The sequence below is a fragment of the Protopterus annectens genome, chromosome 13.part0 (assembly GCF_019279795.1).
Source record: "Protopterus annectens isolate FY-2018-M chromosome 13.part0, PAN1.0, whole genome shotgun sequence".
Lineage (NCBI taxonomy): Eukaryota > Metazoa > Chordata > Ceratodontiformes > Protopteridae > Protopterus > Protopterus annectens.
The window spans coordinates 1,131,419,989-1,131,492,077 of NC_056747.1; positions in this window are offsets into that span (position 1 = coordinate 1,131,419,989).

The following is a 72,089-nucleotide window of genomic DNA, read 5'->3' on the forward strand; positions in this document are numbered from 1 at the left end:
ATATTGCAATTATATGTTGCATTATATCTAGATATTTTTGATTTAATTATTTTAATTCAAGGTTAATAGTTATATCATTTGGTTTTGCATTTATTTTTAAATTGTCTATGTTAGACTGTAAGCTTTTTAGTTCTTTATTCCATTCCTTTCTTTTATTAAGATACCAACTTTTAATTTTTCCATATAAGTAAGCCTTTAAAGTGTCCCAAAGTATGTCCGTGACCTCTTTGTTATCAATTATTTCTATAAATTGTTTTTATTTCTTTATTAAACCATTCCTTAAAATGTTTCAACTGAGTAATATAGGATGGGATTCTGGTAATATTGATTAGATTATCAGTTTTAAGTCTAATAATGAATGAAATGGCATTATGGTCAGATAATGAGCAGGATGTTATCAGTACATCATCTTTAGAATATAGGCTGTTAGAGGTGAACATTTTATCTATAGTAGTTTGGGTACCAAAGCAAAATGAATAATGTGTATAATGCAGTGAATTAGATTTCAAATCATATATATCTCATAATTTAAGATCATTGATCACATTTTTTAAATGTTTTGCTGCAGTTGACAGTTTTATGTTTTGTGAGTTAGTAGTATCAACTGCTGATAATACACAATTACAATCTCTTGAAATGATTAGTTCACCTTTAAGATGAGCAATAATAGTATCTGGTAGCTTTTTAACAAGTTTTGCACCAATTCCTGGAATCCAATATGTGTTAACTAATGTAAAGTATTATTTATTAATTTAAATTATCAGTGTCAACATACCATCCTTATCAGTGAATGTATGTATAATTTAGGATCAGGTATATTATGTCTCCACAAGATCATTGTGCCTCTCCTTTTTGACTTAAAATATGAACCAGCTAATATATTATAATCTTTAAACAGTATTCTATTTATATCTTCTTTGATCGTGAGTTTCATGTAAAATACAATAGGCGCTTTGTTTAAAATCAGATATTTATTTAAACTGCTTTTTTTCAATTAATTATTTAAACCACTGATATTTAATGGTAAACAATTATATGTAAACATGAGAAGAGGAAAAAAAAGGTTTTAAGCATATAAATCAGAGGCTTGTTATTTAAATAGTCTACTAAACTACAGTGTAAAATTGCTGTGGATAAAAAATGATACTAACATTAAAATTTAAAATTGAAACTATTTAAACCATTCATCATGAAATAAAACATTCCTGGCTGAATAAATTTTTCAAACCACTCTTCAACCAAACCATGTTAAAGCTATAAATGTAATTTGAATTAAGCATGTGCTGCTGCTTCTTAAAAGAAATATTGATATATGAATGATAAATACTCTTATGAATAAATTAATTATTTTAAGTCATAATTTTTTTTTTTTAATTTCTAGTCTCCCACCAGGACACAAGTGCTCTTCAGCAATTACATTCTGCTTGCCGAGCACACTCAATCAAATCTGCAGTCTGCGGCTACCACTCCATCCATACAGTATAAGAAAGAATCAGTACTGCAAACTAAACAAGGATATACATTTTGAGCCTCAAGAGCAGGAGCACACTCAAGCAAATCTGCAGTCTGCGGCTACCACTCCATCCATACAGTATAAGAAGGAATCAGTACTGCAAACTAAACAAGGATATACATTTTGAGCCTCAAGAGCAGGGTCAGCCCTCCCAAGCATTCTACTTGTATGTTTTATGAGAGTGAAGCTATTACATTAGCAGTATTTCTTAGTAGTTCTCAGCTTGCTAATAAAACTGACTGTTGCAGCCTTGTGTCCTCCCCACCCCCCCACTAGTACAGTAATCCTAACTGTCCAATAGACAGTATACATTTAATTCACATCCATGTGACTAAATTAACCATCAAGCAGCCCTGTCAGTGCTTTCTACCTTAGTTTGTATCACTTGGAGGCCCACCTGTTTATTTGCATCTCTATACATTCCCCTTCATTGCTAATGTATCTCCCTACTCTAATCTGTGCACAAACTGGTTACTAATCAGCAAGTCAATGTGAAGACACACTCCCAACCTTAATAAACTTTGCTGTCTCTTCTCTCCTTCACCAGGTAGTTTGAATTATTACTTACCCCCTCTGAGGCCTTCACTGATTTCCACTGATTGTCTCTCTGGTTCCTTTGCATTCCACCTGGGTTTACACCCCTTGTGCTATCTCCCTCCACCAATACAAAGTCTATATTAGAATCCTGCTGAGCATGGAGCCATCTTTAAATTTCTAGTCTCCCACCAGGACACAAGTGCTCTTCAGCAATTACATTCTGCTTGCCGGTAAGCCATTAGACCTCAGGAATTTGTTTTAAAAGTGTTCAGATTTGTAAAGTAATGCTTACTTTTTCTCTTGTCTTGGTTGGCTCTGCCCTGCTCCGTTCACCCTCGCTAATGCTTGGGCTTTCTCCTCTCCCCTGCCCTGCCCCCTATTACCTCCCACCCCCACTACCTCTATATTTATAGGTTCATAGGTTCATAGGTTCATACTAGGCTATCTGCCCGAGGGCATTTATAAGCCTAGCCCATAGTTTTGTGGCTTACGCCACCCCTTTAGTTTGGAGAAACTATGCCCATTATTTTGCTGTGCCTCTGTCGAGCAGTGACACTTTGGTAACCCCTGGGGTGTATCTGCGATCTCCCATCCATTGGTCAAGATTCCTCTTGAACAAGGCCAGCGAGGTGCTCTGCCTCACATAAACCGAGATTTTGTTCCACAGCATAGGGAGTCTTTGGGTGATGAATCTATCCCTCCAGCACATCCTATTAATAACCGTGTCGAGGTTTAAGTCTCCCGCCCTTGTGGCTCTGAGGGATCTAGATTTTTTGAGATGAAGCATGTTCATCAAATCTGGGTTTGACATGGCCTTGTATGTCAGGCATAGGTCACCTCTGAGCAAGCGGTAAGCAACTGAATATAACTGGAGTTCTTTCAGTCGGGCAGCATAAGACAGATTTTGAGACCCTTTATCCTTTTGGTGAGGAACTTTTGTGGCCTCTCCAGCTGCTGCAAGTGTCGGGTCAGATACATTCCGAATGGGGCATTGTACTCGATCATTGGTCTGATAAGTGATGAGTATAGGGAGACTATGACTTCCCTTGATCTAGATGTGAATCCCTTCATGATAAGGTGGGCAATGTAGAAGGTCTTCCTAACTACTTTAGCAATATGAGTGTCGAATGAAAGGCTACTGTCAACCTGGGTTCCCAGGTCCCTAATAACTTCTTCTGTGTTCAGGGGATTGCCACCTATATGGTAGCTAGGGGTAACCTTATATAGTATATCACAGCCTTATAGTAATCACAACCTTATAGTAATCACAGCCACACCCACAGCTCACCATCACATCACCTCCACCAATCACTGCTCCTCAAGTCATATCACATTATACCACATCAACTTGCTCCACACAAAATACTCCCAATCACTCTCATTCCCACTAGGCATTTTTTACATCACCCACACTACTTCCCCATCCATATATAGTGCAACCCTATACTTCCTATTCAGACCCCACACCTAGAAACAACTTAAACTTTATAACCATGACTATCACAACTAAGTCTAGTCTGTCTCCTCATAATTCTTTACAACACCACAAGTTATCACTCAAGCAATATCCCTAAACTTTGTAGCACAATACTAAATTATGCACTCTCGTATACAGACACCACACATTATAATAATATCTGCCCACAGTTATTCAAGAACCGTTTAACCGACAAATTCAGAACTAAACACATATGCTCTTATTCCTACTCCAAAAAAACACAATACTTTCTCACACTCCTCACCAAACTCCAACATCTGTATAACCATTTTAACTCCAGGCTCACCATAAGTGGGGATAACCACCCCAACCCAGGTCCAAATCCATCCTGTCCAACACAAACTGCTCCAACACAAATGTCAGGACATAACACCCCCACTTTCTTCATCCCTGGGCAACTCAACAACAGCAGCAAAACCAACCATCTTTTAATGCTAAATATTAATATTAGAAGGATCAAAAACAAAATACCTGAACTCCAGGCTAGAATAGCACACTACACCCCAGATATAGTTGCTTTAACAGAAACCTGGCTAAATCTCTGTTGTCTATAGACGTTATTGCCCTATTGACTTAAATGGTGGTTCACTGTTAAGCGTGAGGTGTTTGAATAAAATTCTGTACATCCAAATGAGATGTTATATTTCTCTGTCAAAATGCTTTCTGATGCTGAAAAATCAGCGGCTTCCCCAAGTGTAAAAAAATAAAATATAATGAGGTCTTGAACCAGAGTGGAGGTAGAGAGGGTCAGCAGATGAATGCAGCATTTAATACTGCAGATGTTGTCCCAAGCTACAGCAGTGAAGTGAATGCTGAATCACACCACAAAGCTCTCAGTTTACCAGTAAGTTTATGTCCCCATCTTCACCAATGGTCACTACATTTGGGTAATGACTGAAAGGATAAGGTTACAGACAAAAATGATGTAAATGAGATTCCCTCACATGGTTGCTGGGCTTAGTGTTTGTGATGGAGTGAGGGGCTTGGAATTCTGAGTCCACAGCAATAGGATATAATACAAGCCAGTAATACTTTTCCAACAAATCAAACAGCCTTTGTCAATACATTTTTTGATGAGTGATATTTGATGTCCTTATGTTTAAGCCTGAGAGTTCTTTCTTACATACACATCTAGCTAAAATAAGAAAAATCATTAAAAGATAAAGCAGTTTTAAATTTCCATTTTTTTTGCAGTTATTTTTCTAGCCATTGATAAAACCGACCAAAGAAGAGGCAACTGTGATTTGGGGATAACATCAGGTACTGGAGCATTGAAAAAAATGAGTGAGTCAGATATATAACATTTATCAGTCCATAATGCCCGGGAAATTTTTTTGAATTCATTCTAAAAGGGTACAACAAAATTGCATTTCAATACCATACGTCTCCAATCTGCTTCTGATTCGCATTCACATCTACAACAGTTGAGTTTCTTTTGTTTTATAAATCAATTCAATTTTATTAGGGGTCAAAAAGGTTCTGTGAATAAATTTCCAACTATAAATTCTCCAACAGAGAGAGGATGTTGTTTTGTATCTTGACTTTAAGATCAGTTTATCCTTTAACGAGAATTCAGACCCATTTATTTTTGTGGAGTAGTTCCAAAAGGTTGAGTTTAAATTTATAAAATTTGCCTCTCATAATCCTATATATTACTGCTGCATAGGATTTATTGTGAAATGAGGTGTAATTAATATTGATTAAGAAGTCTAAGATTTTTGGTATAGTCTTTTCTTGATAATTCATTATTATCTTAATTTTATCTTTTGCATATGCTATGCAACCATGAATATTTATCCAATTATCATTAGATATTTTGAGGGAAGATATTTAGTTGTGTATAGTTTATTTCCATTTAAGAATTGGTGCCAAAATAGTAAGTTAGTGCCCTGGAATTCTAACATCTTGTTTTTATTAAATGTTTCTAAATAGCCCTTGGTGCTCGGAACAGTAAGTCTTTAAGAATACAATTGGTATCAATAAATTATTTAAATATGTGAATGATATAATCCATTAATGGAATTGATGTTACTTCCTTTACATCATTTACAAAGTAATATTTTAAAATCCAATATAATTTACTAATTCCGTATACATTTTGAGGAATTAGTTTGTATCTGTTATTTTGGATTAATCACTCAGGTATGGTTTTCCATGCAGAATAGTATGGAATTTAACCATAATGATATCACATTTATAATGCTGGATTTCGCATATAATTCAATATTTGGGAAAGCTACCCCTCCATCTTCCCAGCTTTTTGAATGCCAATCCAAAGATATTCTTGGTTTATTAGGATGCCAGAGGAATTTCAAAAGGGTGGTGTTTAATTTGTTAATAATATTTTGTGGGAGGGAATACTAATGCCTGTATATAAAATATGATTTTTAGCAGTATAATCATCTTTATCAAAGTAAGTCTGTCTTCCATTGTAAAAAAAAAGGATTTATTCCAGTGTTCAATTAGACCCCTTAACTCTATTTGTTAGGTTCGTGCAGCTAATCTGGATTGTATTTGTTACTGAAGAAGTGATAACAATTCCAAGATAATATGAGTGTTGTTCCAGTTGAATTAGGTGAAATTGGTTAGGAAATCAGTAGTTGTTTTATTAACTAATAAGGTTCTTGTTTTGTTTTTATTAAAATATAAGCCTGAAATCTTCTCACAATAATTTAAAGATGTAATAATTTGTGATAGAGAGGATTCTATGTTTCCTGTAGTTATTAGTATATCGTCTGTGAATAGCTGAACTTTACAGCTAAACTCATCAATTAGAAATTGTTTGATTATTTGATCTAATAAAATTTGCAAGGGATTTAATAGTTATAGCAAATAATAAAGGAGATAAAGGACATCCTTGTTTTGTACCCATTGAAATTTTAAAGGATTTTGATATAAAAGATCCAATTTTTTACAAATGAATAATAATTATTATATAGATTTGTGATGAGCTTGATAAATAGTTCAGAAAAATATATTGTTTAAGTACTTTAATTAACTATTACCAGCTAATACAATCAAAAGCTCTGCTTAAATCTAAACTACTTATTGTTAGTTCTTTTTCGTTTTATTGGCTAAGTCAATTAATTTGTTTAATCAAATTATATTATCATTGGCCTTTCTGTTTAAAATAATATCTGTCTGGTCTTCATTAATCTATTTTGGTATTATATGATTCAGTCTTCTAGCCAGGATAGACATAAATAGTTTACAGTCAACATTAAGTAACAATCCAGGTCTATAAGAGGAACAACGCTTACTATCTTTATCTTTTTTAAGGATGGAAGAAACAATGGTGTAATGCCAGGATGGGGGGATAACTTGAAAAGATTTAATTTTTTTCAAATACATTCTGTAGAAGTTTGATAATACAATCTGGTATAAGTTTATATAATTCAGGGATTAATCCATCAAGTCCCGGAGCTTTATTTGTTTTAATATTTTTAATTTGGTCTTTTATTTATTTAAATTGGATGGGTCTGTCAATAATATTTTTTGCTCTCTAGTTAATTTTTGTTGAACATTATTTTTCAAAAAGTTACTTGTGATAGCATCTTTATCTGAATTTGTGGAAGTGTTATTGATATTTTCATGACATCTAAAACATTGTGGTATATCCTTTAAATCAGTTATTTCTCTATCTTTCCCCATTGATTAATTTTTATTTATTTAATATAGTTGGTATCTTTCTTAGATCTTATAGCTAGTTTATGTAGGCTTTTTGGATTAACTGAATAGGAGCAAATTTTCAATTTTTCTAGCCATATTGCAATTATATGTTGCATTATACCTATATATTTTTGATTTAATGATTTTATTCAAGGTTAATAGTTATATCATTTGGTTTTGCATTTATTTTTAAATTGTCTATGTTAGACTGTAGGCTTTTTAGTTCTTTATTCCATTCCTTTCTTTTATTAAGATACCAACTTTTAATTTTTCCATATAAGTAAGCCTTTAAAGTGTCCCAAAGTATGTCCGTGACCTCTTTGTTATCATTTATTTCTATAAATTGTTTTTATTTCTTTATTAAACCATTCCTTAAAATGTTTCAACTGGGTAATATAGGATGGGATTCTGGTAATATTGATTAGATTATCAGTTTTAAGACTAATAATGAATGAAATGGCATTATGGTCAGACAATGAGCAGGATGTTTTTAGTACATCATCTTTAGAATATAGGCTGTTAGAGGTGAACATTTTATCTATAGTAGTTTGGGTACCAAAACAAAATGAATAATGTGTATAATGCAGTGAATTAGATTTCAAATCATATATATCTCATAATTTAAGATCATTGATCACATTTTTTAAATGTTTTGCTGCAGATGACAGTTTTATGTTTTGTGAGTTAGTAGTATCAACTGCTGATAATACACAATTAAAATCTCTTGAAATGATTAGTTCACCTTTAAGATGAGCAATAATAGTATCTAGTAGCTTTTTAACAAGTTTCGTACCAATTCCTGGAATCCAATATGTATTAACTAACGTAAAGTATTATTTATTAATTTAAATTATCACTATCAACATACCATCCTTATCAGTGAATGTATGTATAATTTAGGATCAGGTATATTACATCTCCACAAGATCATTGTGCCTCTCCTTTTTGACTTAAAATATAAACCAGCTAATACATTATAATCTTTAAACAGTATTCTATTTATATCTTCTTTGATCATGAGTTTCATGTAAAATACTATAGGTGCTTTGTTTAAAATCAGATATTTATTTAAACTGCTTTTTTTCAATTAATTATTTAAACCACTGATATTTAATGATAAACAATTATATGCAAACATGAGAAGAGGAAAAAAAAGGTTTTAAGCATATAAATCAGAGGCTTGTTATTTAAATAGTCTACTATAGGTGCTTTGTTTAAAATCAGATATTCATTTAAACTGCTTTTTTTCAATTCATTATTTAAACCACTGATATTTAATGATAAACAATTATATGCAAACATGAGAAGAGGAAAAAAAGGTTTTAAGCATATAAATCAGAGGCTTGTTATTTAAATAGTCTACTAAACTACAATGTAATATTGCTGCGGATAAAAAATGATACTAACATTAAAACTTAAAATTGAAACTATTTAAACCATTCATCATGGAATAAGACATTCCTGGCTGAATAAATTTTTCAAACCACTCTTCAACCAAACCATGTTAAAGTTATAAACGTAATTTGAATTAAGCATGTGCTGCTGCTTCTTAAAAGAAATATTGATATATGAATGATAAATACTCACTCTTATGAATAAATTAATTATTTTAAGTCATAATTTTTTTTTTAGTTTCTAGTCTCCCACCAGGACACAAGTGCTCTTCAGCAATTACATTCTGCTTGCTGAACACACTCAAGCAAATCTGCAGTCTGCAGCTAACACTCCATCCATACAGTATAAGAAGGAATCAGTACTGCAAACTAAATAAGGATATACATTTTGAGCCTCAAGAGCAGGAGCACACCCAAGCAAATCTGCAGTCTGCGGCTACCACACCATCCATACAGTATAAGAAGGAATCAGTACTGCAAACTAAGCAAGGATATACATTTTGAGCCTCAAGAGCAAGGTCAGTCCACCCAAGCATTCTACCTGTATGTTTTATGAGAGTGAAGCTATTACATTAGCAGTATTTCTTAGTAGTTCTCAGCTTGCTAATATAACTGACTGTTGTAGCCTTGTGTGTCCCCCCCCGCTAGAACAGTAATCCTAACTGTCCAATAGACAGTATACATTTAATTCACATCCCTGTGACTAAATTAACCATCAAGCAGCCCTGTCAGTGCTTTCTGCCTTAGTTTGTATCACTTGGAGGCCCACCTGTTTATTTGCATCTCTATACATTCCCCTTCATTGCTAATGTATCTCCCTATTCTAATCTGTGCACAAACTGGTTACTAATCAGCAAGTCAATGTGAAGACACACTCCCAACCTTAATAAACTTCGCTGTCTCTTCTCTCCTTCACTTTACAGGTAGTTTGAATTATTACTTACCCCCTCTGAGGCCTTCACTGATTTCCACTGATTGCCTCTCTGGTTTCTTTGCATTCCACCTGGGTTTACATCCCTTGTGCTATCTCCCTCCACCAATACAAAGTCTATATTAGAATCCTGCTGAGCATGGAGCCATCTTTAAATTTCTAGTCTCCCACCAGGACACAAGTGCTCTTCAGCAATTACATTCTGCTTGCCGGTAAGCCAATAGACCTCAGGAATTTGTTTTAAAAGTGTTCAGATTTGTAAAGTAATACTTACTTTTTTCTCTTGTCTTGGTTGCCTCTGCCCCGCTCCGTTCGCCCTCGCTAATGCTTGGGCTTTCTCTGCTCCCCTTCCCTGCCCCCTATTCCCTCCCGCCCCCACTACTTCTACATTTATAGTAATCACAGCCACACCCACAGCTCATCATCACATCACCTCCATCAATCACTGCTCCTCAAGTCATATCACATTATACCACACCAACTTGCTCCACACAAAATACTCCCAATCACTCTCATTCCCACTAGGCATTTTTTACATCACCCACACTACTTCCCCATCCATCTATAGTGCAACCCTATACTTCCTATTCAGACCCCCCACCTAGAAACAACTTAAACTTGATAACTATGACTACCACACAACTAAGCCTAGTCTGTCTTCTCATAATTCTTTACAAGACCACAAGTTATCACTCTAGCAATATCCCTAAACTTAGTAGCACAATACTACATTATGCACTCTCGTAGACAGGCACCACACATTATAATAATATCTGCCCACAGTTATTCAAAAACCATTTAACGGACCAATTCAGAACTAAACATATATGCTCTTATTCCTACTCCAAAAAAACACAATACTTTCTCACACTCCTCACCAAACTCCAACATCTGTATAACCATTTTAACTCCAGGCTCACCATAAGTGGAGATATCCACCCCAACCCAGGCCCAAATCCATCCTGTCCAACACAAACTGCTCCAACACAAATGTCAGAACATAACACCCCCACTTTCTTCATCCCTGGGCAACTCAACAACAGCAGCAAAACCAACCATCTTTTAATGCTAAATATTAATATTAGAAGTATCAAAAATAAAATACCTGAACTACAGGCCAGAATAGCACACTACTCCCCAGACATAGTTGCTTTAACAGAAACCTGGCTAAATAAAAACATAGCTAACTCAGAAGTTCTCCCTACTGGCTACAATATCATTAGACAAGACAGACCACTTCATAAATGGGATGGAACTGCCTTACTGTACAAGTCCAACTTAACTGTCCATCAATTACCAAACTCCTACCCCTCCCCCAATAATTGGGACATACTTATCTCACAACTTCAACTTCACCCTAAAAAGGTCATCACCACAATTGTGATCTATATTCCACTTGGTAATACACCAGTTAGCCTTGAAGACGTCTTATCCTGGTGTTCTTCTACATACTCACAAGAAACCCTTACCCTGGGAGACTTCAACCTAGATTGGTTCACCTGTATATCAGAACCACCAAGTAATCTAATAAATCTCCATGGCTACCAGCTGCTAGTCCAAATTCCAACTAGATGTGATAAAAAATCTAAAAGGGAATCCATCCTTGACTGGGTCCTAACTAATAACCCCACATTGTACCCTCACACAGGCAGTCTCCCACACCACAACATAATATACTTTATACATAGTAGAACAAGCATATGCAAAACCACTAACTATATATCCACAGAAACACAAAAAAATATTCTCCTGAGGTCCTCAACACTTTACTCTGTAACTGTGACTGGACCCCCCTAACCCCCCCCCCCCACTTGAACAGGCTGCAGCATATTTCAATAAAACATTTCTACAACACCTAGACACTGTCGCTCCATTGTGCAAAATCAAGGTTAGAACCTCTACAAACCCCTGGCTCAGTAAAGAAACCCAACAAATCCTCAAATCCAGAGACACTGCCTGGCTTTACTATCAAATAAACAAACACAAAGCCTAAATAAGTACCAAGAACTACGCAACCATGCAAAAAAATGCATTAGGCTGGACAAAAAATCCTACTACACAACATTACAAACTAAATACCCACACAACCCACAAAAATTTTGGAAAAATGTAAACCAGCTACTAAAATCCACCCAAAAGGCTACCCCCCAAACCAACCACCCGTGACACTAAAGTTCCCATCGAAACACAATTCAACTCCCACTTTGTGAACTTAATTCTATCCTTAGTATTACAGGACAGTTCCTTCCTCACTGTCCCCCCCAACACAAATAACACTAATACAAGCTTTACCATCAAAACAGTTTCCACCACTTCAATCAAAAGCATGCTCTCCAAACTAAAAACCTCATCAACAGCAGCCGACCTTCTCCCCAGCTATTTCTTGAAACTCACAGCAGATGCTATTGCTATCCCAGTCTCCACTCATAAACAGATCAGTTGTTGAAATCTATGTGCTCAAACTCTGGAAAATATCCTATGTTACACCCATACATAAAGGCAGGACCTCCACTGAACTTAATAACTACAGACCCATTGTTTTACTCTCTCCCTTGGCCAAAATCCTAGAAAAATGCATCCATACCCAGATGCTAAACTATCTTCTAGACAACAACATCCTGTCACCTACTCAGCATGGTTTAAGACCTGCCCATAGTACCACTACAGCCCTCCTCTGCTTCACAGACACAGTAAACAGTCTCAAAAATGAAGGCCTACAAGTGTCAATGCTTTTTTTGGATATGTTCAAAGCATTTGACACAGTCTCACACCAAATCCTGCTAAACAAACTAAACCAATATCATCTATCAAATTCCACTCTTACCTGGTTCCAAAGTTACTTAACTGACAGGTACCAAGTTGTGAAATGGGAAAATTCTCCCTCTCCTCATCTGCCCATAACTATAGGAGTCCCACAGGGTTCTATCTTAGGACCACTACTATTCACAGTCTTCACAAATGACCTCCATACATCCACACAGCATTCATCTATAATTCAGTATGCAGATGACACTACCTTAATATGTGTTACACAAAACATTCCCACCCTCCTGCAAACAACTCAACTAACATTCTCTGATGTTGAAAACTACCTTACCAATCAATCCAAAGAAAACTCAGATTATGATTATAACCAGTTCTAACAAAAACACTAACAGTCAATTCGCTATCTGCTCCACAAATGCTACTCCAATTGCTCCAGTGGTACAGGTTAAGCTATTGGGAATAACCATAGACTCCCACCTAAAATTTGATAGTCATCTCAACTTAACTATTAAAAAAGTACATGCCAAACTGGGGTCACTCTACCGTATCAAACCATTTCTTACCAACAACACAAGATCAGCAATTGCTCGCTCCCAAAGTCTATCCACCCTACTCTATGCATCTCCTATTCTGACTAATCTCAATAAAACTGAACTAAGCAAAATGGAAGCCTGCTATAACAGAATTGCCCACTTTGCTGCAAATTGCTCATATAGAACTCATCACTGTACTGCTTTGAGACAGCTCTACTGGCTTGAACTGCCCAACCTCCTAACCTACCATCAGCTCTGCCTCTGTCATTCTATCTACTACCTCCCCAATAAGTGTCATGCCCTCAAAAACCTGGTACAACATCACTCAGCCAAAAGGCCTCTTAGATCATCAAGCAAACTACTACTAGAAGTCACCAAGCTTTGGAGATGCACTGTATAGTAGTTCAGTGGCTAAAAAATGGAACTCTGTCCCTACTAGATTTCAAAACACATCATCCAAAGCCTCCTTTAAAGACCTCATCAGGCAACATCTCAAGCAAAGTTGGCAGTGCTATGATTGCTCCCCAGGCTAGTGAAAGCAGATAACATATACATACTGAATCTAGAGCATTTGATAATAGTTTTCAATCTTACTCACAAATACCGGCTAATCCACAATGTGTGTACTGTACCTGTGTACTATGTATGTATTCTACCTATGTTCCAAATTTCAGCTATACACCACAAATCTATTAATTACCTTTATTTTTGAAATTAATGTTTTTTTATTTGTTCTCTCCACTGTGACTGTTTATGTGCCACATACCACTGTAAAAACATGTCTCTTGTAATTTGTGTGTATATTGATCATGTCTAAATAACTAAATGTGTCTGTAATTTTTCTTTGTGGAGCTTTTCTCCCCGGGCCTCTGCTGAAAAAGGGCCTTTACGGCTCAGTCAGACACCCCCGGTCAACAAATGTAAAATAAATAAATAAATGTGTAAATAATAATCTTTATTATGATTATTATATTTATACGTTAATAAATAACAAGGAACTGTTTTATCTGAACTAGATGTATTATAGTTACAAGGCTTTAAATTTATTGTTGTGTAATTGCTATGTGTTGATCTTTTGAATTATTTTATAGTCTTTTCTTTGCTATATTCAAATATATTAAGAAGTAAGCGGGTGTCACATGAAAGGAATTATGTGTGGTGAGAGACAAATGCAACCAAGGGGTACTCCTAAACCATTTAGAATAAAACTTAATAAAGATATCCATGCTTGGTGTTTTATTAGAGGGAGAGGAAAAAAAAGTTTTGACATTAACATACTGATGATGGTAATAATACTTTAGCCAATGTGGGAGAAGTGTAAAGACATATGTTTTCTTTAATGATAATTGTGTAGATCCCCCTTTGTTTATTTACATAGGTAAATGAGTATATATTAAAATGGCTAGTATCATGACATAGAATTAAAATTAAATGAAATTAAACTATATTGTCTGATTGAATATTGACTTTAATTACAATTTGTGAAATGAGTCAATGTGCCCAGGTCCATATTAAAAGAATAGAACGCTCCCAAAAGAGGCCCCAGGACACCCCCCAGCCCCTGGGCCAGGAGGACATCCACCAAAACACATCTTTCACATCTTGCGAAGCTCCTCAGGTGATGCATGTTATATCCAACTAGAGGAGACATAGATTCATAATTATTGAGTAGCAAGACATTTTTTTCCCTTCTCTTTCTTTTTCTTTCCCTTTTTCTTCCTTTTTTTGTTCATGTTGAGATTAATTCTCCTCCATTTGTTTAAAAATCAGTATTTCTGCATATAGTTGTACAGTTTCATCTCTGTAGTGAATTAGATCTGGATCACTTTCTCCCGCCATTCAAAGGGAAGCTTGTATCCTTGTTTATTTAGTTACAACCCACCGACCCGGGAGTGATCCAAGGTCCTCTACAAGACCACCCGCCCAGCCAGCACAAACCCTGGCACCATCACCTACACCATAAAGATCATTAATGTTTTCATATGTCATGGAATCTGGGATATGTGAATTCTATATGTGATAAGAGGGTCCCAATATCTCTTTGTCTATGTAAATTCACCAAGCATTAAAGATATGTCTCCACGTGTATGTTTAGTGTTTATTAATTAGGTAGCAGATTTGTGTTAATAACTTCTAGAGATTGTTTACATTTGTCACCCACCACAGTAATATGAATAACTTCCTGTATTTCAATTATTGTGTATATTGATCTCCAAAAATGATTGCAGTTCAACAATAGTGACATATTTCAAATACAGAGCCTGTATTAGCTAAAAAAAGTGTACATTATTTACATTTATCTCTAACATATAAACATTTGAGACAGGACCACACACTATGGGATATAGTTACCAATTTGTATTGTAAAATTACTTTTTTAATTTTCTAGTATGGATGTATACAGTGTTAATCTGAAATTTGTGTTTCTCACATTAATTATTCTTGTCTAGAGACTTTTTACATTTGTCACCCACCACAGTAATATGTTTAATTTCCTGTATTTCAATTATTGTATATTTTGGTCTCCAAAAATGATTGCAGTTCAACAATAATGACATATTTCAAATACAGAGCCTGTATGAGCCATAAATATAAAGTGTACATTATTTACATTTATCGCTAACATATAAAGATTTGAAAAAGGACCACACAGCATGGGATATAGTTAGCAATTTGTACTGTATAATTACTTTTTTAATTTTCTAGTGTGGATGTATACAGTGTTAATCTGAAATTTGTGTTTCTCACATTAATGATTCTTGTTTACACATTCATGCATACATATATCTGCATAGGTCATAGACTCATGAATGTGCACTGGGCAACAACCTCAAGGATCCCCAAAATGCCAGCTGTGTAATCCAAATCTCCACTAAGCTCCAGTATCTTTTATAATGTAAGCATGAACTCGAGAGAAGAAACAATACTTAAACATGCAATTAGAGTTGACGTAAAACAGTTAAGAGAGGTTCAGAGTGTGTGTCATATAGGTATGGGAGAATTTTATAAGCAGTAAAGTAACTATATTAATTTAATAGTACAGTGAACTTCAAACATTGAAATTCTCCCTGGATACATTTAAAATATAAACAGATCCATGTCGACTACATGCTCTTTTAATGTCAATTCACAACAATTGTCATTAATATTTTTTTATTATGCAGCTGTGTTCAGTGTGCACAATTTTGCATCAAATTAGGGCATATCATTGGTCTGTCATATAAAGCAGTGTTAATGTCCTAAATAGAGCAGAGTGCCAATTAATAAATGTTTTTAACAATTTTGTTCTCTTTCATTTTCTTATAATCTGGTTAATTAATCTTTCCAAGTGATAGTATTTTGCTATTTAGCTATAAGTGAATTTAATATACTGATAATTGGTTTTCTCTTTATTTGTGGTTATTCTTAAATTATATCTTCACACCTATATATATTCTTAACTATCACTCAGTCTCATATATTTTTATAGTTATTCACACTTATATTTACATATGCATAGTCACATGTGTACTCATGTATATTAACTTTTCTATTTTATTTTGCTACATAATTACTATTCTTTAATCTTCTAGTAGGTCTATCTTATTTTATCTATCCCTTATTCTTTCTCTCACATACACATACCCGTGTGCGCATATGAATTTAACCAGACCTCAAGAGAATATAAAGTCGTCTTTCAAGTTAAACAAAAATACTTAAAAAGTTTAAAATGGCTGTTTTAATATTTATGAATAAAGATGTGGGATCATATGTTTAGAATGTAGGATTATATGCAGAGGGAAGTATGAATTATAATCTAGCAGAGTGTTAAGTAGGTTCACTGAGTTATACCGGTTTCTTGCACTACATAATACCATAGCTATATGATGTTAATGACAGATATATGCTAACTTCTGTTTTCTCATTATGTTTATAATTCTTCTGCTGTCTAAAGCTCTCGCAGTAGTTTAATAATTGTTAAATATGTCCAGAGAAGATAAAATTATTAAATATATAGAACAAAACATTAATTTTAGTACTCCCCTGTCAATGGAGCAGCAGCTACTTCACAAAACACAGATGGAAAAGCAATGTAAACATCATCTCAATTACATGCCAACACTGACAAGACATACTAAAATATAAAAAGTTCAGGCACCTTCCTACAAGGACTTTGGCATCCTTCCTGTGTGTGTGGTTAAGGTACTGAGAAAGCACAGAAGTGTTATTCTTACAGTTTTAGTTAGATGTTTTACAATACCTGATCAGTCATGTAGTAATAGCGGAAGTGAAGTTATTAAAGCGATTAGACCAGTCATTGCCTCACTGCTGCCATGAGTGTTGTGGGAGCAAATAGACTTGTCAGTAGAGCAGAATACAGGTGTGAGAATTAAATGCACAGAAAAGAAGAAAATCTGGATATATAATATTAATTTCAATGTTTCACCTTCAGTTGTTTGACTAGAACTTTATGTTCTTTCTTTCCCGTTTGTCTAAAAGTGTTTTTTTAATGTGATTAACTGGGTTGGATGTAGTCGGATAACTTTAAGAGATAATTTGGCAAGATCTAGTTAAATTAATATTTTAAATAACTGCTAGGCTCGCTCTTAAGTTGGTGTTGCTGTTTTATTGGGTTTTGTTGAGGATCAGCAACCCACCTTTAGGTTCGCGCAGGAATAGGCATGGCCTGCACGATTGACAAGGCCGAGGCCGGTGATGTAATATGCAAATGTGCCATAATTGACACGGAATGCAGATTTGCCAGTGACATCATGCATACATTGCTTTTGTATATGTTTGCAGCTTTTCTCCTCGGGCCTCCACTGAAAAAGGGCTTTTTGCCCAGTCAGACTAACCAAGTTAATAAATATCAAGTATCTGTTAATCTTAAGTAAAACTGGAGTAAAATAAATGTTCTGTCTGACCTCTGATTCAGATTACAAAAATGTAGACCGACAAAAGAGTATTGCGTGCTATTGTCGTTACTCCCCAGAATGGAGTCCAGTGCCATCAATGGTTTCCTGACAATGGCTATTTTGGGTGGGGTAATGAAATACAATATTCTAGAGATACTGTAGGCTGTCAGATTTAACTTTGCCATGTATAAGTATGTTGTCTGGTATCAGTACCCTGTGTTAACTCTTCCCATCATAACTACATAGGCTGATATTGACAGGTAACTTTGGATACCTGCTGCTTGTTACTGCACTGTTTGTACTGTAATGAAATTTGTTTTTTGCTTGTGTCGTAGCTAAAAAGAGGATTCTTGTATCATTAGATTGAAAAGGTTAACAATTAAATGAGTAATAAATTTGAATAGCAATAATTTAAAAGAAGTCGGCATCTATACAGCTGTGTTTACGTATGTATAAAGTGCACTGCACAGACACCTGCATATACATCTTCAGAAATGTATAGGTATATACAGGTAAGATAATCAAATGATGTGTACCATGAAAGAATGCTGTGTGAAATACCAATCCTGTTATTACTTTATGTAAACTGCTGTTATGCAGGATAACAGGCAGTAGAACGCCTGATGAGATTTTACATTTTGTGTGTATACCTTCCTAGTAAACCTTTGTTATATCAATTATTTATTACTCTTTTAAAGCTGTTTACTGTTATATGGTTGGAAAATAGCAAAGCAGAAATTTCAGTGCTACACAAGCTGCTTACGCTATATGTATGCTGTTTCAAGGTATGAAACATGTTACAAGCTTTTCCCCAATAATCGCCAGTTAAAAGTAACTGTGGGCAAATACAGTGCAAGGCAACATCATTACCAAATACAGACAAAAAATAAGAAATCAACTTGCATTACAGGTAAACCAAATTACAGAGTATTATCACAGTGCTCTTGTCTCTATTATACGCACTCAAGCCCCACAAAATTACATAAAAAAAGTGAAAAGCATGGCAGTAAAATAAAGCTATTCAGCACGGCAGTTCAGCATGCCAGTAAAATGAAGTTATATAGCATGGCAGCATTACTTTAGGGGTACAGTAAATTCAGAACATACCGTCTAGTTTATCAGAAACATGGCTAAAACCTTCCATTAAAGACATTGAAATCTCCCCACCTGGCTATAATATTATTAGACTCGACCGTACTTCCAAAAAAGGAGGCGGAGTAGCAATCCTCTATAAAACTGAACTACAAGTCAGTACACTTAACCTTAACTTACCTACTAATCCTAGTGCAGAAATAATAATCTCCAAACTGCAGCTAAATACTAGTAAAGCCATAAATATCATCTGTGTCTATCTCCCCCCTGGGAACAACTGCAATATATTAGAAGACATTCTTAGCTGGCTCACTAGTAATATCCCACAAGAAACCATTATTCTTGGGGACTTTAACATTGACTGGAACTCTTGCACAAATAAAAATCCCACCACCCACATTAACCTGTATGGCTACTCACAACTAATTAATCACCATACCAGAACCAATAAAATCAATAACAAAGCAACCACCTTAGACTGGATACTAACTAATACCCCACAGCAAACCTACACAGCAGGCATCCTTCCTGATGACCTTAGCGACCATTGTCTGACATATATTATTAGACATAAAACCAACATAACATTCCCAAACACTTTCCGAACAATACGCTCAAAAAAGCATTTCAACCTAGAACTTTTCCAAGCAGAACTTAATCAATGTAATTGGTCTCCGTTAAAAACTCTCCCTCTCGACAATGCCGTGGAATACTTTAATTCTACATTCTTGGCTATCCTGGATCATCATGCTCCAACCCGTTCTATCAGAATCATAGCTAAACCAGCCCCATGGCTTACTATTACTACTAAACAGAAAATTCTACTTAGAAATAAATATTGGGCAAAATGGCGGACTTCTAAGAATCCGTCAGACCATCAAACCTTTAGAGAACATAGAAACAGTACTAAAAGAGCCATCCTGCTAGATAAAAAGAATTACTATCTACAATTACAACAATCCTCTACCAGACAACCTAAAAAATTCTGGGCTAGTATTAATAATCTTCTCCACCCAGGCCAATCAATCACACCCAGTCCCCAAGGATCTAACCCCAATAATCCAAAAGAAACTGCCAATGCCTTCAACTCTTTTTTCACAGAAACCATTCAAACTCTAGCTAGCCACCTATCACCTGATATATCTAACTTGCCCACATCTTCCCATTATCCACCACCACAATTTCATCCCCAACCAGTATCCACTTCTTACATCTCCTCCCTTCTCCAAAAGTTAAAACCAACCTCCCCATCTGCAGATAAACTCCCAGCAGAATTCTTGCAAAAAAGTGCTAAAGTCCTAGCCTACCCGATTTCCATTCTGATAAACAGATCTATAAAAGAAGGTGAAGTACCATCAATCTGGAAAATCTCACATATTATCCCATTACATAAAGGTGGAATCTCCAATGACTTCTCCAACTATCGTCCCATAGCTTTACTATCCCCTATAGCTAAAATTCTGGAAAAATGCATTCGCAAGCAGATACTCAATCACCTTCTTAAAAATAACCTACTTGCCAACTGCCAACATGGCTTTAGACCTTTTCATAGTACTACCACTGCCCTATCATTCACAAACTATATCAACAACAACCGTAATAACAATAGACTATCATCCGCAGTTTTCATTGACCTATCCAAAGCTTTTGATATGGTCAACCATCAACTTCTTCTCCACACCCTTAAGTCTCTCTCCTTGGATTCTCTATCTTTAAAATGGTTTACATCTTACCTTGGCAATCGTCAGCAGGCCGTACTCTGGCAAAATGAACTATCCAATCACCAATCTCCCTCATTCCACAGGGCTCTATTTTAGGTCCACTTCTATTTTCTATCTTCATAAATGACCTGCAATCTGAAATCCCATACTCCACCTGCATTCAGTATGCAGATGACTCTACATTAATCTGCTCTGCCTCCTCACCAACCGAACTTCAGTCAATTACTCAAAAAGCATTTAAAACTGTTGAACAATGGTTCTCCTACCGTTGCCTTCTTCTAAATCCCAAAAAAACTAAATTGCTACTTTTCACCCCAACCCAAAAGTCTTCCCCTGTACAAATAAATCTTATTTCTAATAATGGTACCCTTATCTCACCTGACCCTACCACTAAATTGCTAGGTATAACAATTGACAACAACCTAAACTTCGAGACACACATAAACAATACAATAAAATTAATTAATAAGAAACTAGGATCTCTCTATCGCATCAAAAACTATCTTTCTCCAGAAGCTAGGTCTGCCATAGCTCGAACTCACCTTTATCCACTCTGCTCTATGCTGCTCCCATATATACTAATATCTCCAAAAACAACCTCAAGAAACTAGCAACTTCCTACAATAATATTGCTAGATTTGCTACAGGCTCCCCTTTCAGAACCCACCACTGCTTAAATCTTAAACACTTAAACTGGCTTGAACTCCTAACCAGCTTCAATCTTACCAACTTACTTTAGCCCACAAGACCCTGTATCAACCTAACAACACTCCTATTCTCTCTAGCCTTATCATACCATATAACAACCTCAAAAATTTACGTTCCTCAAACAAACTACTGATTAACACAACTAAATCAAACAACTCAGCAGGTGACTCCTTGTTCTCAAACTCTGTAGGAAAATTATGGAATAAACTTCCAACCAAAATCACAGCTCAGACTTCTCTCCTACTTTTTAAAAAACATCTAAAATCACATCTCAATAATCACTGGCTATGCACCTGCACTAACCCTGGCTAATTTCTTCTCCCCCTAACTCATTCCCTCCCTTCCTTCATGTCTTCATATGTAATATTTACAATCTATCCTACGTACACTAATTATAAGCATTTTATGCATAAATTATCACTGTAACCTATGAACTGGAATACCATCAAAAAAAAAAAAAAAAAGGGGGGGGGTTTCGATTTTTGTTTTCACTGTACTATTTTACATTTCCTAAATATTTTTCTTAACACTGTATAACTTCTCTTATGTAATTATATTATTATGTATCTCTATGTGGAGCTTTTCTCCCCGGGCCTCTACTGAAAATGGATATGTATCCAGCTAGACCAGCCCGGTCAACAAATGTAAAATAAAATAAAAATAAATAAATAAAATAAATAGTTAGAAAAATACAGGGACATTAGTAGAATGTAAAAACTCGAAATTAATTTTCTGTGTATGTATGTATGTATGTATGTATGTATGTGCATATAATAGTTCTCCCATTTCTCAACTGCAATTACTCCTGTGAAAAGACACCACTTGGTCAAACGTCAGTCCTGTAAAACATTACCATACAGACTTGAACAAAATTACACAATCAACCATTTCCTACTCTGCAGATGTCCTGATACTAATGTGTGTGTGTGTGTGTGATAATACTTGATTTGCATATTTCTTCATGATATCACCCGATGCATATTGCTGTATCTAATACTGTGTTTGGTTGTCTTTTTAAAGCTTAGATTTGTAGGCTATACTGCTGTCATAGGTTCATAGGTTTATACTAGGCTATCTGCCCTAAGGCATTTATAAGCCTAGCCCAAAGTTTTGTGGCTTACGCCACCCCTTGTGTTAAAAAATATTGTGCCCATTAGTTTGTTTTGCCTCTGTCCAGCAGTGACACAGAGATGATTCCCGGGGTAAACCTACGATCTCCCATCCACCGGTCAAGATTTCTCTTGAACAGAGCCAGCGAGGTGCTCTGCCTCACATGGACCGGGATTTTATTCCACAGCATAGGGAGTCTCTGAGTGACAAATCTATCCCTCCAGCATGTCTTATTTATATCCGTGCTAAGGTTTAAGTCGCTAGCTCTAGTGGATCTGGTAGATTTGGATTTTTTGAGGTGGAGCATGTCCATTAATTCCGGGTTGGACATGGCCTTGTATGTCAGGCACAGGTCACCTCTGAGCAGGCGGTATGCGACTGAATAGAGCTGGAGTTTCTTCAGTCTGGCAGCATATGACAGATTTTGGAATCCCTTTATCCTTTTGGTGAGGAACTTTTGGGGTCTCTCCAATTGCTGCAGGTGTCGGGTGAGATACATCCCGAATGGGGCATTGTACTCAATCATTGGTCTGATAAGTGAAGAGTACAGGGAACAATGACCTCACTTGATCTGGATGTGAATCCCTTCACGAGCAGGTGGGCAATGTAGAAGGTCTTTCTAACCACTTTAGCAATGTGAGTGTCAAAGAAAGGCCACTGTCAACCTGGGTCCCCAGGTCCCTGATAACCTCTTCTGTGCTTAGTGGATTGCCACCTATATGGTAGCTTGGGGTTACCTTGTTTTTCCCAAAGGGTATGACTATACATTTTTTGGCATTTAACTTCAGGCCATGGCTCTGGCACCAGCTATCAGTTTCCGTGAGACCCTCTGAAGGATATCTGTGTCCGATGTACTTTCCACTATGGCGCCCAGTTTGCAGTCATCTGCAAACTTTGTCAGCCATAGTCCTCCTATGTTTGCCTGTACTTCTGAGAAGTCGATGCCGAACAACAGGGGGCCAAGGACTGAGCCCTGTGGGACACCACTTGTGACCGGCTTGGAGTCTGACATGGTGCCAGCAACTCTGACCCTGTGGGTTCTGTCCTTTAGCCAGTTTGCAACCCATCTTGTGACATATGGGTTTACATTTAAGCTGGTAAGTTTCTCTATAATACCTGAGTGGGGTATTGTGTCAAAAGCTTTTGCAAGGTCAAGGTAGGCTGTATGGACTGCCTTTCCTCATCAATGGCCTTGGTGACTGTTTCGAAGAAGTCGACCAAGTTCAAAAGGCATGATCTGCCCTTGACAAAGCCAAACTGGGTCGGGTCCAATGTCTGCAAGTCCCTATGTCTTTGTTTATGAGTTCCATTATGATCCTCTCCATAGCTTTGCAGACCAGGCTTGTTAAGCTTATGGGGCGGTAATTACCAGGGTCCGTAGAGGCACCGCCTTTGTGGAGTGGGACCACAGTTGCCGTATGCCACTCCTTGGGCACGTATCCTGTGGTAAGGCTAAGATTAAACAGCTGCCTTATGTGCGGGTTTAGTTCCTCATTGAGTTCGTGTAGCCCACAGCCGGGGACACCATCCGGTCCCATTGATGCTGTGTTTTTAGCTTTAGAGAGAGCAGCTTTTACCTGCGCATTTGAGATGTCTGGGAGGCTACACTCCGCTGGGATAGTTATCTCTCTTTTTGGGGGGGTGAAGTTTGCACTGAACCTGTCCGCCAGTATGTTGGCAATGTCTGTGGGTTCAGTGATTTTTGTATCATTTTGGACTAATTCTGAGCATATCTGGGAGATTCCACCCAGGTTTCTAACATAGCTGAAGAAGGCCTTATGATTGTCTTTTGAATCTATGGCAATTTTTCTCTCAAAGTTGGCCTTGGATGATTTTATGAGTGCTCGTATTTTTTTACTAATAATGATCAAGGGTGTCTTCTCTTTTATGGATTTTGCTCTATCATGTAACAGCTTTCTCCTCTTATTGTAAAGTTTGTTTATGGCTGGGGTCCACCAGACTGGACATTTGCCCTTGGTGGAAAGAGTCTTGGTTTTATTAGGGATTGCCTGATCCATGCAGTCCTGGAGGTGTTCGTAGAAGGCATTTGTAAGGGCTTCCGCAGCTTGGGTTGTGGTTTCCACTGGCTCAGGGGCCTTGAAGGATACCACACCAGTCTTGAGTAGTGTGAAGTTTGCTTTAGAGAAGTTCTTCACTGTGGTCTTTTTTGTTTGGGGTGGGGGTGTGATGTGAATTTCCAGTGAGATTAGTTTATGATCTGATCTCACCAATGAGGGATATACTTCCGGTGTGGAGCATTTTGTCCCCATGTTTGTGATGATGAGATCTAGTATATTTTCTCCTCTTGTGGGAACGGTGACTAGTTGTTCCATGGCATTTGAATTTATGAACTCCAGGAACCTTTGAGCTAAAAAGTTGGGGCTTGAGTAATGTTCCCAGTCTATATTCGGGTAGTTGAAGTCACCCAATATAATGGTGTTTGGAGATACATTTATACCCTCCAGTGTCTTCAGGAAGGCTGTGTGGGGTTCCTGAGTTTGAGAGGGTGGCCTGTAGCATGCTACAAATTGTAGAGCAGTTTTGCCTATGGTTAATTGCACCTGGATGGTTTCCGATGCTTCATGCGTTGCTACCAACCTGGAGGTGTGGGTATCCTTGATGAATATGGATACACCCCCTCCTTTTGTGGTGTTGTCCGGGTTTTGGGGCCGGAACGCATGATATGAGGTAAAACCTGATAGTGCCGGGGTGCTCTCAGGAGCCTTGAACCAGGTTTCAGTTACAGCACAGACATCAATGTTCTCCATACTGAGAAGGGCCTCAAGTGCGTGCATTTTGAGATTTAGACTTCTGGCATTGAGCAGCATTACCCTTAGTTTCTTCCCATTTTTGTTTTCTAGGGTGGTAGGTTTAGAATTTGAGCCTTGCCTAAAAAGGCACTATGGGGGTGGCAAAAGCCTTAGCCAATATCCGGAATCCCAGGGGTGACAGGTGCAAGCCGTCCCTTGCGAAGCAGCGTGGCTTGTCAAACATGTCATCCCAGGCAGACAGACACTGGATCCCCTTTGAATGACACCAGAAATTAAGCCAATTGTTAAAGCTGATCATCTTGTCTCGATGATGTGGCATCATTCTTGGTGAAGGAAGGATACTGCTCAGGGTCAGGGTCATACCTGCCTGGGCTACATAATCAGAGAGCTCCTCTATGTCTCTTTTCATGTAGTCCAGGGAGGTACATCTCAGGTCGTTCACACCAGCATGGACAATGACTGTGTCATATTTGTACTTGCTGTGGAGTGACCCGAGTGCTTGTGTTATGTGGCGGATTCTAGCACCCGATAGGCAGCTTACTGTGACCCTCTCCTTATTCAGCCTGGTGAGTGGGACGTCAGTGTGTCTGACTATGGAGTCACCTATGACAAGTATGTTTGGTGTTGTATTTGGCCTTAAGGGCTGTGACTGCCTTGCACACAGATTTTGTGGTTTATGTGTTGCCTGTGGTGTGTCATGAGGTGGCAGTTGCTTGGGTGTCTGCTTTGGAGGCCTCTGCTGTTTAGGTAAATTTTTGCTCAGAGCCTCCGAGTATGTCTTTGTGTGTTTATGTGTTTGATTCATTGTTGTGATAGCTTTATGTGAGACTGGTTTTGTGGTGCGTGTAGTTGCCTTCTCCTCCTGTCTGGTCTTGCCAGTCCTGAGTTGAGAGAGCTCAGCCTCCAGTTTGGCCAAATAGCTGCATCTCTCACAAGTATTTGTGTTATGTGGGAGGAGGAGAGGGTTGTCTGTGTACATGAGGCAATTGTAACATTGCCTCAATATTCCAGATTCACCAACTGGACAGGGAGGACGCCAGCATCTGGCCCTTCGACATGCTAGAGAAATTAAGAAGTTAGGGGTGTAACTGAATAAGAGAGGACTTAGTAAGGAAGTGGGTACTCCTGGGGGGGGGGGTTCGCTAGTAAGGGACTTTGTATAATACAGAAGTGCTAAACCTGAAAAGAAGATGCTTTTAAGACAAGTGCTGAGCTTTTTTTTTTTTTTTTTTTGGAGTACAGTAAATGACCCCACACAAGAGTGCTAGGCCAAAGACAGAAAATATGCAAGTTTTGAGAAAAAAACGATTTTAAAATTAAGTGTAAACAGGAAATTCAGTAAACAGCTTTTGGTTGTGCTCTAAATACAGCTACTAATGCAGAAATCAAGTTTAACAAGCCAGAAAATGCTCAAACTAGGCAACTATGCAGAAAAACTTAGCAAATAAACAGAGGAAAAATACTTAAAATCTCAAAAGTGGCTCCTTTCTTCTCTCAGCGTTTTCTCCTCTTGGTGGGTGCTTCACCAACAGCCAACAAGCCTGAAAGGACGTCAAAACCACGAGGCAACTAGGTTTTAAGAGAAGACTACAGCAAACAAGGTGTACCAATTACAGTAAGAAACAGTTGAAATATGCAGGCACTATAAGTCATGCACAAACTGCTACTGTGTTGTCGCTTCACAGCAAGAGGTTCTCCTATTCGATTCTCGGCTGGAGCGCCTTCTGTGTGGAGTCTGCATGTCCTCCCCACGGTCGAGTGGCATTTGAAAGACATGCGTAAATGGGCGTGCCTTCATTGAAGGTTGGGCATCGAGCTGGCACCGTAAAAAATCTACTGCCAATCATTAGCGGACCGGAGTTTTGCTGTGGCGACACCTAACCGGGAAAAGCTGAAAGAAGAACTGCTGCTGTCATGCAAAAACTGCTAATGATGTGTATATGAAGTTTATTTAATGTATAATTTATCATTTTAGAGGGTAGGGGAATCACCTAAGTAGAATCGTGTTTTTCTCTAAAGATAGTTCCCTCGAAGGATTTTATGTTCATTTAAAGTCATATACATGTCATGCTTAATTTTATCATCTGTTAATATGCATGCTCTGTGAATGATAGAGTAGATCAGTTATTAAATAAATTTCTCACTGCACTGTTGGTGTACCAGATTTACATTGTACTTAGCGCTGAAAGTTGGCAGTGCTTTAATAACATGTTGAATGCTATTACACATATCTGTCAAGCTAAACACATAGTGAATGAGTGAAACATGTTGGAAAACTAAAAATATCTGCTGAAAATATGGAATGATATGAGGACAAAGGTGTGAGAAAATAGCAGCATGTCTTGCCAATGTCAGCACGCAATCAGGACAACACCCACCCAGTCAATGGAAAAGAACCTTCATTTTACTACTTGGTTTACTTACAAATACTTAATGGAGCTGCTTGGAATGTGTTCAGTTCATCTCGTTCTATTAATTATATTAAAATGTAATCCTATTCTTGCATTTTAAATAAAGCATTTGCTTTTATAAGAAATAAATTAGATGAAATACTGAAGCCCAGCCACTGGGGATGCACAAGCCAGTGCATTTCTTCGTGCCAGTCCCAAGCCCGAATAAATGGGGAGAGTTGCATCAGGAAGGGCATCCGTCATAAAACATCTGCCAAATGAGATATGTGGAAACCAATACAGATTTACATACTGGATCGGTCAAGGCCTGGGTTAACAACGACCGCCACCAGTACTGTTAGCCGACAGGGTGCTGGCGGAAATTGGGCTACTGTTGGCCAAAGTAGGAAAAGGAGAAGAAGAGGGGGAAGGCATGCCAGAAGGCAGGAAGAGAGGTGAAAAGTTAGGAGTGTGGTATTAAGGGTAGGAACTTTGAATGTTGGCAGCATGACTGGTATAGGGAGAGAGCTAGCTGATATGATGGACAGAAGGAAGGTTGATATATTGTGAGTACAAGAGACCAGGTGGAAGGGAAGTAAGGCCAGGTGTATTGGAAGTGGGTTCAAATTGTTCTATCATGGTGTGGACAGGAGGAGAAATGGAGTAGGGGTTATCCTGAAGGAAAGGTATACCAAAAGTGTTTTGGAGGTGAAAAGAGTGTTGGATAGGGTGATGTTTATGAAGCTGGAAACTGATGGTGTAATGATGAATGTTGTTAGTGCATATGCTCTGCAAGTTGGGTGTGTGATGGATGAGAAAGAAAAATTTTGGAGTAAGTTGGATGAAGTGGTGATGACTGTACCCAAGGGTGAGAGAGTGGTGATTGGAGCAGATTTCAATGGGTATGTTGGTGAAGTGAACTGAGGGAATGAGGAAGTGATGGGTAGGTATGGTGTTAAACAAAGGAATGCAGAAGGTCAGATGGTAGTGGATTTTGCAAAAAGGATGGACATGGCTGTGGTGAATACTTATTTTAACAAGAGGGAGGAGCATAGGGTGACATACAAGAGTGGAGGGAGATGCACACAGGTGGATTATATCCTATGCAGGAGGGCCAGTTTAAAGGAGATTGGAGACTGTAAAGTGGTGACGGGGGAAAGTGTAGTTAGGCAGCATAGAATGGTGGTCTGTAGAATGACATTGGTGATCAAGAAGAGGAGGAGGAGTGTGAGGGCAGTGCTAAGGATCAAATGATGGAAATTGAAAAAGGGTGATTGTGAGGTGGAGTTCAGGGAAGAGTTAAGACAGACACTGGGTGGCAGTGAAGTGTTACCGAATAGCTGGGTAACTACAGCAGAGCTAATAAGGGAGACTGCTAGAAAGGTGCTTGGTGTGACATTTGTACAGAGGAAGGAAGACAAGGAGACCTGGTGGTGGAAGGAGGAAGTACAGGATAGTATATGGAGAAAGAGGTTGGCAAAGAATAAGTGGGATTGTTAGATGAAGAAAGACAGGAATATAAGGTGATGAGGTGCATGGCAAAGAGAGAGATGGCAAAGGCTAAGGATAAGGCATATAGAGAGTTGTATGAAAGGTTGGACACTAAGGAGGGAGAAAAGGACCTGTACCGATTGGCTAGACAGAGGGACTAAGCTAGGAAAGATGTGCAGCAGGTAAGGGTAATGAGGGAAATGTACTCACTAGCAAGGAGAATGTGTTGAACAGATGGAAGGAGCACTTTGAGGGGCTGATGAATGAAGAGAATGAGTGAGAGGGAAGGCTGGATGATGTGGGGATAGTGAATCAGGTGCAATGGATTAGCAAGGTGGAAGTAAGGATAGCTACGAAGAATGTAAAGGCTGTTGGTCCAGATGACATACCAGTGGAAGCTTGGAGGTGTTTAGGAGAAATGGCAGTGGAATTTTTAACCAGATTGTTTAATCAAATCTTGGAAAGTGAGAGGATGCCTGAGGAGTGGAGAAAAAGTGTTTTGGTACCGATTTTTAAGAATAAGGGTGATGTGCAGAGCTGTAGTAACTACAGAGGGATCAAACTGATCAGTCACAGCATGAAATTATGGGAAAGAGTAGTGGAAGCTATGTTAAGAAGGGACATGATGATTAGTGATCAGCAGTATGGTTTCATGCCAGGAAAGAGCACTACAGATTTATTTATTTATTTTTTTAACATTTGTTGACCGGGAATGTCCGACTAGGTTCCACAGAGCTTGTTTTCAGCAGAGGCCCGGGGAGAAATGCTCCAGATGCGATGTTTGCTCTGACAGTGTTGATGGAGAAGTACAGAGAAGGTCAGAAGGAGTTGCACTGTGTCTTTGTGGACTTAGAGAAAGCATATGACAGGGTGCCTAGAGAGGAGTTGTGGTATTGTATGAGGAAGTCGGGAGTGGCAGAGAAGTATGTAAGAGTGGTACAGGATATGTACAAGGGTAGTGTGACAGCGGTGAGATCTGCCATGGGAGTGACAGATGTGTTTAAGGTGGAGGTGGGATTACATCAAGGATCAGCTCTGAGCCCTTTCTTATTTGCACTGGTGATGGACAGGTTGACAGACGAGATCAGACAGAAGTCCCTGTAGACTATGACATTTGCAGATGACATTGTGATATGTAGTGAGAGTAGGGAACAGGTTGAGGAGACCCTGGAGAGGTGGAGATATGCTTTAGAGAGGAGAGGAATGAAGGTCAGCTGGACTAAGATGGAATATATGTGTGTGAATGAAAGGGAGGATAGAGGAATGGTGAGGATGCAGGGAGTAGAGTTGGCGAAGGTGGTTAAGTTTAAATACTTGGGCTCAGCAGTTCACAGTAATGGCGACTGTGGAAAAGAGGTGAAGAAGAGAGTACAGGCAGGGTGGAGAAGAGTGTCAGGAGTGATTTGTGACATACGAGTACCAGTAAGAGTGAAAGGGAAAGTCTACAAAAGAGTAGTGAGACCAGCTATGTTATATGGGTTGGAGACAGTGGCATTGACAAAAAGGCAGAAGTCAGAGCTGGATGTGGCAGAGTTAAAGATGTTAAGATTTGCACTGGGTGTGACGAGGGTAGACAGGATTAGGAATAAGAATATTAGAGGGTCAGCCCAGGTTGGGCAGTTTGGAGACAAAGCCAGAGAGGTGAGATTGCGTTGGATTGGACATGTGCTGAGGAGGGATGCTGGGTATATTGGGAAAAGGATGCTAAGGATGAAGCTGCCAGATAAGAGGAAAAGAGGAAGGCCTAAGATAAAGTTTATGGATATAGTGAGAGAGGACATGCAGGTGGATGGTGTGACAGACCAAGATACAGAGGACAGGAAGAAATGGAAACAGGTGATCCGCTGTGGTGACACCTAACTGGGAAAAGCCGGAAGAAGACTGAAGTACAGTAAAGCTATATATTTTTGTGAAAGGCTGCTTCCTTATATGGCAAAGTAAAAGTTCATATATGTAGAAAACACTTGTTTCTACTCTGTTAATGCGCACTAAAGCTGTCATTATGCAGCTTGAGCTAGAATCTTGTCTTAATGACTAAAATTTAAATGTTAAGGCAGGAAAATGACTGAAAGGGAATTCAGAGAGGTTTTACTGATATATAATAGCTCAAGCTTGTTATTTTGCTTCAGTTAAAATTGGCATTTAATAAAAATATCTAAACACACATTTTAACAAAGAACCATGTCAAAATGGATATATAAATGCAATTTAAATACATTTACATGAAATAAAAGACATTTTATACTTAATAAAAGTTTTTAAAAGCATTCTAAATTTATCATATATTGTTTTAGGTAAAATGCAAGTACAACCCATTTCATCTATTACTAAGTGGTACTGAATGATGCAGAGAAAAAATATAGACAATGTGATAGAAAGATGCGTCTATTAATGAGTGTGAAACAAGAGAACATGACTAATTAGGAAATGTTTACTATTACTGTAACCATCCTAAGCACAGCAACTCTTCACCTCAGCCATTATGTAACCTTTCTTGTCAACAGTGTAGCTCTATAAATTAAACATACATCACTGTTAGCCTTAGATTGTGACACCTTAAATGTATGCCTATGATAGAAAAAAAAAGTATATAAAAGTACATATATATATATATATATATATATATATATATATATATATATAATACTATTAATATATATCTGTATAAGATCAAGACTGTAGTCTGATAATATGTTATATTCTCATCATGCATTTTGTTAAAGTATTTAAAACTGGGAGTAGATTAGAGAAATAATAACAATAAGAGAAACTTTAACCTTGTAAATGACAGTTGTGATATATCCTATTTTTGTTTGCAGTCAAATGATAGCAAGCTAAGTAAAACAGTGATAAAAATGTAACGTGACTTTACTTGTCTTTCATCTTTTTAGTATTTTTATATTTTGTTGTCCAACTGTTTTTGGATGCATGTCTTTTAAACTAGCACTTGCCCAGTCCATATCTTCAATTTTGTCAAATATTTTATTTTTCTTAAGAGTATTCCATGGGTTCTTCTAGGATGTTGAAGATTTCCTGACCATCTGGAAGAAAGATATGTAGTTTTACAGGAAAAACAAGTTGAGCTTTTATGTCCATTTTCTTTAAGCTTTTGATGAATGGTACAGCTTCTTTCCTTCTGGCCATAACTAGTGATGTGTAGTCATTGCCAAATCTGATGACACTATCTTTTCATTTAATTGGTGTGTTAGGCCAGGCTGACTTCAGTATTAAATCTTTGTCCTGACTAGACAAAAACTTCACTATAATGGATCTAGACACAGGAGGATTCTTCTTTAATGAGGATGCTGAAAGGGACCTCTGAGCTCCCTCAATGCCAAATGAGAGAGATTCTGGTAAATTGAGAGGTTTAGGCAACTAGTTGCTTAAGAAATGTATCAAATTGTCCCCTTCTTCTTTCTCTGGGATTCCATAAATTCTGATGTTATTTCTACGAGACCTGTTCTCTAAATCTTCTATTTTTTTCTAGTAACGTGTTGTTTTAGTAAAAATTTTGTGTGACTCTCAGATTCTGTCAGTCTTCCATCCATGCCTGTCACTGCATCTTCACTTGAAGAAATCTGAGTAGATTGCTGTATTAACACTTCATTAAGAAAGTTCATTTGCTTTTTGCAGTCCTCTTTTACTCCATTTTTGTTTCCAGTTTGCCCAGTTTATAAGAAAGTTCTTGGATACTCCCAATAATAGACTGAAGTTCCTTTCTTATAGAGTTTTCTTGTGAGTTCACTTCTGAGTGACTCATGATAGATGAATACTCAAAGCACACTGACAGGAAAAATTAAAATGCTGCTTCTAAATTCAATTCTTTCTTTCAGAAAAATATCAGTAGTAGTTTAAAGAAACTATTTCTGTCAAAAAAAATTAATATTCTATTAAGTTACAATAAATTCATGTCACAAAAAAATAAGAAACAGAGCAGAAGCTTAGAGCAGCTACTTAGCCACCATCTTGGCCACACCCCCAGTTCTCTGCTGCCTTTTGATAACCCCAACCATTCCCAGATGTAGTCTCTAAATGCCCTATATACCTGAATAAGATCTCCTCTTAGATATCTAGAAGAAACGCTGTACAAGTTCAGATATTTTAGTCTTTCATAATAACTTAAATTTTCACATCCATGGATGCCCTTGGTATATTTCTGCTGTACTCTTTCCAGTTTACTCTTGCTTGTTTTCTTGCACGATTTCCATATTATTATTCATATTCAAGTTTGGGTCTAATGTAACTAACAAACAATGACTTCATCATTTCTGATTTCCTAGAGTTTAAAAAATCTTTTTTTATACAACCTAGTTATGTACCTACCATAACGTTCCGTGTTAGTTGTCTTCTTCTCGCCTTCTTTCTTGCTGGTTGGGTTGGGAGCCGATCCTCGGCTCCGACTCGGCCATCTACTAAAGCTCGAGAGCTATTTACTGGCTGGAGGCCTCCCCATATCCCACAATGCTTGGCGCTAGATACCCAGAACTCGTTTGGCAGAGCTAACACCATAGAAAAATTTCAATGACACCTGTCCAAACTACAAGGTTTACCTACAGTAGTAAAACAGAGGAAGGACGTAACCCAGATAAGAATTAGCCAGAGGAAGAAGGCCTCAAAAAGGGACTCTTCTTGGTCTGTCCAGGCTAGGGGGGTGGAGGGTGGGACGCAAGAAAGAAGGCGAGAAGAAGACAACTAACATGGAACGTTATGGTAGGTACATAACTTCTTAATGTTAAGTTGTCTATCTTGCCTTCATTCTTGCTGGTTGGGACGGCATCCCTAGCATCTTAGTCCTGGGTGGCTCATCGGAACAGACTCTTGAGCGCAGTGGAACCAAAATCAGCTCTACTCCTAGAGGCCATATCCAACTTATAATGTGAAATGAAAGTATGGGGAGTGGCCCATGTGGCTGCAGCACAAATAGATTCCATTGGTAGTCTTGCTTGAAAAGCTACCGAAGTAGCTAACGTTCTGGTGGAATGACCTTTAGGTTTAGTAGGGAGTTCTTTATGTCTCAGTTGATAAATCAAAGTAATAATAGAGGACAACCACCTGGATAAGGTTACTTTAGAAACTGGCAGTCCCTGTTTGCCCTCAGCATAGGACAGGAAGAGTTGGTCTGATTCTCTTGTTTGCTTAGTCCTATCCAAATAAAAACGTAATTGCCTATGAACGTCCAATTGGTGTAACTTTTGTTCAGCTTTGTTTGAATAGTTAGGAAAAAAGACAGGTAGATCAATAGCCTGATTCAGGTTTGTTTCGGAAGGTATCTTGGGCAGAAATGAAGGATTAGTCCTGAGTGAAACTCTATCCTTATGAAACACAAGGTAAGGAGGACGAATACAGAGGGCTTGAAGTTCCGAAACTCTCCAAGCTGAGGTGATGGCTACTAAAAAGAGAGTCTTCCAGGAGAGTAATTTTAAGGAACAGGAAGCCGCAGGTTCAATAGGGGGAAGAATCAAGGAAGCTAATATCAAGTTTAAATCCCACGGAGGCGGGGGATCTCTGACCGGGGGCCTAAGCAAAATAGTCCCTTTAAGAAAGGCCTTGCAAAGTTTATGGGACATGATGCTGGTTTCTGGCAGGCCAGCGTGGAAATTTACAATAGCAGCTAATTGGACCCCAATGGTGGCAGATGAGGAGCCAGCTTGAAAAAGTTCTGCTAAAAATTTTAGAACGTGATGGACAGGGGCTGTAAAGGGATCTATATTCCTAGCCTCTGCCCAGAAAGAGAAATGTTTCCACTTACTAGCGTAAGTCTTCCTGGTGGCAGATTTGTGTGAAGAAAGGATGATTTCACGCACCGGCTGAGAAATATGTGGAAGCCTGGCTAAGGTTGGAAGTGGAGCAACCAAGCCATGAAGTTGAGAGACTGAAGGGATCGGTGCAGCCCACCCAACTGATGGACCAAGAGGTCTGGCACTGGGTCCAGATTCCAAGGCTGCTCCAGCAGGTGATGATGCAGGAAAGGGAACCAAATTTATCGAGGCCAGTAAGGGGCAATAAGGATCATCCTGGAACTCAATGCGGTTGCCTTCTGAATTAGGTAAAAAGGTGGGAATGCATACAGAAGACCCTGGGGCGAATTGTGAACTAGAGCGTCTCTGGGGGAGTGGCCGGGAAGGGGGAAGAGAGTGAAGAAATCGTCGGACTTGCTGTTGAGAGGGGTTTCGAAAAGGTCTCCACAAGGTCGACCCCATCTGCGGAAAATTTTGTCCGCTACTGACTGATTGAAAGACCACTCGTGAGGCATGAGAATAGCTCTGCTTAGCCTGTCCACTATGACATTTGACTTCCTGGGGATGTGCGTTGCTATCAGAAACCGTTGAGAGGAGATCGCCCACTGCCAGAGTCTGAGTGCTTCTCGACATAAGGGATAGGACTTGGTTACGCCCTGCTTGTTGAGGCCATTGATGAGGGAAAGGCAGTCCATACAGCCTACCTTGACCTTGCAAAGGCTTTCGACACAATACCCCACTCGGGTATTGTAGAAAAACTTACCAGCTTAAATGTAAACCCATATGTCACCAGATGGGTTGCAAACTGGCTTAAGGACAGAACCCACAGGGTTAGAGTTGCTGGCGCTGTGTCAGACTCCAAGCCGGTCACAAGTGGTGTCCCACAGGGCTCGGTCCTTGGCCCCCTATTGTTTGGCATCTACTTCTCAGAAGTACAGGCCAGCATGGGAGGACTTTGGCTGACAAAGTTTGCAGACGACTGCAAACTGGGCCATAGTGGAAAGTGCATCGGACACGGATATCCTTCAGAAGGGACTCACGGAAACAGATAGCTGGTGCCAGAGCCATGGTCTGAAGTTAAACGCCAAAAAATGTATAGTCATACCCTTCGGGAAAAACAAGGTAACCCCAAGCTACCATATAGGTGGCAATCCACTAAGCACAGAAGAGGTTATCAGGGACCTGGGAACCCAGGTTGACAGTGGCCTTTCTTTGACACTCACATTGCTAAAGTGGTTAGAAAGACCTTCTACATTGCCCACCTGATCATGAAGGGATTCACATCCAGATCTAGTGAGGTCATTGTTTCCCTGTACTCTTCACTTATCAGACCAATGATCGAGTACAATGCCCCATTCGGGATGTATCTCACCAGACATCTGCAGCAATTGGAGAGACCCCAAAAGTTCCTCACCAAAAGGATAAAGGGACTCCAAAATCTGTCATATGCTGCCAGATTGAAGAAACTCCAGCTCTATTCAGTCGCATACCGCCTGCTCAGAGGTAACATGTGCCTGACATACAAGGCCATGTCCAACCCGAATTAATGGACATGCTCCACCTCAAAAAATCCAAATCCACCAAAACCACTAGAGCAAGCGACTTAAACCTTAGCACGGATATAAATAGGACGTGCTGGAGGGATAGATTTATCACTCAGAGACTCCCTATGCTGTGGAATAAAATCCCGGTCCACGTGAGGCAGAGCACCTTGCTGACTCTGTTCAAGAGAAATCTAGACCTGTGGATGGGAGATCGTAGGTTTACCCCGGGAATCATCTCTGTGTCACTGCTGGACAGAGGCACAACAAACTAATGGGCACAGTATTTTTTTATATAAGGGGTGGCGTAAGCCACACAAATTTGGGCTAGGCTTATAAATGCCTTAGGGCAGATAGCCTAGTATAAACCTATGAACCTATGAACCTATGTACCACACTACAGACATATTGTCTGTTTGAATTGCAATAGTCCCAGTGGGTAGAGAGTCCTGAAGAGATTGCAACGCTAAAAGCACCGCTCTCATCTCAAAGACATTTATGTGCAGGTGGCACTCTAGAGGTTGCCAAGTGCCCTGGACAGTCCTGCCCTGAAAATGCTCCCCCCACCCGATCAGGGAGGCATCCGTGGTCACTGTGGCAACAGGAGGAGGAAGAACAAATGGTCTGCCCTGGAGTACTAGAGAGGAGACCATCCACCAAGCCAGGTGGTCTTTGCATGATTGAGTGATTATTATCTTGTGAGACATCGGTAGTTGCTGAAAGGACCATTGGGTAAAAAGCATCCACTGAAGAATCCGCATGTGAAAACGAGCCAGGGGAACTAGTATGATTGCTGCTGCCATGAGACCCAACGTTTTTAGTACAAATCTGGCCTGAATCCTCTTGCACTGTAGTAAGACCTGCACATGCCGGTGAATGTCTGACACACTGTCTAGAGGAAGTTTTGCGGACAGATCTTTTGTATTTAATCTTGTGCCTATAAAGGTTATAGACTGACAAGGCGACAATGCAGATTTTTCGAAATTTATTGAGATACCTAGCTCGGAGCAAGTCTGGATAGTATAATCCCTGGCTCGCAGTAGCTGATGCCTGGTGGAAGCAGTAAGGAGCCAGTCATTGAGATATGGAAACACCTGGAATCCTCGCCGTCTCAGGTGAGCCGTAACCACTGCCATGCATTTGGTGAACACCCTGGGGGCTGTGGTGAGACCAAAGGACAGGGCTCTGAATTGATAGTGACGGACTCCCAGCCAGAAGCGGAGAAACCTTATGGAGCGCCTGTCCATTTTGATATGGTAGTATGCATCCTGAAGGTCTATGGAGCACATGCAATTGTCCTGACCCAAAAAGGGTAGAATGGACTGAAGCGTGACCATCCGGAACTTCGTTCTTTGAACAGATTTGTTTAACCTGCTGAGATCCAAAATGGGTCTCCAGTCCCCTGTCTTTTTTGGTACCAAAAAGAACTTGGAGTAAATTCCGGATCCTTGCTGGTCTGCTGGGACTGGCTGGATGGCCGTTTTTTCTAGCATTTTTGAAATTTCTGGCACTGCGTGTTCCCTTAGACTGGGTGGAACATCTGAAGGGACTTGGCTGTTTGTACAGGGGTGTGGACAAGGGGGATTTTGTAACCCTCGAATATGATGGACCGTACCCATTTGTCTTGTGTGAGGATTTGCCAGGCTTCTGGGTACAGTGACAATCTTCCCCCGACTGCCTCCGAAGGTGGACAGTCGGGGCAGCCCCTCAGGGGTGCTTGAAAGGGTTTGTCTGAGAAAGATTCTCTGCTACCCTGATTTTGCGGACCCCCTCTGCCCCTCGAGTGGCATCTATTATTGTTCCCTCCCCTGCCCCTGGAGGGAAACTCACCACGTGTGTCAGGCACGACTCCCTGGGGTTTCTGAAACCACATTTTTCACTCTTCTGACCTTTAACGTATGGTCTAGAGGGAGTAGAAAAACAGACTCCCACGGCAGAGAGAGTCTTGCCTTCCTGCTCACACCTGGTAAGGGTATCCTTCACCTGTGGTCCAAACAGAGCCGAACCATCGAAGGGGGTATTGGTGAAGGACGCCTTAAAGGGGTCAGCAAAGTTACATAACCACATCCAGGCATGTCTTCTCAAAGCCACGCCTGTACCTGCAGCCCTACTTGCCCTATTGGCTGCATAAGAAATGAGCCGCATGGAGGAGTTGACGATTGAGTTAAGGGTCGCCAGCTGGGAGTTAATCTTATCTTGAGCCCCCGCAGCTGATGGATCCTGAAGGATATCACCCAGTTCCTTGAGAAGATCCCTTTGAAGGCGGGTGAAGTGGCACAGATAATTCAGCGACCGCATGGAAAAAGTCGCTGAGGAAAACATCCGCTTCCTGTTACCTGTCCATTGTCCTAGACTCTATTAAATAGTAAATAGCTCTCGAGCTTTAATAGATGGCCGAGTCAGAGCCGAGGATCGGCTCCGAACCCAACCAGCAAGAATGAAGGTGAGATAGACAACTTAACATCCATCATTAACCAATTGGTTAATATGATTAGGAAAACTCCAAGCTGGATCTACCCATATACCCAGGTCCTTAAATGAATCTATGGTTTCAATCACTTTGTGATGTATTAAATATTCACCTTTCAATTTATGTCTCCCAAATCTCATATGCTTAGTTTTGATGCATTTATCAGCATATTATTCTCCTGTGCCCAAATGGTCTATTTAGTCAAGTTATTTTGCAGACATGCCTTATCTGTTAACACAAGGAATCAGTTTACCCAATTTCAGGTCAACTGCATATAGACCGTAGAACACCTCAGATGAAAAAGTTAGGTTTGAAAGATTCAATCTAAACAAGTAAGGGCATAGGACAGAGCCCTGTGGGACATCCTGACTGTAACCAAGAATTTCACCTGTCCAATTGCTGTATGACACTTGCCATGACCTATTTGTAAGCCATGCAGCTGTCCATCTTACCAAGAGTACAATGCGTAGTTTTTCTAATTTATTGATCAGTGTTTTGTGCATATCCCTTGTCAAATGCTGAAGTTAAATCTATATATAACTTACATCACAGCACAACTTTTCATTTATAGCTGTTATTATATTGTTATAGAACATCATGTTACAGGTGGTGATAGATCTATTTTCAACATATGCATACTGATATATGGTTTCAAGTCCCAACTTACCCAATTCTGACAATAACATAGCCAATATTACCTTCTCCATTATTTTTCCACATGAAAGTAGACTTAAGGGTCTATATGTCTCTAGGTTTGTCCTACTCCCCTTTCCCTTAAAGACAGGTTTAATAAGCGCATGTCTCCAATCTTGAGGAATATTCCCATATTTATATGGCCTAGTAAATAATAGATATAATGGTGCTGTAAAGTTCTTGCTGAGGTGTTCTCAGGTCATTATTACTAACTCTGTCTCCTTCCCTGTGCTTTAATTGGATCCAGTTTGTGCAGTTCTTTTTCAATATAATCTAATTTGGATGGTGCAATGGTAGCATTGTTGCCTCACAGCAAGAGGTTCTCTGATTTGATTCTCGTCTGGAGTGCCTTCTGTGCAGAGTCTGCATGTCCTCTCTTCATTCGTGTGAGTTTCCTCTGGGTGCTTTGGTTTCCTCCCATGTTACTAAGACATATCTGGAGCATTTCTGCTCAGGCCTCCGGTGAAAATTGGCTTTGTTCCAAGTTGGACTTCCCTGGTAAACAAATGTTAAATACATAAAATAAAAATAATTTGATTCCAGTATCTGAGATTACCTGGATGTCACTAGGATGACTTATTGCCCCCTTTGTGGAGCCAAACTGTTTTGCAAAAGATTTTGTAAGTATATCTATAATCTGTTGTGTCTGAGAATAAATTTTAGAATCTATGCACAATGTATCAATTTGTAACAGAATGCTATTGGAGCAGTGGATAGCCAAAAGAGCAAGGCAGGGAACTGATAATGTGATTCAGACACACAAAACCTTAAGAAACAACTGAAATCTGGATGAATAGGATTGTAATGATATGCATCTTTTCAATCTGAGGTTACTAAAAACTCAAATAAGGAAGCGGAAAACAGGTTGTGACATGAAAGCATTTTGAACTTGGGCACTATCACAAACTGATTCAGGAAAGAAAGATAAGGAACTGGTCTCTATGAATTTGTTTTCTTTGGCACTTCATGAATAAAATCTTTTTCTAAATGGGAAGAAGGAACTGCTTCTATTATGTCCTCAAACAGCATGTGTTGCAGGACAGGAGGGAAGAGATGGGTTTGGCCTGGTAGATGAGAAGGAATCCCTGAAAAAGAGGACATTCCTCCCACTGCCATCCGTATCCTAGCTAGACCAGCTTCACAGACCATTTGTCTGAAATAATCTGTTGCCAAAGACAGAAATGGAGATTCAGACCTTCTGGAAGAAATAAAGGACTGCCAGGGTGTGGGTGGGGATATAGTCATTCCATCTTATTTGGCAGTTCTATGTCCTGGGAGTCAGCTTCCTGTCATTGCTTTTTAAATGTCTGCTTACCGGCATCCTGCTTAGACTGTTTATGTTGTTGGTTTTTTTTTGCCAAAATTGGATGAGGAAGCAGAAAAATCCCTTGGGAAATTTAAAGAGATGGACAATTTGATATTCCCTGCATCAGATTGCCTCTCATCACATATTTGATAACCTCTGCAACAGAGGGTCCAAAAATTAAAATCAGTATCCAAAAGATAAATCAAAATCTCCTTTTTAATATCTTCTGGAAGGTTCTGAGAATGCAGCCAGGTAAACCTTCTCAACACAGTGCCAGTGACAGCACAGTCTCTATAGAGTCATAAACACACAAACAATCAGCAGTGACCCAAGTAAAAAGAAACTAAACCACCCAAAACAGATAATCCTCCCAAGAGGATACTGCACCCAAAGCATTCCTCATACTTTCAGAATTAGTCGTTATACACTTTTAACATGATAGCCTGACAATTCAAAATTCTAAAAATCAAAGTTGCAGAAGCATTCACTTTTCCCCCCAGACTTATCAAAAGTTCTTGTCAGAAGGAGAAGGATTAGAATTAAAATTCTTGGCAGCAGCTGGATTAACTAAAGCTAAAGCTGCTGGGTCAGTTCTGTGATTACTGTATAAAAACTTTAAAGACTGAGGATCTTTATACATTCTATTTGCTTTCTTAGGAGCAGCAGGTTGGCAGTCACTTACTTTCATATTCTCTATAATCAAAAACTTGAAGGTATGTCCTTCGAACTACAGCATGTGTTTTGCTACAGCACTTGGGATTATTCTTTTGTGCACAATACAAGTGATCTCTAACATGTTCATGTAGCCTATGGTTTGTCTTTCCAACAAAAAAAAAAACTTTTCACTGCATGCAATGTGCACGGTATATCAAGTCTTTACTACTGCAGCCACCAATTATGAAACCAAAACTGCTTGTGAGTGTCTGTATGTGTAAATACATGTGATTATCTACAAACAAATATTACAGCTCCCACACTTTAAAGTTCCATATACCTCAGCTTCCCTGGGATTCACTACAGACTTTGCTGGATAACGCAACATTCAAGTGACCACGTCTTCTTAGTAATATTCCTAATGGTTTGGAAATCACTGCTGTATGACATGGACATCCCTAATGTGTCCCTCTGATATTTCTGCAGCCATTCACGCTTATACGGTGATGAAAAATACAGTTTGGCTTTTGTATGTCTAAGGGTGACAGCCAACTGTACTCCCTTGTTCATCTCTTTCTCCTTATATCCCCTACTACTAAGACTCAGCTCTCAAATCATCTAAACCATAACTGAATTTATCATCTAGCACATGAAGTCTAGATACTCTCAAGCATTGTTCTGTAGCAGCTTTCCAAAAAACATGAGGATGCATACTTGTCCTACGAACATATGGTCGATGATGGCACTCCTTGCGAAGGAGTTTAGTAGTGGTCCCCCCATTATGTAATCTAGAAACATGTACATCTAAGTACTGAATATCACTTGCAGAGTACATCATTGTAAACTTAAGAAAAGTTGTAGCCCCATGTAAATATTCTAGAAAATAATCCAGTTCTACCAATGTACCAGTCCATAGAAAAAACACATTGACAAAATGATGATAGGAATATACATTTCTCTTAAACATTTTAGAAGTAGGCACATTCTCCTGTTCCCATTGTACCAAGACCATTGTGGCATAGGTATTGGCGCAAGGTGTGCCCACAGCTACACCCTTGCTCTCCAAATAATAAATACCATCAAAAAGAATGTGTTATGCTCTAGAATCATGTCAAGGAACAGACAAATCAAGTCTATCTCTGCCTCAATGTAAGAACTGTGGTGGGTAAGGAAGCACTTCACCATCTGAATTCATCCGGGATTGAGTATCACAGTTCATAGAGATTCATATAAATCACTTAAAAATATTGAGTTTCTCATATTACAAACTTACGTTCATTAAGAACAGGTCTAAGTATCCTCTTTGCATATATAGAAAGTGGCTCTGTCAACCACCCCCTCCCTGCAATAATACATCTTAAGGGTGGTTTGGTGGGAAGTGTTGTCACATTACAATGGTGTGATCCAGCCTAAGAAAATGAGTGGTTAGGACATAGTTAATGACACTGAGACTGCTGAAGTCCAATTTATTTTTAAACTATGAGCCAACAGAGGCTCTGGTTTAAATGATCATGTCCCTCTACGCTAGTCTTGAAAACTAGGAGACTGAAGTGCTGATATTGGTGTGTGTGCTTTTAAAAAGTGTTTTAACTAATTATGTTTGCTATGTTACAATTATGCATGGGATGTAATTGGAGAGTTTGAATTTTTAGACTGATGTTACTATATTAATCAGTTTGAAATTTGATTTTACTGTTGCCTGATGAAGCTAGTATAACTAGTGAAATCACTTACCTATTTGTTATTTACACTTGGATTATTCATTAGTGAATAAACACCTGGATTTTATTTCTATTTTTGTTCCTGCTGTGTCAGTCTCAAATCCAACAAAGTGTCGTGTTTCGGTCAGGTACATGTACATTCTTTACTGGATTTTTTTGCTTTTCTGCACTAATTCTTTGGGGGTCTGTTATCTTCGCTGTGATTGTTTTTTCTCACCCACTGGAGCATGACCAAGTGTTTTACTCATGAACTGGAACTAGACTATAATTCTGCAGCTCCAATTTCTGCTAGGAGTGAGAGGCTACAGAAGTTTATTTGTGTCAACAGTAATCTGCTACTACATTATGAAGCGACAACAGTTGGGAGTGATGAAGAAGCGATGGTGAGTGAGCCTTTATGTTTTTGAGAAAATTAAATCTCTAGAACTTGACTTATATGGTTTTAAGTTACAACTGCAAAGGCTACACTTTGAGGCACGTATATAAATAAAGGTTATACCTCACGGACTGAGACTGCTTAAGATGGCCACATATGGAACACAATATCCAGATTTGTTAGCGAGGTAGCATCACATTAGTCTAGACACCAGCTTCAAATACCTTAAATTCCTCATCACTCATTTTCATCCTATTGAACTAGAACTTGCTAACAATATAAAGAAACAGCAAGAGGAATTATCTGACCTCATGTCGGCTGATAGAGTAGATGTGGCTCTCAGTGAAGTCATTGACAGCGTATATGTCTTTGAGTGTAAACTCCTTCAACAGAAAAAGGAATAAGTTGGATAGAGATGTCTATGGCTTTAGAAACAACCAAGTTTTTGCTTGGCCCAGGAGTATAGATGCAGACACTCATGATAATTGTACCAGAGTAATAAATGATATTGATGAAGGGGGTGCCTTTGGCTCAATATGCCTCACTGAGATGAGGGGAGTCCATAATGTTGATCATGCTCTGACGGCAAAAAGTGCTGATCTAGGAGCCAGTTCAGTCCCTGATAATGCTGTTCCACCCCCACAGCCTCCACATCCATCTCATGAGACACTGTTGGTAAAGGAGGAGAGCAACTAATACCAAGAATTTGTTTTTTCCACAGCTACCCCTGCCCATACGGCCAACCAACATAAAAATTAGAGAGATTTCACAGCAGAGGGAGGACCAAGCGCAAGCAACCAGCAGATGAGGTGGGATATCATTTGATAAAAAGGATGTGGACACCCTTGAATAATAATTGCTTTGTAACATTTCCAAAAAGTGTTTAACTGGTTTTGAACTGTCTGCCCTTGAGAAGGGACTGTCCTTTATTCCAGCATAGCCAGCTGATTTGGCTGAGACTATTTTGGACTTGAGACTGTTTATTAGGAAAAAAATGCTTAAAGTAATGTATAATGATAGTGCTCAAGCTGAAAGTAATAGACCACTTAGGAAACCCAGGTTGTTTGCTCCACAGAATTCACCAGTATTAGAAGTGTTTGGTAAAATGTGTGAACATGATATTTTTGAATTACTGCATGATAACAATAGGAAGAAGGGCTTTGTTAATTTGTCCTATGATGAATTAGAAGTTATGTACTCACCATAACGTTCCATCTGAGTAGGTGTATTCATTTGTCTGCAACCTGTGGGTTATGGATCCGATATCGGATCCGAACCGGCATGGTTTTCCAGCTATGGATCCAAGCTCTCAGCTCCTCCCCTCACCCATAATGCCCTGCTCTACCCTCATGACCTCAGATCGAGTTTGCCAAAGCAACAACACCCTAAAAAGGGTAACATAGAATATGCAGGAAACTGAAAGGCCAGGGGGATAGGAGGGCGGGATGGTTGCAGACAAATGAATACACCTACTCAGATGGAACGTTATGGTGAGTACATAACTTCTAAATCTGAAGTAGGATATTCATTTGTCTGCAACCTGTGGGACAGAGTCCCCAGCTACCTGAATCTTGGGCGGCCATCATGGAAGGATATTCCGGAGCACCGCGGAGCCAAAGGATGCTCTACCCTAGATGCAAGATCCAACTTATAGTGGGAAATAAACGTATGAGATGAAGCCCACGTGGCTGCTGCACAAATATCATCTAGAGGAATCCTAGCCTTGAAGGCTGCCGAGGTAGATACTGACCGGGTTGAATGGGCGTGAACACCCTCCGGTGCGGGCCTTCCTGAAGCTTGATAAGCCAATAAAATGCACTGTGAAATCCAGCGGACAGAGAAACTTTAGAGATTGGCTTGCCCAAATTGAATTTTGCAAAGGAAATAAACAGCTGGTCGGATTGCCTATGACCAGCTGTCCTGTTCAGATAAAATCTAAGTTGCCTGTGAACATCTAGTGAATGTAGCTTATATTCACCTTTGTTTTCATATTTAGGAAGAAAACAGGGAGGTTAATGGACTGATTGATGTTTGCTTCAGAAGCGATTTTAGGAAGAAAGGACGGGTTGGTCCTGAGGGAGACACGGTCCGGATGAAAACCAAATAAGGAGGTTTAGCTGATAATGCTTGAAGTTCAGAAACTCTCTTGGCCGATGTAATGGCTACCAAAAAGGCTGTCTTGTAGGACAAGAATTTGAGATCCACCGTAGCCGCTGGCTCGAAAGGAGGGGCGGTCAAGGCCTGTAGGACCAGAGAGAGGTCCCAAGGAGGAACTGCTTGTTTTATAGGGGCCTGAGAAGAAAAGTACCTTTAAGAAAAATTTTACACAATCTGGCTGACATAAGAGGATTAGAGTCATGGCCAATGTGATAGTGAGAAATTGCCGCCAGTTGTACTTTGACTGTGGAACTGCTGGCACCATCGTTAAAGAGAGTGGTTAGAAAGTCAAGCACTAAAGGAAGAGGAACCGTGAAGGGATTCAGGCCTTGCCGCTCCGCCCACAAAGAGAAACGTTTCCACTTGCTTCGTAAACCTTTCTAGTGGATGGTTTATGAGCTGCCACCAAAATTGCCTTAACCGTGATGAAATACCGAGTCCTAATCAAGAGTGGAACTGGAGCAGCCAAGCGGTCAGCTTCAGGTTGTCCAGATTCGGAGGAGGAATGCAGGATGGATGGGATATCAGATCCGGGATGGGATCTAGAATCCAAGGAGGATTCACCGAGTGAGACCTTAGGAAGGGGAACCAGATCTGTCGAGGCCAGAATGGAGCAATGAGAATCATTCTGCAACCCACCCGAGAGGCTTTCTGAAGAACTTGGAGCATCAGAGGCAAGGGTGGATAGGCATACAGAAGACCGGGTGGCCAAGCATGCACCAGAGCGTCTCTTGGGGTACCTCCGGGAGGAGGTATTAGAGCGAAAAAACTGTCGCACTTGGTGTTTGAGGGAGAAGAAAAAGATCGCATGAAGGGGTTCCCCACCGTGCGAATTTTCGTTTCGCTACTAGACAATTGAGAGACCACTCGTAAGGGGTCAGAATGGTGCGACTGAGCTTGTCCGCTAGGATGTTGGACCGACCGGAATGTGCGTTGCTATTAGAAAGCGATTGGTGGAGATTGCCCATTCCCAAACTCTCATGGCCTCTCGACAAAGAGGGTAAGACCTTGTTCCCCTTGCTTGTTGATGTACCAGACAACAGACATGTTGTCCGATTGAATTGCAATTGTTCCCAAGGGAAGAAAGTCCTGAAGTGCTAGCAACGCTAAGAGCACTGCTCTCATCTCTAGAACATTGATATGCAGTAAGGTCTCTGAATCGCTCCACGTGCCTTGGACGGTCCGGCCCAAAGTGCCCCCACCCGAGGCGGGAGGCGTCCGTGGTCACCGTGGCGAGAGGGGAGAAGCACAAAATGGGCGGCCTTTGTGGAGATCCGGGAGTGGAGCCACCACAAGAGGGACCGCTTGCAAGCCTTGCTGATCGCTATGGGATGATGCATGGGGAGAGCAAGGTATGACCACTGTACTAAGAGCGTCCACTGTAGAATGCGCATATTGAGCCTGGCAAGAGGAAGAAGTGCTATAGCCGATGCCATGGACCCTAGAGCCCTCAGGACCAACTCCGGAACAGAACTTGAATGGAGAATGGCCCGCACCTGGAGCTGCAGATTTAGAACTCTGTCCGCAGTGAGGAAGGCTCGTAAACTCCTTGTGTCTAGCCTGGCCCCTATAAAATCTAAGAGCTGTGTGGGCCAGGTTGGATTTCTTTGTATTTATTGTGATGCCCAGAAAGGGAGCAAGATGGAGAAAGGAGTCTCACGCCACTATAAGTAGATGCCTTGTTGGGGCGCTAAGGAGCCAGTCGTCCTGGTAGGGAAAGACCTGCACCCCTGAAGCCTCAGGTGGGCCGCTACCACTGCTAATACTTTGGTGAACACCCTGGGGCTGTGGTGAGACCAAAGGGAAGGACCCGAACTGGTAGTGACTGGCTCCCAGCCGAAGCGGAGAAACCTCCTGAGCGCCTGTCCATCAGGATGTGGTAGTACGCGTCCTTGAGGTCTATCGAGCACATCCAGTGATTTTCTCCCAGAAGGGGAGAATAGATTGCAGAGTGACCATTCGAATTTTTCTTTGGGGACTGCCAGATTCAAGAGAGAGAGGTCTAGGATTGGTCTTAGTTCCCCGTCTTTTTGGCACTAAAAAGAATCTGGAGTAGAACCCTGATCCGATCTGGTCTGGGGGAACGGGCTGGATGGCTCTTTTCTTTAGCAGATGGCCAATTTCTGCCAAAGCGGCCTCCCGTTGACCGGGTGGGACGCCTGGGAGGGACTTCAACTTTGGAAGGTAAAGGAAAGGAATGCGATATCCTCTGGATATGATTTGGAGAACCCAGCGGTCCGATGTTATGGACTCCCATGCCGCTAGGTGCCCCGAACGTCCCCGACTGCCTCCAGAGTAGAGCAGTCGGGCAACCCTCAGGGTTGCTGGCGGGCCGTTCAGAGAAAGGTTCCCTGGACCCGAAGTTTCTGGGAGCCCCTCTGCCTCTAGGGCGGCGTCCTCCCTGTCCTCCTCTGCCACGGAAGGACTGGTTGTCCGGAGCAGGCTGGGACTGCTGCGACTTCGAACCACATCTTCTTCTGACCCTTTTGGTTCCTAGAATAGGGCCTCTGGGGTGCAGAGAAGCGGATTCCGACGGCAGACAGCGTCTTTCCGTCCTTTTCGCTCTGGGTCAACGTCTCGAACGGTCTTGCCAAACAGAGCAGAACCATCAAAGGGGCGTTCGCAAACGACGCTTTGAAGGGCTCAGAAAAATCGCAGTGACGGAGCCAGGCCTGACGTCTAGTGACTAGTCCTGTCCCCGCAGCTCTAGCGGCGCCTTCCGTTGCATGGGAGAGTAGCCGCATAGAAGGATTTGTAACTGACCTAAGAGTGGCCATACGGGTGGAGTGCAGAACTCTGTCCTCCTCCGAAATGGACTCGGGGGGGGGATGCAGCGTATTCTTTAATAAGATCTCGCTGCATCCTAATGACATGTGCCAAATAGTTCAGCGCCCTTACCGAGAAGGTCGCCGAACTAAACATCCGCTTCCCCAAGCGGTCCATCATCCGAGACTCCTTGCTCGGTGGGTGGACTGAGGGACTCTCCTGAGCCAGTTCCTCTTTGTGGCCGCCGTCAACATGGCATCTACCGGAGGCCCCTTACTCCAATGGGCCCGGTCGGATGGCGGACTAAGGATCCTATCCGGTCTCTTGGGAATTGGCTCCACGGTGTCCGGTTCCTTCCACGCCCTGGTGGTAATAAGGTCCACCAGGGGATCGGCAGGGGGGAATACCCAAGAGGTAGACGGGCCCGCTTCAAATGCCTCCAAGAACACGGACTCGTCCGAGGAAGACTTGGGGCAGACCACCCCCTTATACGGAGCATTTCCATGATGTCTCCAAAGGAGACATCCTCGGGGTGACCGTGGGGAGCCTTCCTTCCTCCAAGTCCGTGTCTTCTGTGAGAGACTCGGGAGTCAATGTGCCTCCTTTGCGTATGCTTGCGAGGGACCTCCTCTGGGGGGCTGTCAGAGGAGTCCTCGCAAGCAGCAATTTGCTCCATAGGAGCAACTTGGGGCACAGGAACAGGCTGTCCCAGGGGCCGGATGGTGGAAGCCTGGCCCAGTGCAGAGGGAGCGCGGGACGGAGCCGGAACAAGTGCCGGGGGTCCGGAGACCCTCAACAGAGCCCTCTCCACTACATCAAAAGCCGAAGGGGAGCCGACCTCGACCAAAGGATCCGGCAATCGGCTCCCTCGGATCCGAAGAGTGGACGGAGCCGGCGCGCCGGATCCGGCGACAGTACGCTCCGACACAGACGGCGCCGAAGGAGCACTGATCCCCCCGGATCCGAGGCTCGGATCCAGGCTCCGAGAGGTCGGATCCGACGCACTCGAGGGCAGGGTCGGATCCGCAGTACCAAGTACTATCGGCGCCGCCCCACCCCCGAAGCTGCTCGGCTCCAGCTGCTCCGAACCCGGATAGCGGGTCGGAGAAGGAGCAATAGGCTTAAAAGGGTGTTGAGCTCCCCAGAGGGGAGGCAAGAGCACTCCCATCTGCATCTGGGCCTGGATGAACCTTCTCATCATCCGGTCCAGATCAGCATCAGAAAGGCTATATGTAGATCTCGACGAGGCTACCGAGGTAGGCCTGGAGTGCCTCCTCGATAGCCTCGACGGAGATCGGGTCTCCTCCTCCTCAGGACCCGTGAAAAGCACACAGGGGACCGGAGCCGAGAAGGAGGAGACCGAGCCGACGGAGCCGGGGAGAAGCCGCTTGGCTGGCGGGGGCGAAACAGAGGTCTCGGCCCGCCGCTTGTGGTGCTTCTCCCTCCGGTCCTTTTTTCTAGCATCCCTCTCCTCTCCAGAAACGGGAGGTTGAGTCCCAGGAGCAGGAGGCGGTGCCACAGGGGGAACAACCGTAGCCACAGTTGTTCCCGAAGGAGCGGAGGCCGGAGCCGAGTCTGGCGGTAAAAGACCCGCCAAGACAAGCTTGGACCTCCGCTCCCTCAGTGCCCTGGGGTTGAACCCTGCACAAATGGAGCAACCAGATGTGAGGTGTTCAACCCCGAGACACTTAACACACCGAGTGTGGCCATCAGCCGGTGAGAGCTTATGGCCACACTCGGAGCATTTTGAGAAAATAGATTTGGGCTGATCAGCCATAATCTATAAAGCTACTAAAAGTAACTTAAACAAAAATAGACACACAGGCCCAACACACACACTCTACGCAACAGCGAGGGGAGGGAAAAAATTACTTAATTTAACTCAAAATAAAACTATCAAAGAGGGAAACCTAAACTTTCACACAGAAATACACAAAAAACTTTAAATTTTCTGTTTTAACAGGTAAGAAATAACCACTTAGCTGAGAGCTATGAATACAAATCCAGTCACCAGCGCGGCAAACGAGATCTGAGGTCATGAGGGTAGAGCAGGGCATTATGGGTGAGGGGAGGAGCTGAGAGCTTGGATCCATAGCTGGAAAACCATGCCGGTTCGGATCCGATATCGGATCCATAACCCACAGGTTGCAGACAAATGAATATCCTACTTCAGATCGATTAGTATTGGAACAACTTGGGTCAGACTTCACCCACTGTAATTAGACTGGCTGATAAGGATGGTACTTTGGTGGTTATAGACAGAGAATTTTATTTTCTAATTCTAACTATGAAAGAGATGTTGAGCGAATATGACACCTACAAAGTTATAGCCATTAAAAATATTTATGTAGAATGTGACATAGTAACCTACATTCTCCAGGAATGTTATGCCAGTGATATCCCCTCAGAATTATGAGTTTTGTATAGTTGAGAATCCAGTAGTCCACATACCGCAAGGTATGCTGAAACTACATAAAAATCCCACCAAACCACTATTGCAAGGACGGGGTGGCTGACCGAGCCACTATCTACATATGCAGAGAGGATGCTCAGACCAGTTATTAATGAATGCAAGTTTGTATTACTAGATACACAGCATTTTTAAGTGATTTATATGAATCTTTGAGTGAGGAAGGAGCTCCAGCTGAGTACTTAATGGTCATGCTGGACGTGCAATCACTATTTACTGTGATACCCAACCAGGGAAGAATTCAGATGGTGAAGTGTTTCCTTACCCACTACAGTTCTTACACTGAGGCAGAGATAAGACTTGATTTGCCTGTTCCTTGACACAATTGTAGAACATAACACATTCATTTTTGATGGCATTTACTATTTGCAGACCAAGGGAGTAGCTATGGGCACTCCCTGAGCCAATAGCTATGCCACAATGACCTTGCTACAATGGGAAAAGAAGAATGTGCCTACTTCTGAAATGTTTAATGGACTGGTACAGTAGTAGAATTGGATTATTTTCTAAAATATTTACATGGGACTACAACTTTTCTTAAGCTTACAATGATGTACTCTGCAAGTGATATTCAGTACTTAGATGTACATGTTTCTAGATTACATAATGGGGGGATCACTACTAAACTCCATCAATACGGAATGCCATTGTCCACCATGTGTCTATAGGACAAGTATGCATCCTCCTCATGTTTTTTGGAATGGTGCTAGAGGGCAGTGCTTGACAGTATGGCAGTAAATGAATTCAATTATGGTTTGGATGACTTGAGGCTGAGTCTTAGTAGGAGGAGATATAAGGAGAAAGAAATCAACAAGGGAGTACAGTTGGCTGTCTCCCTTAGACATACAAGAGCCAAACTGTATTTTTCATCACCATATAAGGGTGAATGGCCACAGAAATATCAGAGGGAGACATTAGGGATGTCTACCTCTTACAGTAGTGATTTCCAAGCCATTAGGAATATTATTAAGAACTGGTCAGTCTTGCACACAGATGAACAGATAGGGCAAATATGCTCACATCCATTTCTCGAAATAGGAAGTCACTTAAAAGAATGTTGTGTTATCCAACCAAGTCTGCAGTGAATCCCATGAAGATGAGGTACATGAAACTTTAAACTGTGGGAGCTGCAATTTTTGTTCATTTGTAGATGCATCACGTGTTTACACATCCAAACAAAAGCAGTTTTGGTTTCATACTCAAGGTGACTGCAGTAGTAAAGACTTGATATACATTGCACATTACATGGGGTGCAAAGTTTTTTTCTGTTGGAAAGACGAACCATAGGCTACGTGAACGCATTAGCGATCATTTGTATTGTGCACGAAAGAATGCGCAAGTGCGGTAGCAAAACACATGATGCAGTTTGAGAGACATACCTTCAAGTTTTTGATTATAGAGAATATGAAAGTAAGGGAGTGGTTAGGGGACATAGTTAATAACACACAGAGCTGAAGTCCGATGGATTTTTAAACTACGAGCCAAGAGACTCTGGTTTAACTGATCATGTCCCTCATTAAGCCAGTCTTGAAAGCTTGGAGATTAAAGTGCTGATATGTGTGTGTGTGTGTGTGTGTGCTTTTAAGAAGTGTTTTAACTAATTATAGTTATGTTACAATGTATGCCTGGGATGTAATTGGAGAGTTTGAATTTTTAGAGTCATGCCATTACTACATTAATCACCATTTGTTACTTGATTTTACTGTGGTTTGATGAAGCTAGTGTAACTAGTAAAAGCACAACCTATTTTTTACATGCACTTTAATTATTCATTAGTGAATAAACACCTGCAGTTTATTTCTATTTTTGGTCCTGCTGTGCCATTCTCAAGTCCAACTAAGTGCCGTGTTTTGGTGCAGGTACATATACATTCTTTACTGTTTCTATGCCCTTATTAATTTCCATGATAATTCTTTCCATGGCTTTGCATATGGGACTAGTCAGACTAATAAGTTTGCAATTCCCAGGATCTGTTGAAGTTCCAGCTTTGTGCACAGGTATGACTGTTGCAGTCTTCCATTAATGTGGCATGAAGTCTGTGCAGAGGCTATGGGTGAATAGTGACTCCAGTCACTCTGATAGGCCATATTTCAGGCTATTTAGGAGGCATCCTAGAATATTATCAGGGCCCATCAAAGCTGTATTCTTGGCCTCAGAGAGCGCTTGTAAGCCCTGATCCCTACTGATCATTGAAAGGGGTATGTTAGATGTATTTCCTGGGTGGTAGCTGGGGGGGGGGGGTAAAGGAGCTGAACTGGTCATCCAGATTTGCTATACCTGCCAGGTCCATGAACATGACTCCATTTACTAGCAGTTCAGCATACAGTTGCATCATGCCTGAGCTTTTAGATATAGCCAAGGAAAACCTTATGTATGTCCTTGGCCTAGGGTACAATCTTTACCTCTAAGTTTGCTTTGTTGGACTTAATTAATCGTCTAAGTTGTCTATTCAGTTTGCTGAGAGAATTTTTATCTTTTTTTGGTGTTACACTTCCTAATTTTAGCTGACCTTTTTTTCCTTTTATTGCACAACCTGTTTAATTTTAGATTCTATCAAAGTGGTTTGTTTTTTCAGTTAGTTTTGGGCATATTTTTTGTAGATACAGCAGCCTCTATGCAGTCATTGGTAGGGTTATACAGAGCTACTGTGAATAATTCCACATAGGCTACTCTGTTGTCTGGGGTTGGAGGGGCTTGAAATTTTGACAGCTGGTCATTTAATAAAAGGTAGTTTGCCATGGAGTAGTTTCTAACTGTTACAGGGTTTCCTGGGGTTACAGTTTTGATTCTCATTTCAAAAGAGACTGCTTTGTGGTCTGACTTTACCATAGAAGACACAACTTTGGGGGTGGGGTGCAGCATTCTCCCATATTTGTGGAAACCACGTCCAATTTATTTGTACCTCTAGTAGGCATATACATTAACTGGACAAGGGTGTGTGTGTTTACAAAGTACAGGAATCTCTGGGCCTGCAAATTTGGGGTCATGTAGTATTCCCTATTTATAAAGGGATAATTAACGTCCACATGAGTATGGTATTTGGTTGAATGCAGAGTATCTCCAATAGGTTTAAGTATGAGATATGGGTTCATGGGACATAAGAGGGTACCAATAGCTTTCTACGATATGGTATGGGACTTTTTCTATGATTAACTGGACATGGATGAACGCTAGTGAGTCATCCTATTTGACCAACATATTATGTGTGTTAGTGATGTAGATCAAGACACCTCCACCTTTAGTCCCGGTCTGTGCAGTTGCTGATCTAAATGCGTGGAAGACACTGGAGCTTTGCACTGCCAGCATACTCTCAACAGCTTTAAGCCATGTCTCGGCAGGTGAGGAGAGCTTGGAGGGAGTGGAGCAAGTTGTTTGGACTCCTGGAATTCAACAACAACACATTTAGATTTTTTTGTGCAGATTTTGCTATGACGGAAGGTTTGTCAATTTGGTACTGCCTAAAAAAGGCTCTCAGGGGAATAACAATGTTTTAGCCAATATTTCAAAGTCTAGAGGAGACAAGTGCAGTCCATCCTTGACAAAGCACTATGGTTTAACCATGTCTTCCTAAGCAGCCAAAAACTGTACCCCCCATAGAGTAACAGCAAACACTAAGCCAATTATTAAAGTCAATCATCTTCTCTTCATATAGGTTCATAGGTTTATACTAGGCTATCTGCCCGAGGGCATTTACAAGCCTAGCCCATAGTTTTGTGGCTTACGCCACCCCTTTAGTATGGGGAACTATACCCATTATTTTGCTGTGCCTCTGTCGAGCAGTGACACTGAGGTAATCCCTGGGGTATATCTGCGATCTCCCATCCATTGGTCAAGATTTCTCTTGGCCAGCGAGGTGCTCTGCCTCACATATACCGGGATTTTGTTCCACAGCATAGGGAGTCTTTGGGTGATGAATCTATCCCTCCAGCACGTTCTATTAATAGCCGTGTCGAGGTTTAAGTCTCCCGCCCTTGTGGCTCTGATGGATCTAGATTTATTGAGGTGAAGCATATTCATCAAATCTGGGTTTGACATGGCCTTGTATGTCAGGCACAGGTCACCTCTGAGCAGCGTGGCGACTGAATAGAGCTGAAGTTCTTTCAGTCGGGCAGCATAGGACAGATTTTGAGACCCTTTATCCTTTTGGTGAGGAACTTTGTGGCCTCTCCAGCTGCTGCAAGTGTCGGGTCAGATACATTCCGAATGGGGCATTGTACTCAATCAATGGTCTGATGAGTGATGAGTACAGGGAAACTATGACCTCCCTTGATCTAGATGTGAATCCCTTCATGATAAGGTGGGCAATGTAGAAGGTCTTCCTAACTACTTTAGCTACATGGGTGTCGAATGACAGGCTACTGTCAACCTGGGTCCCCAGGTCCCTAATAACTTCTTCTGTGCTCAGTGGATTGCCACCTATGTGGTAGCTAGGGGTAACCTTGTTTTTCCCGAAGGGTATGACTATGCATTTTTTGGCATTTAACTTTAGGCCATGGCTCTGGCACCAGTTATCCGTTTCTGTGAGACCTTTCTGAAGGATATCTGTGTCAGATGTGTTTTCAACTACGGCGCCCAGTTTGCAGTCATCTGCAAACTTTGTCAGCCATAACCCTCCTGTGTTTGCTTGTACTTCGGAGAAGTAGATGCCAAACAAGAGTGGGACCAGGACTGAGCCCTGTGGGACACCACTTGTGACAGGCTTAGAGTCTGACATGGCACCAGCAACTCTGACCCTGTGGGTTCTGTCGCTCAGCCAGTTTGCAACCCATCTTGTGATGTATGGGTTAACATTTAAGCTGATGAGTTTTTCAATGATACCCGAGTGGGGTATTGTATCGAAAGCTTTCGCCAGATCGAGGTATGCTGTATGGACTGCTTTTCCCTCATCAATGGCTTTGGTGACTGTTTCGAAAAAGTCAACCAAGTTTAAGAGGCATGATCTGCCTTTGACAAAGCCAAACTGGGTTGGATCCAAAGTCTGCAAATTCCCTATGTCTTTGTTTATGAGATCCATTATGATCCTCTCCATGGCTTTGCAGATAAGGCTTGTCAAGCTAATGGGCCGGTAATTTCCTGGGTCAGCGGAGGCACCGCCTTTATGAAGTGCGACCACTGTCGCAGTGCGCCACTCCCTGGGTACGTATCCAGAGGTGAGACTATGGTTAAACAGCTGTCCTAGCTGTGGGTTTAATTCCTCGTTGAGTTCGTGGAGCACACAGCCGGGGACACCATCAGGTCCCATGGATGCTGTGTTTTTTGCTTTGGAGAGAGCAGTTCTCACTTGGGCGTTAGAGATGTTTGGGGGGCTACAATCGTTTGGTATAGATATCTTACCTTTTGGGGGGGGGGGGAGTTTGCACTGAACCTGTCAGCCAGTATGTTGGCAATGTCTGTAGGATCAGTAATCTTCACATCATTTTGAACTAGTTCTGAGCATATCTGGGAGTTTCCTCCCAGGTTTCTAACATAGCTGAAGAAGGCCTTATGATTGTCTTTTGAGTCTTTAGCTATTTTTCTCTCAAAGTTTGCTTTGGATGATTTTATGAGAGCTCTTAGTTTTTTTACTTGTAGTGATCAAAGGTGTCTTACCTTTTAAGGATTTTGCTCTATCTTGTAGTAGCTTCCTCCTTTTGTTGTAGAGTTTGTTTATGGCTGGGGTCCACCAGACTGGACGCTTACCTTTGGTACAAAGAGTCTTTGTTTTGCTTGGGATTGCCTTATCCATGCAGTCCTGTAGGTGCTGGTAGAAGGCATTTGTAAGTGATTCAGCGGCTTGGGTACGTTTTCCGCCGGCTCGGGGGCCTTAAAGGAGACCACACTAGTCTTTAGAAGTGTGAAGTCGGCTTTCGAGAAGTTCTTTACTGTGGTCTTTTTTATTTCAGGTGGGGGTGGGATGAGGACCTCCAGCGAGATTAGTTTGTGATCTGATCTCACCAGTGAGGGGTATACTTCCGGTGTTGGAACATTGTGCTCCCATGTTCATGATGATGAGATCAAGTATGTTTTCTCCTCTTGTGGGGATGGTGACCAGTTGTTCCATGGCGTTTGAGTTTATGAATTCCAGGAACTTTTGGGCTAGGGTATTTGGGCTTGAGTAGTGTTCCCAGTCTATATTAGGGTAATTGAAGTCACCTAGTATGATGGTGTTTGGAGATACATTTATCCCCTCCAGTGTTTTCAGGAAAGCCATGTGAGGTTCCTGAGTTTGGCGGCATCATCCTTGGTGAAGGTAGAATACTGCTCAATGCTAGGGACACACCTGCCTGTGACACACAGTCTGAGAGCTCATAACATCTCTCAACATAGTCTAGGGGCTAAATCACACTGGTACCTGTGGTGCAATGACTTGACCGCATGTGTAACTTTGCGGTTCTGGCCCCTGATAGGCAACTAACCATTATTTTCCCCTTGTTCAGCCTGGTGAGTGGGGTATCAATATGTTGTACAATGGAGTCCTCTATGACCAGACTCTTGGGTAGTATACTGGCTTGCCTTATGGGCTTGGTAGCTGGGGGTCCATCGTTTGTGGCTGTACATGCAGTGTTAAATATTGTGTCTGTCGAGTGCTTTTGGGTTTGGCGAGGACAGTTTTTGCAGGTGGAATGTATAGGAGTCTTTGGGGTTTGGGAAGATTATTGGTAAGAGCCTCAGCATTAGTAAATCTATGTGTGGGGTGTGTACTACGTGCGGTGGGTGTAGCATGTGCATCTTTGACAACCAGATTATTATGAGCATTTGTATGCGAGAGCTTTGCTTAATATTAGACAACTGTTACACCGCTTCATTCCCATATCCTCCAAAATGGCTGCGGACAAAATTGGGAAAGTGCACAACCAGGATGTCAGGTAATTTACTGGCTGAGCTACAATGGTGTGGTACATGAGGAATAACAGTGGGTCAACTAAAGGAGCTTTTGATGCTAGAGACTAGACTAGGCTGCATAATATTAAATTCAAGTGGCAGTGTTTCTTAACATGCAAACTAGCTGCTCTATGCTACTCAGTGTGCAAAGTAGTTGTTCCATACTCACCAAGTTACTGGTATAGTGTCAGAGGTGTCTTCACAGGGAAAATTTGGTTTCTGTCTGCATTTACACAGGGCACTGCTAACCACTGCTGCATGATGAGAAGCAAGCATGCAAGATGCTAAACTTGTCCAGGAACTTAAAACACAGGGAACTGGCTTCTAGGTCCTCTGGCCAATAAAACAACTATACTTAAAGCTTTCTTGTGTGTTTTCTAACTCAGATAGACCAGGTCACCACCTACTGTCACTAGATGGCATATCCCGGTCCTCTCAATGTAAAAACACAAAAAAGGACTGCGTTAGAGTGAAATACTACCACAAAACAACTTAAACTACCTGGATAAAGTGATTTCAAGTATTAAGAGACGTTTAAAATTGAAGTGCAAAATGAACAAAAAACAAAAATAAATAAGTAGCTGTCTAAAACTGTTCACTGAAGTGCAAAACAAAATAACCTGCCAAGGATAGAGCAGGATTAATTCAGGTCACAGAGTGCTATGAGGGCTCCAAGCAGATGGCACCTTTGAGAAAATGACTAGGTGAGTATTTGTAGCAAGGGGTCAGCTGTTGTACTAATGGAGCAGGGTTCAGATGCATTCCTTTAGAAAAATTATTAGGTTCTAACCCTTAAAGAAGTTTTTTTTTTTCACTGAATGACTATCTGGTGTTGCTGTACAGCATTCTTCCTGTATACAAGGCCGCAGTGTCTCAATGTTAACATTCTGAATTTGGTTTTTGCTTGTGTCAGCCCAGCTCACTGGAATTTTGTAAATAATCACGTAATTTGTGAATATTAATATGATTTATATAGAAGTGTGACAGAAGGAGATACTGCCAGTCAGCTGTTGTACTAATGGAGCAGGGTTCAGATGCATTCCTTTAGAAAAATTATTAGGTTCTAACCCTTAAAGAAGTTTTTTTTTTTCACTGAATGACTATCTGGTGTTGCTGTACAGCATTCTTCCTGTATACAAGGCCGCAGTGTCTCAATGTTAACATTCTGAATTTGGTTTTTGCTTGTGTCAGCCCAGCTCAACGGAATTTTGTAAATAATCACGTAATTTGTGAATATTAATATGATTTATATAGAAGTGTGACAGAAGGAGATACTGCCAGCCCAGCTATCTGGAATTTTGTAAGTGGTTGTGTGTCATTTGTGAATAGCAACATGATTCATATGACTGTGTTACAAATGTATTAGAACTGTATTCTTCTTCTTTCGGCTTTTGCCGGTTAGGGGTCACCACAGCGGATCACCTGTCCGCTCATGATTGGCAGTGGAGTTTTACGGTGTTGAGTTGCCAGCCCAGCACCCAACCTTCCACAGAAGGCACACACACGCACACACTCACACCTAGGGCCAATTTAGTGTGTCCAATCCACCTACAGCATGTCTTTGGGATGTGGGAGGAAACCGGAGCACCAACAGGAAACCCAAGTGACTACAGGGAGGACATGCAGACTCTGCACAGAAGGCACCCCAGCCAAGGATTGAATCGGATAACCTCTTACTGTGAGGCAACAATGCTAACCGCTGCACCACCGTGGTCGCCCGTATTAGAACTGTATGTTATGTGCATATCAAACTGCTGGTACAGAAGTGTGTGTGAAAAGGGTTTGTACAGTACTGAGCTTAAAAGTGTGACCACAGTGTACCCTGCTGGATTAGAACAGAAATATATATGAACTATTGTAACTGTGTAAATGTATATGTTTTAACAGTGGGAACTGGCACGTAAAAGGTTAACTTGCAAAACTTCAGAAAAATTAGAAAGTATTTTACAACCATGTAATAAAAAAGAAGTTATGTCTTACCAAAACTGTGTTGTTCATCTTCTTTCATTCATCACCGATGGGTTTGGTTCCGAGCCCTCGGAACCAAGTTAGCCTAGTACCAAGCTTGCTCCAGCCAAAACACTCTCAAGCTAAGCTTCTACCCATAATGCCCTTCTCCCTGTTACCTCAAATCGAGTTTGTCCAAGTTATACTAGTAAAGCAGAGGCCATTTCTGCGCAAATGCCCTACGACACCATTTGGACCCAAAGTATCTGCCCGGAGACTTTGACGGGTGAAGGAGGGTGGGAAGTGATGAATGAAAGAAGATGAACAACACGGAACGTTATGGTATGACATAACTTCCTTATCTGATATTGTTAATCTTCTTTCCATTCATCACTGATGGGACAGAATCCCCAGCTACCTCATTATTCTTGGGCGGCCCTTATGGAATAACATTCCTGAGAACCACTGAGTCGAAGGCAACTCTCCCTCTGGAGACCACATCCAGTTTGTAATTTGATAAGTGTGGGGCTTAGTCCAAGTGGCTGCTGAGCAAATGTCATCCATAGAAGCCCTGGAATGGAAGGCTACAGAAGTTGCCATACATCTAGTGGAATGGGCTTTAATCTTCTGAGGCATAGGTTCTTTTGCAAATGAATAAATGAAATGTATGCAGTCCCTTAGCCATTTCGATAAAGTGACCTTGGAGACAGAGTTTACCATTCTAAGCCCAGAAAAGGAAATGAACAGTTGGCCACTCCTACATATTGTTTTGGTCCTGCCCAAATAGAATTGCAACTGTCTGTGTATGTCCAAAGAATGTAGGCAGTATTCCCCTTTATTAGAAAAGTTTGGGAAAAATACTGCAAGATCAATAAACTGAGAGAGAAATCAGAAACAACTTTGGGGAGAAAGGATGGGTTAGTCCGGAGTGATACTCTGTACTTGTGAAATATTAGGTAGGGCCTTTTGGTGCACAAAGTCTGCAACTCTGAAATTCATCTGGCTGATGTAATGGCTACCAAGAAGAGAGATTTCCATGACAAGAATTTGAGATCACAATTCGTTGCAGGTTCAAAGGGGGGGGGGGGGTTGAGTCCAAGACTACGTATGGTTCCAAGGCTCTATAGGCTGTCTGATTGGAGGTCTGATGTGAGAAACTCCTTTGAGAACAGCTTTACATACACGCAGTGATATAAGTGGAGTACCATCCAGCCCATTATGATAATTTGAAATCGCCGCCAGATGTACTCATATGGTATATGGTAGAGGCTGCAGCTCCATCTTCAAAAAAACTTAGACAGATATTGCAAGACCGCTGTGACTGGTGCCGAATACTGATCTAGCATCCTTTCATTTGACCAAATAGAGAACCTTTTCCATTTGTCCAGATATAGTCTTCTGGTGGATGGTTTATGAGAAGCCTGAATATCATGAACAGGAGAGGGGAGGTCATCCTACCTGGCAACTGGCAGAAGAGGAGAAACCAAGCTGTCAGCTTGAGACTGGACAGAATCGGGTGAGTCAACCCTTGGGGATGAGAGATCAGATCTGGAATAGGGTCCAGAATCCACGGTGGGTATAACAGATGAGGCCAAAGGAAGGGGAACCAAACTTGTTGAGGGCAGAATGGGGCTATGAGGATCACTTTGTATTTCAACTGAATGGCTTTTTTTATGAATTGTGGAATCAGAGGAATGGGAGGATACACATAAAGAAGTCCTGTGGGCCAATCGTGAATCAGAGCGTCCCTTGGGGGGAATAGGGTAAAATAGCTGCTGCATTTGTTGTTTTGAAGGTGGAGGCAAAGAGGTTGCAACAAGGCTGGCCCCAACGGCTGAAAATTTCTGGCGCTACTCCTGGATTGAGAGACCACTCATGGGGCAGGAGAATACATCTGCTCAGCTTGTCCGCAATCACATTGGAGCTCCCCAGGATATGCGTTGCTATCAAAAAGCAGTTGGAATCTATTGCCTATTGCCAAATTCCCATGGCCTCTCGACACAGGGGTAGGATATGGTTCCTCCTTGCTTGTTGACATACCAGACTACTGACATACTGTCTGATTGAACTGCAATCATTCCAGAGGGGAGAACCAGTTGGAATGCTTGCAATGCTAACAGCACTGCTCTCAGTTCTAGAACATTGATATGGAGGCTGGCTTCCAGCATGGACCATGTGCCTTGGACGGTCTTTCCCTGGAAATTGCCCCCCAACCCTATCAGGGAAGCATCCGTGGTCACAATGGCCTTGGGCTGAGGGGGCTGGAATGGGCGGCTCCAAAGTTCTGTGTCTGGCCTCATCCGCCAAAGAAGGTCTTGTTTGCAAGAGTTGGTTATCCAGATCTGAAAACATAGAGGATGATGGTTCAGGAAAAACTGAGAGAGAAGAAGCCGTTGGAGGATTCACATGTGCAATTTCGCAAGAGGCACTATAGGTATGGAAGCTGCCATTGATCCTAAGACCTGAAGGACCTCTCTCGCCGAAACTTTGTTTCGACAGAGTATCACCCGGAGCTGAAGCCTCAACGTCTGGAGTCTGTGAGTGACACCAGACAGGATCGGGTGTCAAAAACGGCTCCGATAAATTCTATCTGCTGGGCCGGAGTAAGGTTGGATTTCTCCCAGTGCACAGTAATCCCCAAAATTTCTGCCAGAGAAAGGATGAATTGCTGGGCAGTTACCAGAAGATGCTTGGTGGGGGCAGTAAGGAGCCAATTGTCCAAATAAAGAAACACTCGGAATCCTTGCAGTCTCAAGTGAGCTGTGACCACTGCCATGCATTTTGTGAACACACTGGGGGCTGTAGAGAGGCTGAGTGGCAGGGCGCCAAACTGATAATGATTGGCTCCTAGCCGGAAGCAAAGTAGACTCCTGGAGTGCTTGTCCATTTTGATGTGGTAATATGCATCCCGGACATCTAGCGAGCACATCCAATCACCCCTACCTGAAAAAAGAGAGGATGGACTGAACTGCGACCATCCGGAATTTGGTTTGGATGACATATTTGTTCAAACTGCTGAGATCCAGAATGGCAACAAAACAAATCTCGAGTAAAATCCAGATCTGCATTGGTCTGGTGGGACTAGTTGGTTGGCTCTTTTTTGATGCAGCTTTTTTACTTCTGAAGCTGCTTCTTCCCTCTGACTGGGTGGAACGTTGGGAAGTTTTGTTGGAAGTTTTGGATAAGATATGAGGGGAATGGTGTAACCTCTGTTAATGATATTCTGCACCCAACAATCTGTGATGATAGAGTGCCAGGCAGCTTGCTGCAGAGAGAAACGACCCTCGACTGCTTCCAGGGGCAAGCAATCTGGTCGCTCTTCAGGAGCACTGGTAAGGATGCCCAGAGGAGTCGTATCTGGAACCTTGGTTGCGTGGACCCCCTCTGCCTCGAAAGGGGCATCTTCCAGAATTGTTACCCCCTCTGTCCTTGGGGGGTATCATCATGACGTGCGGCATGGCACAGAAAGGGTCCTGAAATTTCTTGTGCCACATACTCCCACTCCTCTGGTTCTTGGAAAAGGAACGTTTAGGGTTGGAAAAACGTAGGCCTACGGCAGAAAGGGTCTTACCTTCCTGCTCACACCTGTCCAAAGTGTCCCCTTTACTTTGGAGCCAAAAAGGGAAGATGCTTCGATGGAAGCATTCAGAAAGGAAGGACTTGAAGGGGTCCACAAGGTCAGAAATGCGCATTCAGGCATAATGTCTCATAACTATGCCTGAACCCGCAGGTCTAGCCACCCCTCCAGTTGCATGTGAAAGCAACCTCATGGATGAATTGGAGATCGATTCCAGGATTGCAAGCTGCAAGGCAACTTTGTCCCTCATCTCGTCAAATACCTGCTCTGCGAGTGTTCCAGAGAGTTCAGAGATCAAGTCTCTTTGGAGCCTCGTAAAGTGTGCCAAGTAGTTCAGGGACCGTATGGCAAAGGCTGCTGAAGCAAAAACCCACTTCCCCAATCTGTCCACGGCCGAGGAAACTCTGTTGGGCGGGTGGACAGTAGGACTCTCTTCAGCTAGGTCTTTTTTAGTGACTGCCGCCACCACCACAGCATCAACTGGTAAACCTCTGGACCAATGTGAGTGTTCCTTGAGTGGGGAAAGTACCTTTTCGGGTCTCTGAGGGATCGCCTCAACAGAATCAGGGTTCTTCCAGGTGCGCTGCACCACGGGCTGAACTAGCTCATCTGCAGGGGGGGGTCACCCAAGAGGTACCAGGCTGGGCACGGAAAGCCTGCAGGAACACGAGGAGACTCCTCAGAAGAAGGATTGGTGGGCTTCCACTCACCCCTCTGTTTCAGCACTTCAAGGATGTCTCTGAAAGACATCGGGGGTGACTGTGGGGACCCTTCACCATCATCAAAATCCCTGTCCTCTGTAAGAGACTCCTCAGGTGAGTCTACGTGCTTCCTCTTGCAAGATCTCTTCCACGGGGGCTCCTCAGTGGGGGGTCTGAGGAGGACTCATAAGAGTGGGCACCCTGTACAGGGGGTTCCTGCGGCTTCCATGCCCGGTGTCCCAGGGAGGTGGCCTGTGGCAGCTGTAGCACAGTGGAGAAAACTGGGGTTTTGACGTCTGCAGAATGCTTCCAGAAGCAAGAACCTTCTCCATCATACAGAAAGCAGGTCCGCCCGAAGAGGGATGGGAGCCCGGAACTGAGAAGGACAACCTCGGAACTGGGGTCACACCCCACTCTGCCAAACCTGCTCCCAAGGATGGAGCTGAAGAAACACTCGAGACCGTGCCACCAACCGAACAGCCCGCAGCCCAATCACTGGGTTGAGGAAGGACTGGTTCAGTAGGAACCAAAGACCAAAGAGACGGTCCCAGAGCCAAAGTGAGGTCCACTACTGGCGCTGAGACTGGGGGTTCCAAGAGAGATGTCTAAGCAGGAGGCTTTGGAACCGAGGTGTCAAAGGAGGAGAATAGGATGGAGTCCTTGGAGAAGTTAACCCAAATCTTGTAGGAAGATGAGGCCTGGAAGGACATAGTCAATGCAGAGATACGCACAGAAGGCATGCACTGTGCCGAAGTCGTAGTAGGCGAGGAGAGGTTTATGGTGAGTGACGGAGACAGTAGTATTGATGCCGAAATAGTAACAGTCGTAGTAGTTGGAGCAGATGAGGTCGATGCCAACGAGGCAGATTTATGCTCCGAAGAAATTTTTTGTACCTTAGGTTTAACAGACGTGCTCTAGTCACCTGAGGGTGAAGAGGGGACCGAATGGGGCCTTTTCTTATCCTTCCTAGGAGGGGTTGATATCTCTGTAACAGAAACGGCCTCTAAAAAGGGCGACTTAAGTAGGGGCTTTAGAATCAACTTATTCTTGTGCTCTTTCAGACTGTGCTGGCTAAAACTTTGGCAGATCACACAGGGAGGCTGCACTGAAAGATGGGCCACCCCCAAGCAATAAACAAAATCATCGTGAGAGTCATTGTTCGGAAGTTTACCATTACACAAGGTACAGTGCTTGAAACCCGAAGCACCCTTCTTATCAGACATCATGACAAGTCAAACACAATTTTAAATTCTTCTTACTCGAAGACTAATCCAAAACACCTACACAGTATCTATCCAAAGAGTCAAAACACACAACTAGATAGAAAAGGACAGACTCGGAGAAATACCAGCTATGGTATTCAAGGAATACCACAAGAGTAAAGAGAGAGGACCGTACCACCAATGGTACTTAAAAAGATTACTAAACGGGTAGAAGGAATGAGAAAAGGGTAAATCTTAACTATAAAAGTGAAGCTCAATGAATATAAAACACTAGCGGTAAGAAAACAGACCAATTTTCTCACAAAATATCAAAACGTTTTCACTTAGCTGAGAGCTCGACTGAAACATGGCTTTATGGCTATGTGGCAAACAAGATCTGAGGTAACAGGGAGAAGAGAATTGTGGGTAGAAGTTTAGCTTGAGAGTTTTTTGGATGGCGCAAGCTTGGTACTAGGAGACTTGGATCCGAGGGCTCGGAACCGAACCCATCGGTGATGAATGGAAAGAAGATTAATAACATCAGATGAGATGTTATCTTTCAGTTTCAGTGCAATAGGAGACAATGTCTAGAACTAGGGAGCCTTCTGCATTGTATTCTAAATGTTTTATTGTTTTATGTCTTCCAGCAGCTGCAAACATCTGAAGGCTATGTATTTTTACAGGGAGATGCTAAAAGCTGGTAGTTTCTAGCAATGGGGGTTTAGCACCGATACTAAAGTCAGGTGACAAAAAGTGAAGTCATTCTGAAAGTATCCCAGCAGCAATATTTGGGATATTAATTTAAGAACTCTCTGAGAAAGAGAGAGGGAGGGAGAGAGAGATGGTGCATTTTGTATTTGTCTTTGACCTGACAGCATCAGCTGGGAAAACCCACTCAACACATTTGACTTGCCTTGCTGCAATAGTAAGTTTCTAGGGTATAGTAATTATTTTACATTCAGTAAGACATATGGTAAAGATTAGTTTAGATGTTTTCTGTATTTGAGACTGTCTTGCAATGTCATTTTAAATATTTCCTCCTTTGATTTTGAACTCTGAAGTTACTGTGATGATTTATTGAGCATTTTCTTGTTATTTTATTATCTATTATTAAATATATTTAAATCTATCATTGTGGCTGCTATTTGCGAGACATATTTAAGCTCTTAGAGTACTTGCATATCTATTTGGTGACACTGTGCAGGTCACTCCTAATAGCCTTGCTCTTGGTCAAACTACCCTTTGGATTAATAGTAACATACATTGCACAGTAAGATTGGATATCCTTTGCTAAAGACCTTAAATTAGCTGATAAGTAGTGGCTGGTGGCGGTGAAAACTACCTTACAGTCTAGGCAGAAGGGGGCATATCTAGTAAACCTGTGCCAACCTTTCCCTGGTGTGTGTGTGTGTGTGTGTGTGTGTGTGTGTGTGTGTGTGTGTGTGTGTATATATATATATATATATATATATATATATATATATATATATATATACATATACATACACACACACACACATATACACACACATAAATCAAATCTCAAAGTGTGTGTGCATCAGCTTCTTGGGCAGGGACAAAAATCACTGGTTGGACAGAGAGGGCACTGGAGGTCTTGACTTGGCCACTCTGTTGAGATCTCAACCATACAGCTGTGCCAGTGGGGAGAGTTTTACTGGGGATCTGGAGAAAGAGGGTGAAACCAGACCCAGGCTGACTGTGGTCTTTGTGACATCTTAAGGGAAATTGCACTTTACTGTGTGTGTACTTGTCATCCTCCCAGTACGTCATTTCCCCACTGTTGCCAGTGGCGAAGACTGAGGCTCCTTGATTACTGGACCAGTGCTGAGGTGTCACAGCTTGAATAATACCAGACCCAGGCTGACTGTGGTCTTTGTGACATCTTAAGGGAAATTGCACTTTACTGTGTGTGTACTTGTCATCCTCCCAGTACGTCATTTCCCCACTGTTGCCAGTGGCGAAGACTGAGGCTCCTTGATTACTGGACCAGTGCTGAGGTGTCACAGCTTGAATAAAATGTTCAGGTTTGGCACACATAAAAGTAGTCTCTGTGCTATCTTTTTTTTGCAAAACAGAAAGTACGCAGTAGAAGCTCTGTCCCGTTTGGGTTGGTGGCACCCACTGTGTTATCTTCTTTACTAAATTGATCCATCAGCTGTAAAGCCTGAGCTATTAGAAGTGAAGTACTAAGAGGAATGCAAAGAATCTGAGATGATGAACTCTAAAATATAACTTAGAGCTAATGTACGTTAAACCCAAACCTACTTGCCTGTTAAATTCTGCAAGAGGTGAAATGTCAATGAAGCTCCTTCACAAAGGGGAAAGAGAAAGAGTAGAACTGGTGAGTAGTCACTTTGATAATATGCTATATTTCCCCTCTTCTACCTCACTTTGACAATATGCTATATTTCCCACTTCTAGAAGCATATGAATTAAATGGACAGTTACTAGTCACTAAACTGCTGAGAAGGTGTACCCTTTAAGTATAACCCTTTTATTAGCTGGGTAGTTTATACAAAACTGAGTCAAAGTTGTATGGTACATTTATATGAAGGAAGATCTGGTTACCCTTCTTTTCAAGGTTAGTGAATTAGTTAAGGAAACTGAATTATTTCACTCTTAACACCTTAATTAAATTCTCAATTAAGACATAAGCAAGCACACTACCAGAAAAGAAAATCTTATTAACATTTTTTCATTTTACATATATTATACATCACATATCTTTTACTTCTTTGTAACGGACAAAAATCCAACATTACATAATTTGCTCAGTTCCTGTCTTCCTTTAAATCTCACTTCTCCTCCTGAACATAATTTTGCATGTATTATTCTCAGTTTCCATTTAGTTCTATGTAATTTGCTCTTTCCCCTTTTTAAAGATACCTCGTCCAGTTCTTTTCTCCCTTTTACAATAGTCAATATTTCAAATACAGTTGGTTTAGATTTTGATTTCCATTTTCTAGTAACTGCCTTTTCGGCAGCCAACAGAATTAAATGTAACAAGGCCTTACTATGTCCAAGCAATTTGGATCCTCTGAACCAGCTCAAAAGAATAATTTCCTTAGTTACAGCCATTTGCTCACCCAATATTTCTACTCTGTAGGGAATTTTTAAAATCTGCTAACTCATTGCATTCTCAGAACCTATGCTCCTACTTAACTCTTTCTTCTCTATCACACTTCCAACATGAAGGAAGGATTATTTTAAGTTTGCTTGGTGTACAAAAATACATATGCAAACACTTCCAAGCAAAAATCCTGAACCTTTTGGACTTTGTTGCATTCTTGGTAGCTGTACATGTCCTCCCATTGTTCCCTTGAAAACTGCTTTTCCAGTCTCTCTTCCCAAGCTTTTCTTACCTCCTCTAATTGATTCTTACAATTATTGTAGAATATTTTATATGCCCTACTAATTATCCCTTTTGTAACAGTAGTGTCTATTCTAGACTCAACTAAAACCTCTTCCAGAGTACTTCTTTCACTCAGGATTCCCCTGTCCCCTTCTCTTTGCCTGTACTCTCATACTGATCCCCAGTAGGGATGTCAGATATCTAGAGTGCAGCCCAAACATTTCTTGGCCTCATCTCATTCTATTACCTTTCCCTCTAGTTATTTCATAGGATCATAGATTAGTACTAGGCTAACTGCCCTTTTGGACCACTTTAAGCTTAGCCAATTACCCCACTTAAGAATCAAACCCTGCACCTTGTGTCTGAAGATAAACACCTGAACTATTATACCAGCCTCCCAATTCTCCCATAAATTCTAGCCCCTCTTGCCTATTTTCTATACTCCTTTTTGCAGTCACCCCTATTAGTAAAATCTCTTTTCGCCATTCCCATGTTGGCTTAGTTCTTAGAACACTTCCTGCTACTTTATGAATATAACATTCTGTATGGTTATTGTTACTCTCCTTAAGGATTTACATCCAAAATTCCAATCTTTCCTTACTTCTTGAGCTTCCCCCTGCTTTATCATTATCCCTTTCCACTTTGAATTCTAACCCACTCTTGTGTCACATATATCAGCCTTAACTGTGTAGTTCTAAAATATCCTTTCAAGTCAGATAATCCTAAACCATCTTGTTCCATGGGAAGGATCAACTTATCCCACTTAACTCTTGCCTTCTTCCTCTCCCAGATAAATTTCTTTAGCTCTTTATTAATTACTGTTCACAACTTCTCTGGTTGATAAAAGTATGCTTGACCTGTACATAAAATGGACTAAAAACATCTTCACTGCTTGTATCTTACTACCTGTATCAATAAACAAGAGTTTCCAATGTCTCATTTTTTGTGTTATCTTTTGTTTAGTCTCTTCCCACATATACCTTAGCTGCTTTAACAGAAGCCTTTTTAATCCATGCTACTAAATACATCATCTTAAAGAGTATTGCTAGAAAACAGTTCTTAGTAAAGATAACCAAATATGGTGATGGTTTACAGACTATACACACACACATGCCTGATGCAGTAATAAAGACCTGACCTTTAATGACAGTAAAAATAGCATCATGAGACCTATAAAAAGGACATTAATCATGATTACAAAATGAATTTTCAAATTATACAAAAAAGACATCATTATTAAAAGTCAAAGGACAATAATAAAAAGTCAAAGGACAATAATAATTTAAACTCTGACCATCACAAATCTACTACTCAAGGAAACGTTCTGTAGCTAATCTAATTTTAAAGGGTATGTCTGGTCACCTCAGAGTGATCACTATACCACTTTATACCTTACATACCTCATACAACCCACTACTGAAAGCAAAACTGTATTCTGTAGTCTTCAAACAAGCCACCTTAAAGAACATAAAAAGGTATGATGATTCCCTACCAGGAAAGTTACAGGCCTGGAAAATTAGAACTATTAGGAGAAACTTTATAAGTAATAATACAATGTCATTTTATGGTCACCTGTGCTTGGTCAAAAAGGCAATGTCTGATACAGTAGTATATGAAAGCCTATGCCTGCAGCAGACACACACTGTGGGAGGGGAGGATCTAATTTTAGATCAGGGAACTTAATGCTAAAAACAAATATCAATAACGCAAGAAATGCCATACAAATTATATATCACTTTACAAGATTAAGGAATAAGCTTCCCTTACTATCAGGACGAGTCAGTCATCAACTTCCTTCAAAAATAAAATAGATAAAATATAAGGAAAGTAGGAAAGTAGGAAATAACAGCACAGGTTTACACCAATCATGCAACCTCGAAGGTCAGTAGTGCATAAGCTTGAAAATGGGAGTAGACTGAAAATGGTAGAGAGAAATGCTTTTAAAAGGAACCAATATGAAAAGAAAATGAGATGTGGTCCTTTTATGTATTCATTTCCCATCATAAACCTTTGTGATTACTGGCAAAGGTTTGCACTTTTCAAATTTAAATATAGACCAACTTTGTCTGGATGGAAGACCAAAGTAGGCCCTTGCTATTTCTTCACTATCTCCTGAATGATATTAAAGTATTTTTCTGTTAAAAGTTAAGCAGAAGTACAAATGACTGGAAATTAGTGATGATTACAACCTCTTTTGTTGCAGAAACTATAGGCTTACCTATCACAATCCGTATAATCAAGTCAATGATCTATTTTAGTTCTAGTATTATTCAGGATAGCTCTCACAGCAGTACCATCAAAGGTGCTTGTTAAATTTTTATGTCAAAAGAACTGGGGTTTGGTTTTGCTCTTTAGGTTTTCCAGAGACTGGCATATGATCATGGCCTTTAGAAGCTGACATAGTTAAAATACCTTCCTTCTCAGTCACAGACTTTTTTGTCTTTCCAGAATCTGAAATGGAAAAAACCCAGTTTTTCACTTTCCTGTAACTTTTCTTTCTTTTTTTTCCGTCATGTACATCTCTATTGAATTTAAATGATTAGAAATGTCCTTTTTGGAGACTTTATTTTCTAATGATTTCATGTTTCCCGATAAGGCTCGGAGACATGGCTTTCAAATGTGAAAAGACTAGTATCATATCATACCTTTATTAAACCTGAGGCAAATCCACAAGGTTCAGGCCATAAGCAAAGCAAGCACAAGGTGTGGTAAATAGAAGTTATGTTCTTACCATAACGTTCCATGTTAGTTGTCTTCTTCTCGCCTTCTTCTTGCTGGATGGGTTCGGAGCCGACCTTGGCTCTGACTCGGCCACTCTAAAAGCTCGAGAGTTGGTTCCACCGGCTCGAGGCTCCCCTTATATCCCACAATGCTAGGCGAGAGTTACCTCAGATCTCGTTTGTAAGCTAACCCCAGCTTATAATAGTAACAGAATAACTGTAAAACAGAGTCCACCTCTAACAACAGGAAGAAAGAATGGTGACCTACATTCTGAACTAGGAAATATGCACAATAGCATATGTCTAAGAAAGAGGTGGTAGAAAGAGAGGTCACAATCACAACTCCTCTAGGTCTGTCCAGGCCAGGGGGAAGGAGGGTGGAAAGAAGAAGGCGAGAAGAAGACAACTAACATGGAACGTTATGGTAAGAACATAACTTCTATATGTTAAGTTGTCTATCTCGCCTTCATTCTTGCTGGATGGGACCGCGTCCCTAGCACCTTGTCCCGGGTGGCCTAACGGAACAGACTCCTGAGAACAGTGGAACCAAAGTTAGCTCTATGCCTAGAAGCTAAATCCAACTTATAATGAGAAATGAAAGTGTGAGGAGTAGCCCAAGTAGCCGCTGCACAAATGGTGTCAATAGGCAGTCTGTCTTGGAAGGCTAAGGAAGTAGCCAAAGCTCTGGTGGAATGAGCCTTAGGTTTATCAGGCAGCTTTTGATGTCTAATTTCATATACAAGGGAAATCAAAGATGTTAGCCATCTGGATAATGATACCTTTGAAACTGAAAGTCC